The sequence below is a fragment of the Coffea arabica genome, chromosome 3e (genome assembly GCF_036785885.1).
Source record: "Coffea arabica cultivar ET-39 chromosome 3e, Coffea Arabica ET-39 HiFi, whole genome shotgun sequence".
Classification (NCBI taxonomy): Eukaryota; Viridiplantae; Streptophyta; class Magnoliopsida; order Gentianales; family Rubiaceae; genus Coffea; species Coffea arabica.
Genome location: NC_092315.1, coordinates 45,928,556 through 46,000,644, shown reverse-complemented (window position 1 = coordinate 46,000,644; position 72,089 = coordinate 45,928,556). Strand labels below are relative to the sequence as shown.

Below are 72,089 nucleotides of genomic sequence, written 5' to 3'. Positions count from 1 at the left end.
GTTACGCTGGATTCCTCCGCGCACTTAACGTGTTCGGATCGGGTTGAAACGCCGGGCCCGAGTCACAGGGGATTAATCGGGCCCCGTAAAAATTGACCCGGACACCCTGTATCGAAAAAAAAAAAAAAAGATTGCATGTGAACTCAGAGCATAAATTAATACAAGCATAATTTTATAAGTTGCTGCTTTTTGAAATTATTTTCATCAACATACTTTATACGAACTCGCTCACGCGCTATGGCCAACACCTAATAATCTGAGCACATTATTTTCTAAATGTGTTTTTTTTTAAGATGAATTCTTAGGCCGAATTCTTCAATCCATCTCAGATCCAGAAATTCAATTCAGAGTGGGTGGCTGATATTGATAATAGCATATACGTTATAGTTCCTTCTGTTTTGGAATGAATAGAGAATATATGCAAGTAGGGACAATATTTTAGGATAGAAATACGATAGTTTTTTATCAGAGAGATTATTGATCTATAGGAGAAAAATTTGGAGATGATGGCGTCTGCCGGTGGTGCTGGTTCTTCAAGCTTGGATCGCCTTGATTCTGCACTGAAAGGCATAAAGCATAGCTCGATCGTCCTAGCAAAAGTCACGGATGATTGGGAATTTTTGAGAAAAGTTTGGAGATCTGCTCGGAAGGGGATTTATGCCGAGAAGAAGAATATGCACATCTGCCTCAAGATTGAAGCTACAGCTGAGGAGATTGTCCAGGAAGTTATTCGTTTCCGTGAAAAAAACATGATGGATGATCAGCGTGTAAAAGATGTAGAATTCCTAAACGAATTAGCCCTTGATTGTGGGGAAAGAACCAAGCTTTTGATTGATGAAATTGGAGAAGCTCTTGACCATTTGTACTTGATGTGGTCAAGAGGCGGAGGCGGAGGCGGAGGCGGCGGCGGCTGCAGCAGCTCATTTGTACTTGATCTCGACTTCTGCAAATATTTACTACTACATGTACGATTAACTGTGTCCGCAATCGGCCATATGGCAGCTAAGCACTGGGGTTGTGAAGATTCTAGTGTAAAGATCCATTTCCGTTCCTTGTATCATTGTATAAGCTACATAGATTATTACCTTGTTCCATCATTTGATGCCCGCAAATTCTTGGGATTTGGAGGAACAACAGATGACGTGCTGCAGCATACTTATCATCGTTATGATGCTCGTGGACTGCCTAGCTTTGATGCTTGCGTTGGCCATGTTTTATCCCTGGTCCTACAAATTGCAAACCGGTGTAGCGATTACTGGTTAAATTGCAAGGCCGGTCGAATCCAAGTGATGAAAGGAGAACTGATTGAGTTCCTGGTCAATTTGTACCGTGAAATTCATCCTAGTAATCCCAAATTCATGCGTTTTCTTCTCGATTTCCTTATGGCTCGCTCCACTGAGAAGGCTGCGTTGGTGAATTATCTGGAGAGTTTTTGCCACTATCTCTTCTTGGGTGAATATGGACATTTTCGAGCAGAGGTGTTCCCCCTGTTACAGCTTTTTCTCTGCACCACTTCTATACTAGATGATGAGGACGCAGCACCAATTTTCATTCCAGAACTTCATGCTGTGCTAGTTGAGATGGCATCTATATTCGAGTCAACTGGCCGTGTGCTAGTAGAGGTGGCATCTCTTGGTTCTGAGTTACTTTCAAAAATTTGTCTTCTTGAGACAGAGCTTTTCCTTGTGGTGCAAATCCACAGCATGAAAAACAATACAAACGCTTCTTCCTTTTCCTTCAGTATGCTTCCTGGTTTTGAAGATGTCATGGACAAATGTAGACAAATCCCCGAAAGACTGCAGAGATATTCGGAGAAGTTGCCCATAAAAACAAGATCGGATTGGAAGAAGTTGTTGGCACTGATTGAATCAACATTCAAGGTGGAAAAATCTCTTTATAAGTCATCTATGCTCACGGAAATCACAGCGTCCACGGTGAAAATCTCACTTATGCTACTTCGTTCTAAGATTGTGATTTTCAAGGGCGAGTCATTTCTGATGGAGCCATTACTTCCGACGAGCAGGAATGATGATAGGCTTACAGTTCGTGAAAAAGATCTCCTTGAGCTCTTCCTTCAGAGGGTTGAGTATATCAGGCAAATTCCCTCAGACGAGATAATTAAGGTCAGAGAGGACGTATTAGGAGCAATTGGAGAATCTGTTAGGAGACTGACATGTTTCTCTTACTATTTCCTTGACACACAAGACGAAATGACCAGCCTTTCATTTTCTGAGCTGTTACATAAGGAGACGCATTTGATCAAGGCGAAGATTACAGATATTATTCCAAAATTTCCAAGGTTTGATTTCCCCAAGACTTCCAGTCTGAATTTCATTGATTTGCTATGGAGAAACCTTGGGGAGCTGCTGAAATACAATCCTGCATCAACTGCATTGGCGAAGCACCAGATGGAAGAGATTCAAATACATCTCCAATCGTTGAGGTCTTTTCTCGAGAATGTTTCACAGTTGCACATTAAGGAGAATCCAGAGCTAGAAGATCTCGTTAATCGAGTCATTGATGTGGCATATAAAGCGGAGTACATAATTGATTCAATTGAGGTTGATGCTCAATGGCAGGACTACTTCTGGTTGGACAATGTGCTGGAGGAGTTAAGACTTCTTCGTGAGAATGCTGGGGGAATTCATTTGACTACCCCTGATGCGGAAGTCCAAGATTCCAAGAATGTCACCCAGGTTTCATTTGACAGGTTATCGAGAAAGAGTACACCAGCTATTGACGAAATTGTGGTGGATCTCAGCAATAGAGAAAACGAAATTCGCAACCAGCTTATTAGAGGATCCTCAAAGCTGGGTATTGTTTTTATTGATGGAATGCCAGGTTTAGGCAAGACAACATTGGCGAGGAAGGTGTACAGCAGTCTTAGTGTCGCGAGTCACTTCCATCTTCGTGCATGGTGCACTGTTTCCCAAGAATATGAGAAAGGGAGATTATTGCTGGAAATTCTAACAGGGATTCATGGGCTCACGGAAGAGATTCGCCAAATGAGGGATGAAGAACTCAAAGATAAATTGCGCAAGTCGCTACTGAAAAACAAGTATCTCATAGTTATGGATGACATTTGGGATGTTGGATCATGGAATGACTTGAAAAACTCATTCCCAGATGATGCAAATGGAAGTAGAATTCTGTTCACCAGTCGCCTCCGTAGAGTGGCCATGGAAATTAAACCAGAAAGTAATCTACTTTCTCTTAGCCTTTTTTCTCATGAGGAAAGTTGGCAGCTGTTAGAAAAGAAAGTATTCAAGGAAGAATGTTGCCCCGATGAGCTGTTGGGAATCGGAAAGGAAATTGCTTATCAGTGTCAAGGATTGCCTCTTGCTGTTGTTGCTGTTGCTGGTATACTAAAAACAACAGAAAAAAGCCAAAGTTCATGGAAAAGAATAGCAGATACCTTGAGCTCGCATATAATTGATAATCCAGAAGCTCGGTGCAAAGAAGTCATAGATCTCAGCTACAAACACTTGCCAGAATATCTTAAATCATGCTTTCTGTATTTGGGAGTTCTTAATGAAGACAGAGATATTCTTGTCAGCAAGTTGATACGGTTTGGATAGCAGAAGGTTTCGTACCAGAAACTAAGAAGAAGGGCTTTGAAGATGTTGCAGAGGCTTTCTTGATGGATCTGATTGACAGAAGCTTGGTGATAATCTCCAAAAGAAGATCCAACGGCAAGGTTAGAGCATGTCGCCTCCATGATCTTGTCCTTGATTTCTGCAAGTCTAAAACCAAGGATGAGAACTTCTTTCAGCTGGTAACCAGGTCTGACAATCCATATACTTCTTTTCCTAGTACAGATTATGGTTTCGAATTTGATTTTTACCATCATTCATCTGCTGCATCATTTGCATCCTATCGGTTGGCTATATATTTGAAGCGAATCCACTTTGTTGAATCAAAACCTTCCGGCTTGGCCACCCGTTCTTTGGTGTTCTTTGCGTCTAGAGATTCTAAACCACAACGGCCTTATGAAGTCTCATTCATTTGTCACAACTTCAAATTGCTTAGGGTCTTGGATTTTGAATGCTTCAATTTGGGTATTTCACTTCCTATAGAAATTGGAATTCTGGTACAACTGAGATATTTAGCAGTTGGAGGCTATTTGAAGTCCATTCCACAGTCGATAGCCGACCTCAGGAAACTGAAAACTCTAATTGTTAAGGGATTAAGTGGTAAGATCACCTTACCAAATACCATCTGGCGCATCACAAGTTTAAGACATCTTCATGTCAATCTCCATGTTGCTTTCGACTCAGATGCTGAAGAGCTTGGTGATAGCTCTATATTAGAAAATTTGGTCAGTTTTTCCTGCCCATCTCTTTCTTGTGGTGAAGATGCAGAAAGGATTATAAAGAGGCTTCCAAATCTTTGCAAACTGAGTTGCATATTCTATGAATCACCAGATTCTTCCATGAACTGCAATCATTTTCCGAGATTGAACTGTCTCACTCATTTGGAGTCACTCAAAATATTCTACTATGGAAGCCCTCTTAACAATGGCGAGTTCAGCCTCCCTTTGAATCTAAAGAAATTGACTTTGTCAAACTTTCGCCTTCCATGGAGTCATATCTCCACAATTGGGAGACTACCAAACCTAAAAGTTCTCAAGTTACTTTCTGGTGCCTTTGAGGGGAAGATATGGGACGTGGAAGAAGAGTTTCAGAATCTTAAGTTCTTGAGCTTAGACAATTTGAACATTGCTCAATGGAATGCCTCTTGTGATGATTTTCCCAAGCTTGAAAGACTTGTCTTACAAAATTGCAAAGACCTTGAAGAAATTCCAGAGGACTTTGGAAACATATATACATTGGGAATGATTGAAGTGCATTGGTGTGGAAGATCTGCAGAAGAATCTGCAAAGAAGATTGAAGAAGAATATGGAGATATTGAAGTCCTTATTAGGAGTTCAAATTTGAGATCATGAGCACAATTTGGATCACATACTTGTAAGTCTATTTAATGAATTTCTAGCTACTTATACAATTGCTTCATTTTTGGATGATATCTCTTGTATTTCTATTTGGTTCAAGACATATAGCTAGTTGAAAACTACTTAATCTGCTGTTTCATAAATTGCAAAGCTATGTAAAATCTGGAAAGGCATTTGCTGCCCTCTTGAAACTCACTGCACGTTGTTGTCTTCCAAATAATCCAGAAGCTTGGTGCAAAGAAGTCACAGATCTCAGCTACAAACACTTGCCGGAATATTTTAAGTCATGCTTTCTGTATTTGGGAGTTCTTAATGAAGACAGAGATATTCTTCTCAGCAAGTTGATGTGGCTTGGGGTTGCGGAAGGTTTCATACCAGACACCAAGAAGCGCTTTGACGATTTAGCCAAGGCTTTCTTGATGGATCTAATTGACAGAAGCTTGGTGATAATCTCCAAAAGAAGATCCAATGGCAAGGGTAGAGCATGTCGCCTCCATGATTTCTGTAAGTCTAAAACCGAGGATGAGAATTCTTTCAGCTGATAGCCAGGTCTGACAATCCATAAGCTTATTTTACTACTACAGATTATGATTTCGAATTTGATTTTTACTGTCATTCATCTCCTGTATCATTTGCATCCTATAGGTTGGCTATATCTTTGAAGCGAAACCACTTTGTTGAATCAAAACCTTCTGGCTTGGCCACCCGTTCTTTGGTGTTCTTTGCATCAACAGATTCCGAACCCACATGCCCTTATGACATTTCATTCATTTGGCACAACTTCAAATTACTTAGGGTGTTGGATTTTGAATGCATTAATTTGGGTGTTTCTTTTCCTGTTGAAATCGGACTGCTTCTCTTCTTGAGATATTTAGCAGTTGGAGGCTACATGCGATCTATTCCACATTCGATGGCCAACCTCAGGAAATTAGAAACTCTTGTTGTGAAGGGATTGCGTGGTAATATCATCTTACCAAATATTATCTGGTGCATGACTTGTTTAAGGCATCTTCATGTCAATGTTCATGTTGCATTCGACTCAGATGTTGAAGAACTTGTTGATAGCTCTGAATTAGCAAATTTGCTCTGAATTAGCTCTTTCTTGTGGTGAGGATGCAGAAAGGATAATCAAGAGGCTTCCAAATCTTTGCAAATTAAGTTGCATATTCTATGAATCACAAGATTCTTCCACCAGTTACAATCGGTTTCCAAGGTTGAAGTTTCTGTCTCATTTGGAGTCCCTCAAGATCTTTTACTACGGGAACCCTCTTCAGAATGCCGAGTTGAATCTGCCATTGAGTTTGAAGGAATTGACTTTATCACGCTTCTGCCTACCATGGACTCGTATCTCTGCAATTGGCAGTCTACCAAACTTGGAAGTTCTCAAGTTATTTTCTGGTGCCTTTATGGGGCGAACATGGGACATGATGGAAGACGAGTTCCAGAAACTCAAGTTCTTGAGCTTAGACACTCTGGATATCGCCGAATGGAATGCCTCTTATGACCATCTGCCCAGACTTGAGAGACTTGTCCTGCAACATTGCAAAGACCTTGAGAAAATCCCGGAAGATCTTTCTGACATAACTTGATTGGAAACAAATGAAGTGCATTGGTGTGGACAATCTGTGGAAGAGTTGGCAATTGAGATTGGGAAAGCAACCGCGGAGATAAAAGTCCTTATCACGAGCTCAAATTTGAGGTCATAAGCATTACTTGAATCACACTACTGTATTCTTCCACTCACTTGTAAGTCTATTGATGAATTTCCAGCTACTTATCCAATAGCCCGATTCAATACTGTTAATTGCTAATTCAGGAACTGAACACTCGTGACTTCTTTGTCTAGTATTTTTGGTGTAGTACATGATGTTTGAAGCTAGTCCCTGAGAGCATCTTTCTTTGCCTTGTTCTAGGTTGAATTTGTGAAAACTCCTGATTTATATATCCCGGGGTAATGGTGCTCAACGAAAGAATGCTGAAGTCTATACGTTGAAGGAGCAGCTGGAACTTCAGATGGTTTCATTCACCACAAGAAAGGCGTTGATGCCAAGCTTTGGCTTATATTGGAACTTTCTACCTTTATATTCAATATTATGTTTGTTGGATAATGTACCAACTAATGTAACAATGTGTCTGAATTTGATTGCTAAGTGGCATTTTACTGTTTCGTTTTATGTCTAATGGTACTGAGCTGTGCCAACTTGTCATCTCATACAGTTGGTTCTTTCTGCTGAACCCATGATGAAGTGGCTGAGCAGGGAGCTACTAGATGTTTTATGAATGCTTGTTTGGTAAATCCTAAAACGCAATTGCTTCTTGTTACCAATGGCTTTGTGTTTGATCTTACTCAAAGCTCATTCTGTATATATTTTTTTAAGAAAAAAAATGCACTTTTCATCCTCAAAGGTTGGGTTGATAACCAATTTCGCCCTTAAAGTTTCACTAAGAATACATTTCATCCTCAAAGTTTCTGAATTTTGGCCAATTAGGGATAATTGACAGAATAACACTCAATTTGGACGAAAAGCAGCGCGTAAGAAGCATACCCCATTAGAACCAACTTTGCATTCAACAAAAAACGAATAAAACCTGTTCTTGCTTCATTTATGTCCTCTCCGCTCCTCTTCTTGTTGTAATTCTAAAAAAATTTCTAACCACCCTCACCATTCTAAATCTAGTCATTTCTAGCAAAAAGGTTGACATAAATGGTCGACATCCACTTATTCATGGGTTATAGATGACTTGGATTTGAATATCTATCGAAACGCATTAAATTAACCCAGTTCATTTAGTTTAAATTTATTTTTATTTTTTACCTATAAGAAATATAATAGAGGAAACTCTATTTGCAAAAATAGAGGAAATCCATAAAAAATTGGTAGGTTGTTGTTTCTTTATCTTGTATAGAAACTACCAGTTGTTTATAACTTTAATTTTAGGGATAATTTCAGAAATCTCAGGGGAGGTTTTTGACTATTGCAGGTAGGTCCTCTCTAATTTAAAAGATTACACTTACCTTCTCTACTATTAGTATTTTAGTAACAATATAAATCCACTATGCTAAATTTGTCCTAAAAACCCTAAAATACCTCTTTATTAGTTAGAAGGGGGGAAAACTCGCTCATGAATTTCTTCCACATTGCAACTATTGCAATCGGCATAACTACCACCCTAACGAAGTCAATAAGCCACCTTAACTTAATCCTTGTATTCTCATAATTTCGAAAGCCCAACTTTGCAGCTCTAAAGCTTCTTGTACAAATCAATTATGACAATTAACCATTCCATTCAACCTAATCTTTTTCCTCAATTTTTTACCCAAATTTTGCATCTAAATTGACCAATGTCATTATTCAAATTCAATCAAAATGGATGCAAGCTTGTTGATGTTAAAATAATCTAACCCACCAAGAATACCAATAAGGAGCAACCAAAAGCAACATTAGAGACCACATTCTATGTCTTTAGGCAAATTTGATTATAGTTCTTATATCCCAAAATTCTTTTTTTTTACACAATTGGTATAATAGTGTAATCTTCCTGAATCTATGTTTCTTTTTTAGCCATCTTTTTTATTTTCTTGTTTGTAATTTGTATCACCGCCATTCTTTTCATCTTCATTTAGTTTGATAACAAATATGCTTTGACAACCTATTATTTAGCAATGTCAATTCAATAATAGTTACAAAAAAGGAAAACAAAAAAAAAAGAGGATCTATTTCCATAATAATGAGGATTCGGGATGTATTAGATGGTTGTGTAGATGGCAACTATGGAAAAAAAGTGGACTATGAAATACAGGAGAGAAAAGGTAAGAGAGAGCATCGAAGAGAGAGAATAAGAATTTGTTTTGTGTGGTAACCGTTGTTTTAAAATGAAAGATTAGTTTTAGTTGTAGACTTTTTTAGAAATTATCTATAAGTGAAGGATATTATAGTAATTTTACTGCATGAATGGAGGTTAATGTAATTATTCAAAACTAAGGGGGGTGAGTGAAATTGTCAAAAACCTCAGGGGAGGTTTCTGAAATTATTCCTTTCTTTTATTTTGTCCAAAAATTATCACCTCTTTATAACTCCTTTTTTTACCTATAGAAATGAAAAAAATGCTAGCTATGCATAGGATTCTTTGTGGGCTTCTTTTATTTCCCATAAACTATCAGACGTTCGTTGCTTTCGTCCATTATTTGAAAAAACTACCAGTTATTTATGGGTATGATTTCAGTTCCAAGCTAAAATAGGCATTATATAAAAAAATCACCAACTATTTTTATCTTCATGCTGATTTACATGTCAATAAGGTAAGAAGGAAAATTTTGGTAGAGTTTTGCCTTAAATTTTAACAATCCAAAGTAACAACCAAACTGGATATTGTAACCAAATTAATATAACCAACTAAAACCATAAAAAAAGAAGAGGCATAGGCTTGTCAAAAATGCATTCCAAGTGGTCCTTGACATGGCTCCTACTGAATATGGACCATAAACAAAATAACGTAAAGATACAAAAATTAGAATTTAGAAGTTATAACACTAGTATCTGCACTTCTGAACGGGTTTTAGCCCTTTTTTGTTGGTTCTAATAGAACATGCTTCTCGCGTGCAACTTTCCGTCCAAATTGAGTGTTATTCTGTCAATTGTCCCTTATTGACCAAAATTCAAGAACTTTGAGGATGAAATGTATTCTTGATGAAACTTTGAGGACGAAATTAGTCATCAACCCAACATTTGAGGATGAAAAGTGCATTTTTCCCATTTTTTTAATTATTATTTTCAATTGCGTTCATCATGCTGGTCTACCAGGCTTGGGAGTTCTCAAGCCACATTCTGATGCCTTGGAGGGGCAGCTATGGGATGAGGAAGAAGAGCACCAAACAGTCAAAGTTCTTGAGCTTAGGAAATCTGAACATTGCCCAGAGGATCTCAACAAGCTTGAAAGACTTGCGTCAGGAAATTCCAAATACCTTCAGGAAATTCCTGAGGATTTTCCAAACATATCTGAATTGGGGATGCTTCAAGTGCATCGGTGTGAAGAATCTGCAGAAAAGTGAGCAACTAAGATTGTGGAAGAAAAGGACTATATCAAAGTCCTTATAAGGACTCTGCATTCGTAAGTCTATTTGATCAATTTAGAGCAACTTATCCATTTCCTCAATTCATTTCTGAGATTATATATATATATATATGGACATATGACTTGCTCAAATATATGGGATTATCATCATCGATCAGATCCATCAATTTACTACTCAAGCAATGCAGAAGCTTGACTGGCTGCACTTTTTTCTACTATTCAGTAACAGAGACTGCAGCTTAAGATAACCATTTCCCCAGAGCCTTTTTTTTTTTTGAAGGAGTATTTCCCCAGAGTTTCAATGACCATCGTTTATGTAACTTAGGAATTGTTTTGTTCCTAAAATTATACATAAATTTAACTTCTCTTTGAGCTGAGGTCTCTATACCTTGAAGACTCAGCTGGAACTTAACAGGTTTTCGTTCACCACATGCAAGAAGTTGATGCATGTTTTGGAACATTCTAATTGTATATTCCAGAGTTTGTTTTTGACCCAATGTATCAATCTGACTATGATTGCTAATTGGCATTTTGCTTTTGCCTTTTATAGTTATTGAGCTGTGACGACTTCTTGTGTCAAACTGTGGGATGTTTTAGGCTGAATCCATGATGAATTGACAAAACTGGGAGCTACTAGATGTATTAGCTATGGCTGGTTGATGAAGATGAAATGCAATTGGTTTGATTTCGAAAACATGGGGGTGCTAGGTGTGATTAGAAGAAACCTCGGGGGAGGTTTCTTATGAAAAGAATTTACATGTCCCAGTAAATGTAACAATCCAACATTATACATATAAAAGATAATTCTTATCCGGACCAAAATTGAATATGAGTGAAGTGCTTTATTGGCGAATTGGGAGATGAATCACTATTTCAGAATTTAAACTTTTATGTTAAAATAAGTTGATTTAGGTTCCGTTTGATAAAATTGAATCTAAATTCTGAAGTTTGAATTCTGAAATCTGAATACTGAAACAATTAATTTGCTGAATTTTAAGCACTGAAAAAAATATATGAATGTCTGAATTTTAATGCTAAATCTATTTATACTGTTTGATAAATATTTATAGCTGAATGCTTAATAAGTTTAGTTTGACAATTTTGCCCTTATATCTTTTCATTCAAAAAAGAAATAGAATCTATGATTTAATTAGTTTAAAATTGTTAGGTACGAAAATAGTAATATTTATTTTTAAATCAAATTAATATAAAAAATGAAATATATTATATGAGGAGTATGGATAAGATGTGAAAGTCATTAAAAAGGGAGAAAAGAGAAACTAAAAATCGTTAGATAGAGAATATTATGTTGTTTAATTAGATAAGAATTTTGAACATAACTAACAAATAAGGGTAGATTTGGTAGATAAAATAAAGTAGTTGAAGTAATTCTATTGATTCTTATCAGAATTAAGCATTCAGTTAGGATTCTTGTGCTGAAAAAAATACACACAAGTTTAGCAAATAGATTTTCATCTATCAAACACTCAAAACATCTGAATGTCTGAAAAAATTCAGATTCAACACTTTTTGATATTATCAAACAGACCCTTAGTTAGTAAAGGCAGACATTCTAGCCGACATGTTATTTTAGGGCGTGGCATCATTTGTGGTTGTAATTGAAGTCGAAACCAAATAATTTTTTAGTCGGCACGGTAAAGGTAGACTTTTAAAATGTTTTGGTGGTTCTTTTGTATAGCTTTCCCCAGTCAGTTATTTTGCTGGGGTTTGTATAGATTAAGAAAAGAAAATTATTCGGCAATTTTGCTGGGTTAGTAACTTAGTATGGATCTAATAACAAGATAACTTTGGGCCTATTATCTGGCCCAACATTTCTGACACCAAATACTAATCAAATTTTTTATAAAATCCAAAACTTATTTAATAACGGAGAAAAAAAAGATAAAAGATCTTTTAATTTCTGAGACCTAGATTATCTGGTAGGAGTGTTAAATAGGTGGGCCGTGAGGTTTGTGATTCGACTTTCAAACCTTCCTCTTTTACTCTTTTTTCTGACAAGGTTTGGAGTCTCCCCTTGTCAAAAAAAAAAAAAAAAGAAGAGGTAAAATATTTTCTAAACAAACTCAAAATTTAGTCTAGTAAAATAATGATTTCTCGACCAATTTTCATGTGTAGGAGTGCCCTAGGGTTAGCAATTTTAGCATGTAGAAAAAGATTACGATGGCATATACTGTCATATCTTGGGATTTTGATGGCAAGGTTTTGAGGTTCTATGATTGCGTTTGGATTGAGAAATTAAATGAAAGATTTAAGATCATCTCAAATTTCTCTAGTTGTTTAGATTACCTAAGAGAGGTACTTAGACTTATTAATCACCAATTATTCTAGTATCTAAAATACATTTAGATAATTGGTGGATTACAAACCCAAATACCTTTTAAACAATTTGAGTAGATTTTAAATCATTCGTCAGATTTTTCAATCCAAGCAAAGCCTAATAGGATTGGAAATGTAAATGGTGTCTGCAAATGGAGAAATTCTAGTGTCATAGAAGAAAAAAGAATTGTTGGGAGACCTAAGAATATTTAGCTGTACTAATCATTGTTGTACGAAGACGAGCAAAGTTTTCCTCCCAAGTCAAAATTTACTTTGAACACTTATTTTTTTGGTCCAACATTTTTGCTAGCCCATTCAATTGTGCTTAATTCCTACATAAAACAATGCAAATTCTAACATTTTCATTTGAAAAAGAACCAAACACGACAAAGAGAAATGCCGAACACTAGGGCCCTCTCTCTTTGTAGCCATGCTCAAATTTCTGAGCTTTTTGTTTTCAAGTCAAAAAGCTGTTACGATGTGTTCTATTTTCCCCCCACTTTTAGAGTCATTTGATTGTGCTTTTGACTGCTTTTTGGCCGAAAGATCGGTTGATTTGAGGAATATGGCTTATAGTAATGGAGATGGCTTTCTCAATAGGATCACTTGAATTATTCTCTTCAATAGATTATATGACACTCCACAACCTTTCGTAATTACTGTCTAATTTTTATGTCCAAATTCTGCTAAAGTAGATATTCTTGTTCCCACTCTAGTGTAGATTAAAGAATATAGATTTTTATTAAATTACCCTCTTGAGTAGTAAAGAATTTCAACGAAAATTGATTCTTTATGACTGTCTTTTCTAGTCTGGAATTAAAATGTAGATGTCGAAAATCCCGAAAGTGAAAAAGATTATATGAAATTTAGAGTTCACTACTTTGGTTATGTAATTCCTTAATAGCGGTCCTTCATAGTAGTAAAAATGGTTACAAATTCTAAGACGAGCATAAACAAAATTAAAATTTACATTCATAATACCTATCCAGTTGGATCGATGTATTTATGAACTATTCTTTCCCTTGCTGTAATAAAAGAATATCAACCAAATGTTAGACCCACAATGACCTCTGATCAATACTGTCATGAAGAGTAAATCATCTTGGTGATGAGGAATGATTAGTTACAATAATTGAAGGAGAAAGAAGAGATCGATGGTTTACAAGTAATGCAGCAGATAACAACCTTAAACTCTTCTTATATATTATGATTATTAAGCAAAGGAAAAGTCTGAAGTAACAATCGTTATGATAACAAAACTGTTTTTACCTGATATAACAGGTAAAAACACTTTTAGTGACTATTTGATTACCTATTAGACTGGTCACCTAAATAAGATAGTACCTAAAAATTTGGTTAGTAAATTTTACATAAAAATAGTAAGTTAACTCGATATATTAGTAACTTTTATGTCTCAAAAAGTAAATTAGAATAAATATGGAACTTACTTTTTTTAAATAAATTACTACTCTATATTCGGAACTTACTTTTTGGAGAGTAAGTTTAGTTCAAATAATAGTAAGTTTTTATAGATTAATAGTAAATATTGTTGATAGTGGTCAAAACCTACTAGTTTGTAGTATAAATTTACTATTTTACTTAAAAAACTTATATGAAACAAGTATTAGGAAGTTTATTTGAAATAATGCTAAGATTTTTTATTAATGATTGAAACTTAGTATTATAGTTAGTAATTACTTGTAATGTCAGTGTATGATACACAATTGTACGTATCATTTATAAATGTTCTATGTTTTAAGCATTTTAAATATACTATGAAAACTTTTTTTTTTTTGCACATGACCTTATAAAATATTTAAGAATAATTTGTCATATTAAAAACTTTGAATTATTTTTGAATTTGTGAAAGGTTAGAAAGTTTGGATGACAATAACAACAAATCTTTCGAGTTAAATCTAGAACTGCACTTATCTATACATCACAATTTCCATATATTAATACCTAAGAATATAATAAAATGGTAAAGTTTTAATAAATTTATTTACTGGGTCACAAGTATAAAATTTAAAGTTGTATTATAATAACGACAAATCTTTCGAGTTGTATAGAAAATAGCACTTACTTATACATCACAATTTTCATATATGCCTATGAATTTAGTAAAATGGTAAAATTTTAACAAATTTATTTTCTGGGTCACAAGTATAAAAATAAAGTTGTATTAACGTAGCATAATCTTTGAAAATTATAGTAAAATTACCCATATGTTAAGTTTTGTGACTTTCAAATATACTTTGTATCATTTACATTATAGATTTGTATGCATATTTTTTCTATCAAACTCTTTTTTTATTGGAAAATGTTATGTAAATTATTATAAAACGTCATTTTATAATAATCATAATTTTTTATATATGAATGTTATGTAAACTATTAAAATTATCAATTCACAAATGACTAAATCTTACTACTTTATGGCATATATTAGTCTAATTGACTAAAAAAATACTGTAATCATGTGTACGTTGATTGTTGAATTGAAATTTCCTTTATTACTGGTTCAAGTTCTTCTAATCAAAGCAAAATAAAATCAAATATATTTTCCTTTTGTATGCAATAGTTATGCTTAGTAGAAAATTATTAAACCATTTTTACAATACATAATTTCTCCTAAAATTAGTAACATTTTCCATGACCTCTAACCTTGTCAATAATACTAACCACTGACATGTAGATAATCTTAAAAGCAAAAGCCATGAATATGACAAAAAAAGAATTAATATTTTCGTGCTGAATGAAAAAAATTACAATTCTATATATAATGGAAGAAATTCATCATGAATGAGAATGAATTGCAAAGTTATCACATTTCTAACTTCATATGCATCCAAAATTTCATGCAGCATTACTTTAGAGGAACTTTTCTTTTTCACACTAAGGAACCAATCCCAATCTCTACGTCTCTTTTATTTTTTCTTTAACCATTAAATGGGGACAAAGTTGTTAGCAGTAAAATACTAAATAAATTTAATTCCATTTCAAGCTCTAGTTAATTGTATACTAATATTTTACACCACAATCAATTGAGCACCAATTTCCTTTTTTTTAAGTGGCTATTATTTATTTTAGGTTAAATATTTACATATAAAATAATAGAAATAGAATGCCAATCCTCGGATCAATGGAACTTCAATTATTGTTAATAAAATTAATTTTGCATTGATAAAAATTAGTCTACAGAATGAAAAGTCAATGGCAACCATTGCTAAAATATAGCAATTTTTAATTATGGGAAAATAAACAACTAAGTTCCCAAAATATTTCACTTTTATTGTTTAAAAAATCTCAACTTGTTAACCAAATTCAAAATAATTCTATTGTCAAAAATATTTTTCCTCAAATTAACTTTAATGATTAGATGCGAGATACAAATATGGTAAAATATCCCTCATAAGTATGTCATGGATATTTGAGACTTTTAGTTAAAAAAATTTGTTGTTAAAATAACATTGTATCATAGTGCACTAATTATTTTAGGACCATTTTATATGTGAACTAAATTTAATTTAAATTATACAATAGATTATATATGCATGTGATTTTCATTTATAATTGTTGGATCCCATTTTTATGAACAATCTCCCAAGGAAACAAGTCCAAATCATATTGATTTTCTTATATTAATTGTTATACTAATTTTGTCATTTTTATTGTTATATTATTTCTCATTTTGTTTGGGCTTTAACTCGTACTATTTCTCATGTCCCAAATGTAAATTTATTAAAACTTTATCATCTTATTATATTCATAGGTGTTAAATTATAAAAATTGTGATATATAAACAAGTGATATTTTATTTATAACTAGGAAGATTTGTCATTATTGTTATCCAAACTTTCAAATTTTTTAAAAATTGAAAATGATTAAAAACTTATAATACGACAAAATTTTATTACATATTTTACGAGATTATGTGAAAAGTCAAAAAAAAATTTCATAGTATTTTAAAATGTATAAATAAAAAAATGTTTAAATTATGCCTATAATCATGTATTATACAAGTATATTACGAGTACTTACTAACTAAGGTACTAAGCATTAATCATTAATAAAACATCTTATTGTTATTTCAAATAAATTTCCTAATACTAGTTTGAAATATGTTTTAAAGTAAAATTGTACATGTGTCCCAAAAATCAGTAAGTTTTGATTATTAATCAAATTTACCATGTTATCAATAAGAATTACTATTTATGTATAAAAATTTATTATTACTTGAATTAAACTTGCTCTCTAAAAAGTAAGTTTGGGATATGAAGTAGTAATTTATTTATTTAAAAAGTAAGTTTAATATTTATTCCAATTTACCTTTTGAAGTATAAATGTTACTAATTTATTACGGTTAACTTACTATTTTAGATGGAAAACTTACTTTCTTATCTTTAAGTGTTATCCTATTTAGGTGGACAGGTCCATCAAGTAATCAAATGGTCGCTAAAAGTACAACAACCTGTTATTTCAGGTAAAAAACTATTTCATTACCATAACTATCCTTACTAAAGCATTGTCCTTAAGCAAAACTAAGCTTTGAACATATACATTATAGCTGTCAAACAAACCTATTTAATTAAATTTACCCATACCCGTCCATGAATAGATGAGCATAGGTATTTTAAATTTTTGTATATAGGTAGAAATGGGTTACCCAATAATATCTATTTATTTAAATGGATTATTAGGTAACCCATCAAACCCAATTAACCAATTTAGAATTGTATTCTCCCAAAACTCCTCTTTTCCCCCACCCATTTTTTTTTCAAAATTTTCATTTTGTCATTATGTTAATTACTTTTGTTCATTATTATCATTATTTGTTGGTTTTATCTTATCATTTTATTTTCTCTTAGTTTGTTAATTTACTCATTTTTCAGCATTACCAATTTATGACAAGTTGCAGCCTCTTTTTTTATATTTCCAAAATGAAATTTTAAATTTACACACGAAAAAATACTAAAGATTCAAAATTTTTGAATTAATTTTTTATGTTAACTTTTATAGTACTTAGTTCAAAATTTTATATTCTTACTGTTTAATTATTAAATAGTATGTAATTTTGCGACATCGAGTACAGATGAGAAAAAAATTGATAATTAGACTTATTGAACATTATAAGTAAATATTTAAAACTAATGATGGGTGCAAAGGATGGTATAAAATGATAACTTAGTATGCAAAAATGAATTTAAATGAATTTACAACACGTTAAAATAAATGAGTTATAAATGAATAATTGGGTTACCCAATTCATTTTTTGACTTTCCCATTTATATCCATCTAATTAAATGAGTATAAATGAGTTGACTCACTTATACCCATTACCTATTTTACCCAACTTAAACCCACCTAAATCACTCATTTTGACACCTTTAATATACACTGATTTCACAAGGTCCCAAATAAGGATATGTCAGGGATTTATGTTTTGGATTGTAAACTGCGAAACTCTTTCCAAAATTAAATAACATTTCTCCACCCTTCGACACAAAGAAGGGTTGGCAATCTGTCAATGGTGATCCATACCAGGGGTCATCCATATTTGTAATTGAAACCATTTTAGTCCAAGATTCTTTCACGCTATAAAGGTGCCCTCCTAAAGCGAATAATCTCCGATCAAAAGGATTTGCAGCCTCTGCATATTCTGGCTGTTCCACCTGTCCATATGTCCCATTTGTCAAATCAAGACTAATGATTCTTGTCCCAAGGTCATATGGAGGCAATGTGAACCAGTGTAGCTTCCCACTCGCATAACAAAAATCGAATTTATACGGTTCACAGTTAAGATCCTCTATCCTTCTCCAAGAGTCTGTGTTTAAAACTGTAGACATCGACCTGAATCGGCCAATCATTACCAACATTCAAAAAGAATTCTTCTCTTGAAATTACAATTAGTTTGTAGTCATCAACAGACGCATCATACCCACATAAAAATCTTCTACAACTCCCCAACCTCCGAACCAAATCAGGTAACCTTTTGGACTTTCTGATCTCAGGATTCCACAAATAACAAGACTCATTCGATGCCTGAAAAAAAAAAAACCAACCCATCGGAGTGTAATGGAGTCAACAGAAGCAACACAAGAGTGAGGAGCAGCTGGAAAGAAGGCGTGAAGGGCAAAGTGAGGAAGGCGTGAGAAGGCTGGTGAAGACAGAAAGAAGGCGTGAACCTAGGAGCACGCCTTTCCTGGACCATATCGACCGAGGATTCTGGAATAGACACGTGTTAGAGGCCGATTGATCTACTTGAAAGTTACTTAGGATAGCAATGGTATAAACCTTGGTGGTCATGTAATAGTTAGGGACGGACTTTTTGGCAGATTTGATCTTGTACCAGAGAAGGAATATCCTCTCTGCAATTCCCCCTTTCCCAGGCTTCCTTTATGTTTCTTTCCCCTTCTTTCCTATTCCATAATCTTTGTTCTCTGTTAGTTATGAAAGTTCACTAATGGAAATGAAGTTATTCCTCTAACTCTCCAGATTTTAATGTTTTATTCATTCATCATTATAATCAAGTTTACATTATTTCTGCAATACATCCTTCTTTTTCTGCTGCAACTCTGGTTCTGAACCACAACAGGAGCAACCCAAAATCTTTGTAGGTTTTTCCCACTTCCGGCTGTTGGGTTCCAGGTAAGGATATACATCAGTTGGCTCACCTATTAGTCAAGGTAAATCAGGGTGGAAAGAGCGCTGCTCCAAGTAAAATGTCCAAAGGTAACAGCGAGTAGTCACCCTGTGGTGTTCAAGACCGTTGTTGTTAGAGGATTTATCTAGACGGGTTCGGATGAACTTGGGGTTCGAGATCAAAGAAAGCCAAGATTTCGAAACGCACCTGAACCTCAAGAGGGTTTTGACGGGAAGCCTCGAGAGGATTTCAATGATGATTTCTGTAGGAACATAATAATTGATTGAGGTTTCTTCTGCAGCTTTCTCTGAATCAGGATTTGAAGTAGAAGAAGAGGGGCACAGTGTTTTGAGGATGATTCTTTGTCTCTCTGGTTGTGTGGCATGGGAGTTCATGGTGTAGGGTTTTGGGATGATTTGAGGTTGTAGCGTTGATGACGTTTGTGATTAATAACTTATGCTTCAAGGAAAACTTGATGGATAGAAGATTTCCAAATCTATATATATCACATGATTTCCAGATTTTTTTAAAATGGATTTTTTTTTCTTGGTATGTCGAATTTTATAAATTTATTCAGGAAAAAAAATTTTATGACATAATTTATCTATTAAAAAAATTATTTCGGTTGGCTCTTGTGAAGATATTAATTTTTCTCATTGAAATGCGTACTTGTATTGTAACCATGAATGAGGATTAAGAATAGAACCTATAATTTGAATAACCTTTTAGTGTAAATATTACCAAAATACGTGTGGTTCTTATTTAAAAGTAAAAATTTAGGAATCTCGATCCAAGCATATAATGTTTTAAAAACTAAAATATTCCCCCCAACTTAAGTTAATTCTAATCGTATAAAATGATTGTATTATAGTTTGAATTTTTTTTTTTAAAAAAAAGGTAAATTACCTTTTACCATCTTATAGTTTTACTTTATCATATAAACCCTTACAGTTTAAAAATCTATACATGATCCCCTTATAATTTTGATTAAAGTGTCATCGCAAGATTTTTACGTTAAAAGTATTGGTCAACATTAAAAAGTCAAAATTAAACTAATAAATTAATAAATTTAACCTTTGACTACCTCTTTTTCTAACCAAAAAACAAAAAAATTAAATAAAATAAAAATAGATAATAAGAAATAGAAAATACGAAATCTTTAATCGAATAACTATTGTATAAATTTGTAAGAGAGAGATAACTATTCATTTTGAAAAGTAGATCTAGTCCAAATTTTTAACATGAAATCTGGAGCACTTTATCTTCTTTTTTCCTCATTTTTTTGTAATTTTTTTTTTTTTTTTTAACTTTGCGCTGTGTTTGCCACGCATGGGCCTTAACAACAAGAGACGAGTGTTAGATCCTCCCTACAATTTGTCAAATTTGTGACCTGAGAGTGGCTGACTTGTAGTTTCGGTAACAAATCTGATAGTAATTTAAAAAAAAAAAAAACTTAAAACGAGATTTCAAGCATTACAAGAGAAAGGAAAAATGGGGAAGGCCTGAAATTGAAAGACGAACCAACAATCTCATGGCTACATGATAAAAAGTTTACACGTTAATTAGGGTAAATCAGGAGGCTAGACAGCCTCCTTTTTTCACCCTGACAAATTGCTAAAATCACCAAAATTAGCCTCCTTTTTTCACCCTGACAAATTGCTAAAATCACCAAAATTTCCGAACCATGGATTTATTGCCAGTATGTACATCCAACGTTTTTTTTTTTTCCATTTTTATAAGTTTTTGCAAAATTCTTTGCATTTTTTATGCAAAATTCTTTGCATTTCAATATTTTTTTATGCAAAATTCGTTTTTTTATATTTTTAATGTAAATGTAGTGACTTCATAAACGAAAATTGCATTTGCTGGAAAGGGTATTAGGGTGTGGATATATAGGTAATTCAAAACAAACTTTGTGCAGAGTTAAATACATCTGATTTGTGTACGTATTAGTCTATCATCAAACTTATTTATTAGTAGCTTAGAATTGGATTGTACTCAATTTTAATGCAGATGCATATAGCTTTATGTCAATGGAAAATAACTAGCTACGCCATAAACAAGCTGGGATAGTGGGAAAAACCCCTGCTACCCCCTGGCACGTCCAAGCCAAGGTAAGCCTTTTCTTCAACTCCATTTCTTTCTTGACACCGGATGATTAAATTTCAACACTCAACGCTTTTAGTTGGGCAAAAAATAAAAGTTAAATAGAATGTAGAATATTGTGTTTCTTTTCTGAAAAATAAGGTACCCAGTTCATACATTTGTACAAATTGTAAATTTTTATGGACCAGTCATAGCTGCCTCTAATCCTCTGAGGATTTTAATACGCTTGTGGATTCTCTTTGTTTTTTTTTTTTTGTAGCAAATTTGTTTCCTACGAGGAATTGAAAATGAATCAAGTAGAATTGTAGAAATGTGCCCGTTCCGATTCAAAGAAATACCAACACAAGCCACACAGAAAATCGAGTTCTATTTTTGGTAGGGATAATTTCATAAACCTCCCCTTAGGTTTTAGCTATTTCACTTAGTTCCCTTGACATTTTAAAAATTACACTTACCTCACTTGATTTGACATTTTGATAACCAAAACTTGAAATAAAGTGAAAATTTTAATGAATATCCTCAAATGCCCTTATCTTATAAAGTTTAATTTGTTCTTCTAAACAATTGTAAAGTAATCTAGCACAATTATTAACAAAAAAAAGAGGGTCAAGTTCTTCATACGCATATTTGTTATTTAATAATCAACTATGATAATAAATCTTTTGCTATAATATGTTATTTTACATAACTTTATTGGGGCATATAGATTCTTTTTTCAATAGAGAAGAAAGTGTTATTTTTTTTTTAAAAAAAAGTTTGTGGACTACTTTTTTTAATAAAGTCTATGGACTGGCTTAGTAATAGAACTACCATAGTTTGGCAGTGATTTTGGGCCATTTGGTTTTAATTATTGTTGATTTATTCTTGATTTTGATACAAAAAAAGAGTTACAAAAAATGGATGATGTTAAAAGTTATCAAAAAAATTCCTAGTTTAACATTTGATTTGGATAGATATTAAGGATAACATTATTTAATTCTTCTATACTTCTAATCAAGTATAAGAGAAATGAATAAGAAGGAAAAAGGAAAAAAAATTATGAAATCCATCCTTTGCATAAACATGGCAACAAGAGAGTTTTATTAAAATATTAAGATTAGTATTATCATTTTAAATGGGTAAGGGAGATAGGTGTAATTTTTGAAATCTTAAGGGAGCCAAGTGAAATTATCAAAAACCTCAGGGGAGGTTTCTGAAATTATCCCTTTTTGGTAAGCAAAGGAGGATAGAGTACTTAAACAGCGATTGGAATATCAAGCTAGCCTGCCAATTGAGACTACTAAACAAGGAAACGACAGTCTCTTCAATTGGACCTCTTTCCAAAAATCAAAATGGGAAAAACTCATAAATAAATGTTTAACGGCTATGAAATATAATGAAAATAAGACTAATAGAACGGAAAGAATGAATACTCATTTTGCTGGAAGCATGCAATACTTTTTTTTTAAAATTTTTTCTAGTAGAGGAGAGGTGAGATTTTTCAAATAAAAAGAGAGACGGGGATTATAATTCAGGATCTTTAAATCCTAGAGTCTTAACCTGAAAGCAGGCAACATGTTAACACATCTTTGGTGTACACATTTATCATTTAGTTTTCTAAGCCAATTAGGACATATCTCTTGGGCATCCAAAAGGACCACCAAGCTAGAGGTTCTAAAGTCTAAACAATGACAAGAATATGCCATCAAGAGCTCTTTTACACCAACTCATTCCCCAGCAGGAGGCAAGGAACCTACTCAAAATATATTTAATTTTTAAGGAAGCTGGAGGAATTTGAATACAACATTATGTGGAGGTAGTGGGGTTGCTCAAAAAATTATATGGAGCATGGGATCTCAGGCTCTGAAGTCAACACTTCCACAGTTCCACCAGAGAGAGAACTTTTTTGCATAATAGAAACACAAACTGATCTTGTTTCCCCCTTTAATTGTTGTAGTCAAGACTTCATCCTAAAATTAGAAGCACAAAAAAATTAAACTTCACTTATTATCTGACTAAGACGAACACAAAGATTGGAAAAACTAAAACTTAGTTTCGCATTTAGCGATAGCGTGATGCATGACAAGGTCATAAGAAGGTTTAACCATCATATATATTATGCACATAAGGCAAGGTAACATTTTTATTCTCTGTCAGTATATAATTATTTTTTTTACACTAACACGTTTAGATCATTGATAGCGTGTTAATTGTTAGTAATTTTATTGTTAATTTCCCCTTTTATTCTTGCCAAATATTGTTTTAGTTATTAATATTTACTTATATTTGGTATTGGGATTTAATTTCAGGAACAAAGCAGAAAATTACCAAAAAGGAGGGACTTTTATGGGAAAATGGAGACTTCTAAGGACCTTGGACTCTTGAATTGGTGGGGACCACAAGCTAGTGAAAGGCATTTAGTCATTTGGGCCTTTCAAAGAAAGCAACGTAGAGAGACTTGGATCAAGAAGTAATTTGGAGACTTTGTCCACATGTGTGGGAACCACAGGAAATAGCTTTTAGGCTTCTTTCTTTTGGCTTTTTAAGGGAAGACGTACAGAAGCAAAAGGAGATTCCTAGTTTTAGTGTAGTTTTTAGTTTAGTTTTAGTTTCCTTTCTTTCTTTCTTTTGACTGGCCTCTGACACACGCCAGATGTTCGACAATATTCCCCAACGGGAAAAACATCTTTTATTCCTTGCTTTCTACTAAAAACCGCCATGCCTTTGCAATCCATTACTTCGTGTGGTGATTTAATTATGCGGCGTGGCTAAACCTTCCTTCTAGTCAAGGGGACAACTGACGATTTGGTTCGACAATTACTGTGAGATCGAATCTGTTTTAATTATTTTCTTCATTTATTGGTATTTGTATGTTCCTTGATTTTAATTGTTGTGGCCTTGTGTATGATTGATTAGTGCGCAATAATTAATTATTCATATAGGGTATTTTTGCTAAATAGGGGTAATTGAATCCGTACTTGTTCATTATCTCTATCTCAGTAGCAACTGGCGTAATTGGGTTTATGTCAGGGGAATATACGATCTAGTTTAAACAAACCCTCGTAGCGTGTTTGTTAGTTAGGATTGGGCCTTTCTAATTATTAATGCAATCTAGAAATTAAATCCTACGGTCGTACCTAGGGTTGTTTTTGGGTTAGAGAAATAGCTAACGGTCATACCTTAGCTATCGATAAATTAAGGAAAGGTTGGTTGTTTATCGCGTGCATGACAACTATAACCAATCTATTAATAAAAGTTGGAATTATCTACGAATCAATGATCAGTGCATGAACCATTTCTGAAGTGTACCCTTGGCTAGAGTTTTCCCTTAATTATTTCTCTTAATCAATTATTTTCTGCAGTTAATTTATTTAGTTAGCATTTAATCCAAAACCCCCCATACTTTGAACTCTAGAAGAAACGAATTATCCCCAATCCCTGTGGATTCGACCCTACTCACCGCTATATACAAAATCTGTATTTTTCTCGAGTAGGTATTTATTATTGCACAGGTTTGACACCCTGTCAATTTTTGGCGCCGTTGCCGGGGACTGGTGCCTGATTAATTTGTTTCTTTTTGAGTTTATCTTGTTTTCATTTTTTTTAATTTATTTTTCTCTTATTTTTTCTTTTTTTTATTATTATTTTTTATGGCTGCTAACATTCCATATTTTGATGATAGACTGGACTTTGTTCCTGAATGGGGTTATGAGACTCATGTTTTCCCTAATGATCAATGGGCTGTTGCAAATTGTGGAACTTATTTTGATTCACGTTATTCAACTGACACATGCCCCGCATTTCAAGATAATCTAAGCGCCCCAATTGATACTTTTGGAGATTTTCCACCCCAATATCAAACGCAGTATGACCCTTATTCAAACGGGTATGATCAAGTATGGTGGGATAATTCCAATTTTAATTATGCGACGGGGCCAATGGATTTTCAACAGCAAGAGTCTCAGCAATCATCCTCCGTGTCAGGTATGTCTCTTGAAGAAATGTTGGGATTACTAATTGCTAATACAAATCGATTTCATCAGGAGACACAAGCGAGCCGTCGCGACCTGGCGGATCAAATGCGTCAATTGACATCCAGGATAGAGCGATTAGCTTCTCACCTTGAAGAATTGCCCTCACAAACCAATATCAATCTTGAAAGAGATGAGAGTGCAATTATCTGGCCAAATGACATGAAACTGCAAGAGTTTCAGGGAAACGGATTTAAAGATGCAGTTGAAAAGGAAGTTGAAGTGCAAAAAATGAGACTCCAGGATCAACTCATTCAAGTGAATGAATCCAGTGAACAATCTCCAAATGCGGTGACATCCCCTCCACTCCTTCATCACTATTCTCCTGAATCTTACTCTTCAATTCCTGTTAATGAAATTGACTTTATTATACCAGACAATTTTGAATTTCATGACAGGAATAAATTAAGAGTGGCGATGGCAAGATATCTTGTACCAATAAATGCAAGTGAGGGAGGAGTGAATGGAGAATGCAAATTATCATCGACTTGTTTGGTGCCATTTACTAGTCCAGGGAAGACCGTAGCTCGTGAGCTCAAGGATTACTCTATTTATGATGGTTACTAGGATCATATTGAAGATGAAGCATTGAAGCGAGCCACAAGATTTTATCCCCCGTGAACAAGCATAGCATGTCTAGCCAAAGACATTAAAGAAAAGCGCTACTTGGGAGGCAACCCAAGACTATTTGTTTCAGTTTTCATGCATTTTTGAAGTTTTAGTTAAGTGTTAGTGTCAATTAATAGTTTGATGTTTGGTGGCAGGAGATTAGTAGTTAGACGTGCCCACGCCAGGTGGTCACGCCTGAGGGAAAGGAATTTTCGTTCATGATCTGCAGACTCTATAGCAGTTAAGCGTGCCCACGCCAGGTGGTCACGCTAAAGGATCTAAAATTTTCGACGGGTGGTCAAAATGACTAGGGGAAGTTAGGCGTGCCCACGCCTAGGCCAGAGGTTCCTTATTCTAAAAAAAAAAAAAAAAAGGGAGATAAAATTTTTACGAAAGCAATTTCAATTTTTGGAGAATTTCGGTAAGACTAGTTAAAACCAAAAAAAAAAAAAAACCATTTTAATTTCTTTTTCTTTTTCTTTCTTTCTTCCTTCTTCTTCCTTTTCTTTCTTTTTCTCCTTCTTCTTCCTTCTTTCCTCCATTGCCGCCGCCGAACCCAGCTTCCCAGCACAACCACCACCACCTCGCAGCTCCACCTCAGCTCCACTTTACCCACAGACCACGGCCGCAGATCTTCTTCCTAGCACGCTGCGGATCTTCTCCATCGCGCGCTGCTCCACCAGCTCACGGGCCTCTCTTCACTGACCTGCCGAGCGCCGCCGCCTGCTCAAGCTCCACAACCACCACTTCGCCCCAGCTGCCGCAACAGCCGCCGCCTGCCCACTTGCTCTCTCTTTCTCGCGCGCCGCCCGGGCAATTCCAGCCCAGCCCGCGAGCCTGTTGCCCTTCACCAGCCGTGCCTCTCTCCACCTTGCCGACGCTAGCCACCTCAGCACCTCCAAGCTCCACCTCACGGGACCCGCTGCTACTGTCCGCCACCACCCCAGCCGAACGCCACCAGCAGCTCCCAGCTCTTCCTCCATTGCCGTACGTCCAGCCCCGCCGTCACCATCTGTCAATTTCTGACAGGTGGAGTCTGTTTGATCGCCATATTCGTTGGAATTGACTGCGTTCAAGCACATTGTTGGACGTCCTCGGCCATTGACTGAAACTGCTGCATTGTCTGGAAATTTGCTGGTTTGAAGTTCTCTGTTGCACTCTAGTTCGCCTGGATCAAGACGCACGTCGGAGCTCTCCTTCCCTCTACAATCTTTCACTGCCACGCACTACAGTAGCACCATTTTCACTCCACCGTTCCCACCTATTCCATAGCCGCCCGAGACCTTCCACCACGTATTCAGGGAAGTGTAGTTGTCCTATTCGCTTTCTTTACTTTATGATCTCCATTGAGGACAATGTCGGATTTAGGTGTGGGGGGAAAAACTGTGGTACAGCTGGTATTTCTGGTGTTCAGCTTTTAGTTTTTTTCTTTTCCTTTATTTTCGTTGTTATTTGTTCTATTTTTCGTTTATTTCCTTTTCTTTCTTCCTAGTGGTCAGTTTTTTTATTTGAATACCAAGTTTGATGTTGGATTGTTGTCTCTAATTCTGCTATTGCTAAGTGTTATTAATAAAAAGGTATCCAGTTGATGTGGTTGAGTTCAGGAATATCTCTTTGGTGAATAGCAATAATTGCTTAACTTTTTCAATTTTTGGTTAACTTTTCTAGGCATAGGGAATGATTGTTGGCATTTTTCATGTGAATTGGTCCAATTATTAATTTTAGTTCTCCATGTTTGGAAATTTGAGGCTGGCTGCTGTTATTTTTGTGATATTTTGTAGTTATTGTGGTATGGTTGCAAATAAGAGGTGACTGTACTCCGCTGGTTATCACTACTGAGTAACCGGGGATCTTCATCTAAAGTGTCGATTCTCGCATCAAAAGGTAGTAATTGCTATGAGTGCGTGGTCCCGTAGCGATTGGAGCTGAGTAACCGGGCTCCTCCATCTACCAAATGTTGGAGTTCGCGTCAAAAGGCTCTAATGGCTAGAAACTAAGTCTTTTGTTGTTAGTAAAAAAATAAATAAATAAATAAAATAGCGAAAAAAAAGTAAAGTAAAGATTGTGTTAGTATGTGAATAAGTCAGCTTGCCGGTTTGTGATCTTAATGTCGAGATTTTAGTTAATAGTTGGACCATTTGCTAATAAATGTGAGCAACCATTCCTTTTTCTTAGATTAGTTTGCTTTAAATTGGGGGAGTTGGTGGTTGAGAAGCTAACCGGAGTGGTTTTTCTTGGATCTCAACTGTGATGCTTGATATATGTTTTTCTGGGTATCTTGGCAATATGATAGTTAGAGCAATAGCTATTGTCAAATTTTGGTGTTCAATTGCTGTTCTTATGCTTGAGAGCAAGCATGATTTAGGTGTGGGGGGAATTGATAGGGTGTTAATTGTTAGTAATTTTATTGTTAATTTTCCCTTTTATTCTTGCCAAATATTGTTTTAGTTATTAATATTTACTTATATTTGGTATTGGGATTTAATTTCAGGAACAAAGCAGAAAATTACCAAAAAGGAGGGACTTTTATGGGAAAATGGAGACTTCTAAGGACCTTGGACTCTTGAATTGGTGGGGACCACAAGCTAGTGAAAGGCATTTAGTCATTTGGGCCTTTCAAAGAAAGCAACGTAGAGAGACTTGGACCAAGAAGTAATTTGGAGACTTTGTCCACATGTGTGGGGACCACAGGAAATAGCTTTTAGGCTTCTTTCTTTTGGCTTTTTAAGGGAAGACGTACAGAAGCAAAAGGAGATTCCTAGTTTTAGTGTAGTTTTTAGTTTAGTTTTAGTTTCCTTTCTTTCTTTCTTTTGACTGGCCTCTGACACACGCCAGGTGTTCGACAATATTCCCCAACGGGAAAAACATCTTTTATTCCTTGCTTTCTACTAAAAACCGCCATGCCTTTGCAATCCATTACTTCGTGTGGTGATTTAATTATGCGGCGTGGCTAAGCCTTCCTTCTAGTCAAGGGGACAACTGACGATTTGGTTCGACAATTACTATGAGATCGAATCTGTTTTAATTATTTTCTTCATTTATTGGTATTTGTATGTTCCTTGATTTTAATTGTTGTGGCCTTGTGTATGATTGATTAGTGCGCAATAATTAATTATTCATATAGGCTATTTTTACTAAATAGGGGTAATTGAATCCGTACTTGTTCGTTATCTCTATCTCAGTAGCAACTGGCGTAATTGGGTTTATGTCAGGGGAATATACGATCTAGTTTAAACAAACCCTCGTAGCGTGTTTGTTAGTTAGGATTGGGCCTTTCTAATTATTAATGCAATCTAGAAATTAAATCCTACGGTCGTACCTAGGGTTGTTTTTGGGTTAGAGAAATAGCTAACGGTCGTACCTTAGCTATCGATAAATTAAGGAAAGGTTGGTTGTTTATCGCGTGCATGACAACTATAACCAATCTATTAATAAAAGTTGGAATTATCTACGAATCAATGATCAGTGCATGAACCATTTCTGAAGTGTACCCTTGGCTAGAGTTTTCCCTTAATTATTTCTCTTAATCAATTATTTTCTGCAGTTAATTTATTTAGTTAGCATTTAATCCAAAACCCCCCATACTTTGAACTCTAGAAGAAACGAATTATCCCCAATCCCTGTGGATTTGACCCTACTCACCGCTATATACAAAATCTGTATTTTTCTCGAGTAGGTATTTATTATTGCACAGGTTTGACACCCTGTCAATCATATCATATGACGACGTGAATTTAAATTTGAAAATCAAATTATATATAGAAGGTACAGTAACCTAGGATTTTAACAGTTGTAAGTTGTAACTAAGAAGTCATCAGAGATCACCCTAATTGCATCACACTGGTAAATCATTTAATTCGAAAGTAACTGTCCTATGAAGTAGCAAAAGAATTTCAATGAAAGCTTAAACTCACAATCACTACAAATCAATGGTACTTTATGCATATTTTAACAATTGGTCTTCAATCATGAACAAATTACCATGATCATGAGCAATGAATAGTTACTGCAATTGAAGAATTAAGGGAGAGCTCGACACTTACAAGAGATACAGCAGAGGAAATCATTGCGGCTTTCATGTTCAATCATGGTCATGAAGCAGAACTAAGCTCTGAACGTACACTTCTAACCCCAAAGAATAACTCATATTACAATCAAACTTAGGATATGTCTGGGATTTATGTTTTGGATTGTAAAACGCCAAACACACATCAAACTTGAACAGAATTTTACCGTCTGTTGACACCAAAAAGGGTTTGGTATCTACTTCATACCATACCTAGGATCATCCAAAGGAACAGAAACCACTTTAATCCAGGATTCTTTCACGCTATACTCTTTCATAATCCAAATATCAAGACCTAAATAATAACCTTGATGGTAACAACACAAACCAAAGCACCCTCCTAAAGCATGCAAGCTCCAATAAAAGCAATTCCCATCTCCAAATTCGGGTTGTTCCACCTCTCCATAAGTATCATTCGTCAAATCGAGACACCGGATTTTTGCCACACTACTAAATGTGGGACATGTAGTCCAATGCAGCTTCGAACTCACAAAACAAAAACTGTTTTCATAAGGGTCACCCTTAAAACCCTCAATAGTTCTCCAAGAATTTGTGTTTAAACTGTAGACCTCTATAATAGTATCATGGGCCTCTGTTCCCTCAATTGAAATTTTAAATACTTTGTAATCATCAATAGACGCATCATACCCACATACATATTTGCTTAAACAAAAATTACATTCCCGAGGAACCAAATCAGGCAATCTCTTGGACTTTTTGATCGATGGGTTCCACAAATAATAACTCGAACATGAAACAAAAACCAAGCCTTCGCAAGAACCCAAAATTTCTGGACATGAGGTGTCGTTGAGTTCCAGGGAAGGATAAAAGTCAGTTGCCTCACTTAGGAATTTAGGTAATTCAGGGTGGATAGAACACTGTTTCAGGGGAGATCTTGGACAGAGAGAGGACTCGTCAGGACCAGCAAAAATGACCCTGTGGTGTTCAAATACATCGTTGTTGGAGGATATAACCAAATGGGATCTGATGAACTTTCGGTTTGAGATCAATGAAAGCCAAGATTTTGAAAGGCACCTGAACCTCAATAGGGCTTCAACGGGTAACCTTAAGAGGATTTCGGTGATGATTTCATCAGGCACGTGACAACTGATTGAGATTTCTTCTGCTTCGGATTCCGGATTCGAAGTAGAAGAAGACGGGCACTGTATCTTGTGGGTGTTTTTGCCTCTCTTCGGTTGTTCAGCGTGCCTGTCCATGCCTAGGGTTTAGGGAGGGTTTGAGGATGCAGTACAGAAGACGTTGATTTAAATTATGCTTCCAAACTAAAAGTCAACTCCTGAAAAAAATATTTATGACATAAATATTTCGGCTAAAAACCCAACAAAAAAAAAATGTTTGTTCTGCTCCAGTGCTCCTTACTCAACTGAAATTCTATCATTGAAGCAAGTCTTTGCAGACATGAATAAGGATTTGCTGACTCAACAATAATTAAGGCTCTATTTGATAACTCAATTCAATATTTAAATTTAATGAATTTAGATCTTAACATATTCAGATCGTTTGATAACTAAAAATTGAACATTTGAATTAATTAAATGACACTGAATTTTTTAGGTAAAACTTGATCTCAAAATTAAGTGATAACCTATTCACTTATTAAATGTGATACACACTTAAATGTATTAGATTTAATACTTAACAATTCAATAACTTAATGAATTCAAACTCAGATTTCAAATTTTAGTTTTATCAAACACACCCTAAAACTTGCAATTTTAAGAGAGTGTAAAAACTAACACCAGGATTACATACTTGCATACCAAATCTTGGCTTTAAACTTTTAGATGGTTAGGTACTATTGACTTGCGAGACTCTCCACAATTTCAAGGTCGGACTAAATTCGAATTCTAACATTAAATCTTTATAGGGTAAAATCACCACCATGAAGTTTTTCTAGCACTTGTATTAGTCTGTCACAATACAATAATACTGAGACGTGTGAAACCATCTTGAAATTCCTACTTAATTCCGTAAGTTCGTTTGCTCATCCATGCATGCTCTATTCATATTCTCTTACCAACATATGAGAATAATCTTGCCTCGGTGTAACCTTGCAGGTTAGAACTTGTTTCTCTTTTCAAAATTACTTTTTTTTTGCCAAAATACTTTTGTTATTATTTGATTGTAACATTGTTAATTAGATTTTGTTTGTTCATATCTCTTTGTTTATTTGATTGATTACCTTGTGGATTAGTTTTATTGTAATGTACATTTTACTGCTTGAGAATAAATTTTAACTTGCCTCCACAAAAAAAGAAAAAGAGATCAAAATCAAAGATCCTAAGTTGAAATGTCGCTATTTGCGAAGTTTTTCTTACTTTATGCTATGGTTGTTCATCCCACCATTTGTGAGTTAGTTTTTATATTATTAGATTGTAATTTCTTAGTATTCAGTTATAATACAATCTCATCTGATAGGGCAAGCTTTATGGTGGTCATTGAACAATTTAGTATATGTTGCTCATTAACTTGCCCTATCAACTTCATATTCTATCAGCTATCTAGAGGTTGTCCTACAAATATGAGTACATGCCATCAAAGGTACGTAATCTAAGAGTCACTCAACTCCTTGTTTCTTAAACTCACTCAACTCTTATTCGGAAGCTGACTTGATGATCTCAAGGACTTGACCTCGGACCTCTGTCAATTCATTCTTGCACGTTGCTTATGAGCATAGTCCAGCCTTGCTGAACGGTGTTCTGCATTTTTGCATGTTTCTTGTGAGCATAGATCAGTCTTGGCGAACAGTGTTCCAACTCAACAAGTCAGTTCAGCTTGAGGATTTTTTGTGCTTTTACAAGAAAATAAAAACTAAGAGGGCAAAGGCTCCATAAAGTAATTTCAGAAAGTCAAGAAATGGCAGTTTTTCTATATCTGGGATTTTGCTCTCTTGCTGCGAAGTCTTGATAGAGTCAATCACTCTTTGCCTTACTTGCCTTAAGCTTAAGCAGAAATTTAAGCTCATAACTGTGAAATCACTTAGCATGCACGGGTTCATACTCCAAATAGTTCGAAATTCCTCCGCCTTTCCAACAGAAAGCTGGTAAAGTAGGAGACTACTTAAAAGCGTGAAAGTAGCCTTTTGCTAAACAGATTGGTCCTGTAACTTTGTCAAACAATCAAATCAAGGACCTGGATTAAAACTCTAAGCAGTTTGCTCGCAATGTTTTTGATGTACCTTGAAATGATCAGGCTGCTTAATATATAAATGTCTAATGCGAACTGGAAACGGCCTACGAGCAGGAAGGCGACTGACAAATGAGGTGAAATTGTTGATGCAAGCTGCAGTTGCGGCGATCTTGCCTTGACGAGAATGTAAGAATCGAACTAATTGTTGGCATATGAATCAAGCCTAAAATAAGAAATTTTTATATCATTGTCAAGCAATATTTTAGTCAAGTCTAAGTTTTTAGTAGTTTTATCGCAGTCAATTTATTTAGGAAATGATATTTTATTAGGTAATTATTGTAATTGTCAAGACTTATTTACAAATTCATCTAATTATTAGGTAATTATTAGTTCAAAAAATTGAAGAATTGAGAATTTTATTATAATGTTATTAGTAATATCATATTGTTGATTTATTCATTTTCTCCCTCACATACTTGTATGTGCTTAAATTAGCCATAACATCTCCCATATATATTTGAAAAATACTATAATCCTGCACACATGGCTATTATTAAAACCCTAAATTTCAGTTCTACACTAGTTAATTAGCTAGTGCTCCTAGTAGCTTTACAACAAAATTAGCCATGAAAGAGTTGATTGAGATCAAGGTTGACGTTTCTATAAGGAGAGTTGGTTGAGGTTAGCAGCATTATTTCATAAAATTGAAACCAAAAAAAAAATTCGGTAAATTACCAAGCCCTTAGCTAGTGTCCTATCAAAATTATTTGGATGGTCTTGTGATCACAAATCAATTTATTACTTTTTGGGTCACAATAAAATGGGAAAAAAAATAAAAAGAAAATAAAAAATGTCATAAACTGTTCAAAGGGAATCATCACGAAACAAAATTAAATTTAACTTAACGGACCAAGAAAACATCAAAGCACATTTGACTAACAAAATCACCATGGGGTCTGCATATTGGGTGCCAATGCCATCTCACCAGCCCAAGGCACAAAGAGTAATAATGCAATTTCATAATCAATCGTATTTCTCCATGATGTCTAAAGAGTAGTCCACGCTCGTTTATCAACACTCATTTTTCAAAATTTCCCAATAACTTACCAAATGAGCAAATCCTTTACCATTCCTTCTGCATGCATCGAGTGCAAAATATTTTTCCCCGGCAACCTTGGACAAAAAATTAGATCAGCATTTTGGGAGATTAACATTTAAACAAAAAGGCACGTGAATTCTCCGCGTTGATTGGTCAATAAAGCCTCTAAATGGACTGCTATTTATTAAATATAAACCAAGTTGTTTTGGATTAGTTGTCAAGAAAGATTTTTGATTGGTAGAAAAATAGATTGCCCATGTGAAGATCTTGGTATTAGTGAAGTAAATTATTGCTTTATTCTTATTTGGGTTTCTTGAGTCAGTTTGTAACCAATAAAAAAATTTATTTTTTTTGCAATCCTTTTACTTGAAATAGGCTGCTATTCATTAAATGTAAACCAACTTATTTAAGATTAGTTGTTAAGAACAAAAATTTTGACTGTTACAAAAGTAGGCTGCCCCCTGTGAAGATCTTAGTGTTAGTCAACGACATGGCATGCCCTTTTTTTTTTTTTTTTTTTTGTATTTACATATATAAACTAAAGCGTGACATCTTTTTGGTTGAGTGCAAGCATCATCATCTCAATGATAATAAGAAGAAGGGTAGATAATCCGAGAAGTTAGAAGTCAGATATATTTATATGTGTCCTCTTCATGTTTGTTTTCTCATATATGCAAGCGAACCTGCGTGATTTTGTATTTAACTATAAAATCTGATTCATCACAATGTAACTTGAACAACTTGTAAATGATTCCCATAGGCAGTAGAAATATAAAAAGAAGGTGATCCTGTTTTGATAGTGAATTGAGCATTAACTTGCTCTTCCACAAACGTATTGTACACTTAAGCATTGGCTTTGGCTTATAAGCAAGAAACATAGTATATGCTTCCTTCAATAGTCTTCAATCGTTTTGTCAAGTTTCCCTGATATTAAAATTGCGATGACAATAACAGAAATTCCATTGAGACATTTTTAAGGAGAGATCCAAAACTGAACTAGTCAATTGATAGGATCATTCTAACTAGTCAATTTATGATTCCTTTTTATACTTGTAAGTGAATCAATCAATCTCCAATTCCTACATAAAGCTGCAAGAAAACCCATAAAATTGCAGTAGGTTTCAAAATCTTCACTCGCTTATTCCTTCCTACCAATTGTTTCTTGTGGTTGTTGTTCTGGATATCATTAGGAACGATACATATATATATATATATATATATATATATATATCACCTTCTTTGTGCTAATATTTTCTGTCTTTATTAATGCAGCTTACCTTTCCTTTCCCAGGCTCTTCTCCAACTGATTGGATGGATCGCCTCTTTCTTCTCTCACTTCTTCTCAGCTTAACTCAGCTGTCCTCCGTGCTTGCCTCCACGCTAGGCAACGTTGAATCTACCTCCATCATCCAAGAGGATCTGTCGTTCAGACAGGTCGTACCATTGGACGATGATGTTGATCCTCTCCTGAATGCAGACCACCATTTCTCACTCTTCAAGAAAAAGTATGGCAAGACTTACTCCACGCAGGAGGAGGACGATTATAGATTCTCGGTTTTCAAGGCTAACTTGCACCGCGCTAAGCGCCACCAGCTCCTGGATCCTAGCGCGGTCCATGGCATTACCAAGTTCTCCGATCTCACTCCCTCTGAGTTCCAGCAGCGTCTCCACCTCGGACACCATAAGCAGAAGCGACGGCTCAGTGTCTCTGCTGATCCTAACGAGGCTCCTATCCTCCCGACTCGGGATCTTCCCTCTCCAGGCTCTGCTCTTGACTATCGTCAGTGGGGCGTCGTCACCCCCGTCAAAGATCAGGTATGTACGTGTAATCTTACTTATCCCACTCAATCTTAAGTCACAGCATAACATTTCATTCAATGAATTTGATGGAACTTGGGGTGTTTGTCAGGGTTCATGCCGGTCATCCTGGGCTTTCAGTTCAACTGGAGCGCTGGAAGCAGCCAATGCTTTGGCCAGCGGAGATCTAGTTAGCCTCAGCGAGCAGCAGCTTGTGGATTGTGTCCATAAGGTTTGAGTTTTCTTTCCATTGATTTCTTTTTTTTTTCGGGGGGCCACTAATAATCGATAAAGACTATCGAATAGACAACCTATTTCTGATCAGGACCTAGTTAATCAAGTGATTATATTCTTTCTATCATTGGAACTATCCATATTGCCAAGATGAAAATAAAATTGAATGTCTTTGGGCCTCGATGATAGTTTCGTTACAAATTCGCTGACTGTAAAAGGATAGATGTTGCTAGCTTGAATTCTTCTGCCTCAGTAGTGACAAAGATTGTTTCGATATGCACTTTTGTGACCGTTTAACCGTCAAGTCTAGGTATTTTTATCTTCACTTGTATTGTCTGGTTTGAATAAAGAGCATAGGATGTGATAACATTTGCCATGATCGGCTGTAATACTGCATAATCTTATCAGTACGTTGGTGTCCTATCCTATATACGTTGTTAAGCACGTTTCTGGATTTCTTGTAGTAAACTAAAACATCCCTTTTAACAGTAGATGTATTTAGGGGTGCTTTTAAAACTAAAAACTTTTTTGAGGCATTTTTAAAAAATTTTCTTGTCCACCCCTACCACAAACACCCACCACCCTCTTTGGACCCCACCTCCCGCCACCCATCTCTCCACATCACCACCTATCGCGACCACCGCTCCTCCCTCCTCCTTCCCTACCACCACCCCACCCGCTTCCCTCTTCTTCTTCCTCCCCCTCCTTTCTACTTCCTCCTTTTCTTTCTCTTCCTCTCCTCCTTCCTCCTCTTCCTTCTTCCCCTCCCCTCGCTTCTCCCACACCTCCCCTTCCACTTCTTGTGATCAGTCTGTTGGGGATTGTTGCAGCATTTTATGTAATATATATGCCAACCCTTAAGTTTCGTTTTAGAAGTAGAATTCATTATGAAATAGAAATTGATTTGGAAAAATTTTATGTTTTATTTTTCATATAAAATTTACTGGAAAATTTTCTAATCAAATCTATTGACCATTCTCTATTGTGAGATTTCGGCATTAATTAGGCCATAGTCTTAAAAATTTTGACTAAGTTCATATATATCAACCTTCTTAAACTTTATACATTCAATGTCTTATACATAACATGACATTAAACAAGTTGCGCATAGGAGTAATTGTAACTTGTTGGAGAACCTTATTCAAGGTCCGTTTGGGGTTGTAATAATTTATTAAAAAATACTTCACTAATGGGTTTTTAATAAAAGCACTTATTAAGTATTTAAGTGCTTTTAAATATATTATTTGGATACATAGTTTACTATGTACTTATTGTATTGAATAATGTGTAATTTGAAAATTTTTAAATACATTTATTTCATTTTTTAGTTCATAATATGGGATAAATTGATTTAATTTAATGTTTTATTTTTTAAATTCCAAAAGATATTTTAAAAGTACCATATTTGAACTTTTGCTAAAAGTGCTTTTAACATAAAAAATTCCACTCCCAATTTTATGGGATGATACTTATCAAATACCTTAAAAGCACTTTTAGCATCCAAAAGTATTTTTTTACCAAAAGTATCATAACCTCAAATGGGGTCTCAGCAGCAAATGCATATATCAGCACATAAGATAGTCATACAGAATATACATGCACCTATATTTAGATCAAACCCCTTATAATCATTTTATTTTCTTTTTTTTCATGATGTTACTCATTTCAAAAGATACATCCAAAGGTGGATATTGCTACTATATATTGAGTTCGAGATTAATATTGATAGAATAAGTGACCCTTTATGACTACATTATGTTCCCAAGATCTTTTTTATTCGTTTTGCTGCCATTCATGTAATATCAGCTTTACGGTTTTGGATAAATTACACTTTATCCCCTTATAGTTTAGTACTCTACATAACACTCCTATAGTTTCAAAAATTATACATAACTCCCTTCTAGTTTTGATTAAAGTATCAAAAGAACGGAACTTGTACTCGGTAATGGAGTTGTCAAAAATGTCAAAAGTACCATTATATGAAGATTAAATATTTTCATTAACCACAGGGAGTTTATGTATAGATTTTGAAAACTATAATAGGGTATATAGTAAAGCACTAAACCATAAAAGGGTTAAAATATCATGCATATTATGTTTCTATATCTTAACCACTTTAGTCATTTTATTTTCTTAAATAGGATAATCTCAACGTTTCAGATGGTTCCATTACAAAACACCATTTTCATCACTTTGACACTTTAGTTAAAATTACAACGAGTTTACGTATAGTGCTAAACCATAGGGGATAAATTATAATTTACCCTAAAATTTTATCTAGGAGAATAAACTTATTGAAGTAAACTTCCATCTTGAGTATAATTTTACTAATAGATTTCAAAAATTAGTAAAGAACAAGAAAGAAACTTTAGCAAGATAGTTTAGAAACTAAACATGAATTGGAAAACAAAATTAATGAAAACATAACTTTATTAGTTTTATTGTTCTTGAGGTCATATATACAACACCTTTGGTTTCATTTGAGAATTGTCGTTTTCCAAAGTAAATTTTCTTATGGAATAAAATTAAATTTATAAGATTAACAAGATTCATTTTAAATCGTAATATGTAATTTAAAACTTAGTCCGAACTAAGATTAACATGCAACGTGAAACGCATGTCCTCTGGTGCTAATATGAAGAAATGAGGAAATCATATTAACACAAAAAGAAAAAGAAATGAGGAAAGGCAGGTATTGAGTTCGTTGAGGTGGTTATAATGATCTGCATTTTATTAGTCTTTTAATTAGTTTAAGGTTGAATTTATTTAATTAGTTTTGGACTTAGATTATGGCTCAGAGGAAAATAAAACAAAAAAAAGGGCCTAGGACTGACTGAATTTTCAAAAAAAAAAAAAAAAAAGAACTGGGCCAAAGCCCACTTTCCGGCCCAATTCAACAAAAAAAGGGCCTTATCCCTTATGGCAGAAATTTTCAAGGATAAAAAAAAAAAGAAATTATGGAGATTTTGGATAATGCTTGAATATTCTAGAAGACTATTAATACAAGTAAATTCTTTTGTCCGACATCGGAAGAACCAAGTGAGTTCACTCCAACCAATGCCTATAAATACCGTAAGTTAGAACGTACCCTCAGTTAGAGCTGGCAATTTGTCCCAAGTCCCAATGGGCTACTCATGCCCAAAGGAACTTTGGGCGGGATGGGTATTATAATTTGGTATTGGGTTTAAGTTGGGACACATCCCAACTATACCCATTAATGAATGGGAAAGGATGGGAAATACTTGGGTACCCATTGGGCTCAAATGGCAAGGGCTCCGTTTGGATTAGCTGTTTTTGGTAGGTGTTTTTGAAATATTTTATTGTAGCAGTGTATATGAAAAATTTTTACTATAAAATTTTTTTGAAATATTTGATATATTAATATGGATGGGATGTTTCTTGAGTTATTGTATATTACTGTAACATTGTATTTGAAAAACTTATTTTTTGAAAAAAAAGTCAATCCAAACGGAATCTTAGATTCAAAAATTATCTTTAACAATTTTTATAGTCATACCAGCGAATATAATCTAGTAGTCTTCCTAGTCATTATCCACAAGAATTTCCAGCATTTCAGTTAGTTTAGACCTGTCATCCTTGGACAATGATAAGGATAAATATTCAACATCCTAAGGACCTTGGCCATCTTGATATATGTTGGAATATGGCTGTATATCTATCTTTTCCTTTATTTGTTAATCCAATTTTTGGTGGGAATCTTGAGTATAAAGCACTTTCATGTTTATTTAATAAAACTAAAAGAAATTTAATAAATCAAAAATATTAAAATTATATAAAAATAAAAAATGAATTAAAGGGAAAAAAATATGTAGAAAATGGATTTGGGTATTGGGCGGGATCAATCTAAACCCATCCCAAAATGATCCCGCCCAAGTTAGTCCCAAAACACATATGGGTAAGATTGGGCCCAAACCCATATGACTCGGTTCCATCTCAAACCCAAGCAAATCCCGCCCATTTTGCCACCTCTACTCTCAGTATTGATTCTTCTTCTCTAGGACTCAATAAGCAAGAGAGAGAAAAAGAGGGAGAACAAATCAAGGAGGAAAGAAATAATGAGAATTCAAGTTGTCAAGTGGTAGAGTAAGAGAAGGAGACCTATGGAGGTTTCTTCCAGTTTAAGAATTTTTAATTCATGTATTATTATGTAGTTTATTCAAGTGTGAATTCAAGTGACCCTACGATCTTACATACACTATGAGAAGCCAGTTTAGAGCTATTGAGGTTTCTTTTGGTTTAAGAATTTTTAATTCATGTATTATTATGTAATTTATTCAAGTGTGAGTTTAAGTGATCCTACGATCTTATATATACACTGGTAATGTATACACTATAACATATGTACAAAAATTAAATTTCAAATTCAAATTTTATGTAAGTGTCATTCATCCAATTCTAATAGTGTTTTAATTCATGTATTTTATTCAAGTATGAGCTTAAGTGACCGTACAATCTTATATACACTGATAGTATAAACACTATGATATATGTGCAAATTTTGGATATCAAATTTAAATTTTACATAGTTATCATTTATCTAACACTGACACTGCATATACTATCAGTATTAGAAAAATTAATCATTATTCAAATATATTTTGTATCAAAGCATCATGGAATATAGGATCAAGATACATGTTTTATTAAGAACACATGAACTAGGGTTTTGAAGGGGAAAAGGGTTTTGACAGATTTGCACACAATTTTGTTAAATTTGTTTGGACAACTTAGAGAGCTTTGTTTTTCATAAAAATTGGCGGATACTTTCAGGAAACTTCTTGAATACTTTATAACCAATAGGATAATGGATTGAAAGTGTCTTTTTCAATTTTCAAGAATTCTCTGATGGTTAATGGAAACAAGAAAGATGGATCTTTTTTGGTGTCAAATCTTGACAGATTTGCAAAGCGACTTCCTAAACTAATTTAATTGACTTTTGAAGGAATTTTATAAGGATAGAAACATGATTTGAGAGTTTTAAGGAAGTACATTGAATATGGAGATTTTGAGAATTTATTGAAAAGTCTAGAAAGATTTTTAATTTATGTTTTGTTGAAGAATGATTTTCTGGAAAATCCTGTAATAGGCTGATGCACCCCTAATTTTTGAAAAGTTATAACTCACTGTAGGAATATCCAAATTGAATGTCATTTTGTACGAAAGTAGACTTGGAATACTATCTACTGTAAAAAATTTCATGGTCAAATAAGGTGTGTACAAGTATGGTAAGTTTTCAAAAAACAGTCAAAATGTCAGCTAGGTTCTAGCGGCAGAATGAATTTCAACCCAAAATTTTACTGACAGGTTGAAAGATTTTGGAAATGATTTCTCTATGAAAGTTTTAGCATTTTCGATCTAGTTTCTATCAGTAACTTAAGATTCTGAAAATGAGTATTGTAATTGGAGCTATGGTCAATTTACTAAAGTAATATTTTCAAGTCAAGTGTAAAGCTAAACATTTTGTTGAACTCGTAGCATGCATCGTAGTACTGCAAGATCTTTGGGGTTACTTCAGGGTAAGTAAGTAAATGATTATGGGCTATAGACAATGATGATTTATGGATGGTTTATATGAATATAGGGTGATTGCAAGTTAAAAGGAAAATCAACGTTAAAAATTGTCTATTGAAGTGGGGTGAGTAGTCCTTGCTATCTTTGATTTTGTAAATGATATTTGAATGCAATGATTCATAGAAACAAAGCATGATATAAGATTTCTCTTTTGAGTAGCTTTTGTACTTGATAGTTTCCAAAATCCTTTCAAAGTTTACAAATGTATGCAAAAGAAATTGTCTTGCAAAAGTATGTTTTCTAAAATGAATTATTTTGCAATACAAAATCAGACCATATGTGGATTATTTGTACTATTGGTTTCCATGATATGAAATTGCAGTGAGTGGTTGATTTTGAAATGCTAAGTATGAATTGTATCATTTTCTGAATTGAAATTGTACCCTAAACAATTCAATTATGTTCATGTCTTATCAAAATATACTTCAGAACTATACTTCACTTTACTTGTCCAAATATCAAAATATCAGAATATCTGGCTTATACTTCAGGATGGTTCTGGATGCTACGGCGGGCGGATTAACAGTGCCTTTGAGTACATACAGCAGCAAGGTGGAATTGATAGTGAGGAGTCTTATCCTTACGAAGGAGAGGTTGGAGCATGTCGATTTAATTCCAGCATTGTTGCTGCTATGGTAAGAAACTTCAGTGTTGTCTCCTCTGACGTTAATCAAGTTGCTGCAAATCTGGTGAAGAATGGTCCTCTTGCAGGTAATCAACCAACTACTCCAATACTTGAATATCCCCCCAGAGTAAGCTCACAAGAAACTAATACATTGCTTGTTCTTCTGTTCACTATACACTGACAAGTTTGTACTAGATGGGGATAAAGAGATATCACAACCAGTGTGAAGTCGGAGGTTCGAACTCCACCTGTAGTGAAAAAATTCAACGAAGGTGTTAGAACACCTTTTTGGTCTAGTTAAATTTTTATACCTACTAATCCTTTATATACAACCTCTTTAGACTCCCGTACGTGCAGATTAGGTTGGGATTCACAAGTTCTATTTTACAATTGAGGGCAAAATGATTCTTTTTTTGTTTTGGGAGGCCCTGAACCAATAATGGAAGCATCAAATTCTCCTTGTGTATGTAAATAATTACAGGTTTACCCCATACTTAGAGGAAATTGCCCCCATTTTTTTTTTCAACGAAACCCTATTAACATTTCACACTCGTTTATTTGTCCTACACCGGAACAAGTTAATATGCTAATACCTTGTCTAATAAAGAAGAAAAAAGACTTACTATTTCATTTATTCTTCTTCTCAGTCCTTTCCAATATGCTCTAGTGCACTAAACCCATTTGGACTACACATTGCAATTAATCAAGAGTTTCTCATTCTTTGTTTCATCTTTTTTAGTAAATAAATCTAGAGAAAGTTTATTATTGTTAAAGGAGAAGCGGCACAATTGTTTATTAGGAATTTGATATATATAAGAAACTTTTTTTCTTTTCTTTTTTGCTACATTTTAGCTTGCTCATGTAGATAAATTTTGGCATATATATATATATATTGGTCACATTATTATTAGTTAGACATCTATTTTTTTCTTTTTTGATACTATAATTGGTTAAATTTTACATGTTAAATCTGTCCCCACCAAATCACTTTTTCTAATTCCACCCTTGAATTTGAATGTATGTATGATAATTAATTTGAATTCAAAATTCAAATCTTATATATATATATATATATATATATATATATATATATATATATACACGTCATGATGAATCAACGGCATCATATATAAGATTTACTCGAAACTGAGTATAATTCCTTTTCTTTTTTCATCATAGTTGCGCTCAACGCGGATTGGTTGCTGACATACATCGGTGGAGTCACATGCCCGCTGATTTGTTTAGACTCTTCAGAACCCCGAGATGACGGAGCCCTTGTAGTTGGGTATGGAGGTGGTTCTGCTGGCCAGCTCAACCAATACTGGATAGTAAAGAACTCCTGGGGTGTGAACTGGGGAGAGGAAGGTTACTTCCGGCTGGGCTGGGGATGCACCGGCTGCGGGGATTATTACACGGTCTCAGCTTAATGCTGCTGTTCTTCACACAATCAGCCCAGTAATAATTCAATAATCTTCATTTGGTGGTACTGTACTGAAATATTCCAAAACTTATTTGTGATTGTGTAATATGAACTCCTTGCATTTAATTTAATTTAATTTCATGCTTAAATTAGTTTAAACTAGAATTCAACAAAATATATTATAGGGGTAGACAGCACTATAATATCAAGTAGCAGGGTAAAGTGCCCATTTAATAAATTAAAGAGGTAAGGTACAATTAGGAATAAAGTTCGGAGGGATATATATATATATATATATAACTCTTTCCCACCCCTCCTCCCACCCTTCTTCCCTCAACTGTCAAGTACACCATATGAACCCTAAATCTCATAGCCAAAAAGATTTGAATTTAGGATCCATCCAAACAAGGCCTAAGCTTCCAACATACACATTCACTTGTGAAAAATCTCCCAAATTAGTAATCTTAGGATGACTGAGATAGTCCTTTTTTTTTTTGGATTGTAAATTGCCAAGAAGGCTCCAGACTTAAACAAAATTTGACCTCCGTGTTATAGAAAAACAGGTACAAAAAATAGCCCAATCATTAAAATTAGGACAACGATAACAATTATATAACCTATTCTATTCTAATCTACAAGGGAGGGGAGCCTAAGGAGGTTTGTATTTAGGAACTAGTAGGTATGCAGATCTGACTAGATCAAAAGGGTACTATGGCACCACTCTTGAATTTTTTTTTTTACTGCAAGTGAAGTTTGAACCCCCACCTACAGTCCAAGAAGGGACTTAAGTCCCTCCTGATGGCCATTGAGCCAAGTTCAGTGGTTTAGCAATGGCCACTTTTATCCAAGATTCTTTCATGCTATACTCCTCCATCCACAAGACTGAGACTGGATTTTAACTGAGACTGGATTTTAGCAGGACCTGATGATGATATATTAATGTTGATTTTGATGGCTCTTTCTCTGCTCGGGTGTTTGTATTGGTATCAAGTACTGCAACTAGCCACTGGCCATTTGGTCCAGTGGTCATCACCATTAAAGGTGATGCTGGAGGTCAGGGGTTCAATCCCTGCCTCCCACATATTTGCCACAATTTGTGGCGGTCTTAATTGACCTTCATCGATGGAGTCTGTACTCACATCGAACCCCCTCCCCTTCCCCTTAGACTAGGCTAGATTAGATTATAGGACATCTATCGTTTCGACAAAAAAAAAAAAAAGTACTGCAACTACCGTGCGCTTGAGGGCATCCATATGTACAGCATAATAGTAGGCGTCTTCAAATATTCCCTCTTGACATTAAGGCGTGGTAGGTAACTCTTTTGTAAGTCACGCCTTGAAAATAACAAATGGCTCAATTGTTTACTCAAAATACTATCTTTACTACTTTTAAGAACCAGAAACTTGATGGAGGTTACTTTCAGCAAGGCAATTTCTCTAGTGCAGCTCTGAAACAAAAGGAGGACAGCCAAAAACATCAAGCTTTAGATTTCATTCCCAAAAGAGCATGTATATAGAATTTGATTAAGTCAATCAAAGATGGTACAGTTGAAAACCTATACCTATCTTCTTTGTACATCTTTTCTGGTTTTCATTTTCTTTAACTTTCCTTCTGTCAAATTATACCATAAACGCACAAAGACTGAAGAAAATATTGGCTCAAATAGTTGCTCACCAGTTACTGCACACAAGTACAAGAATATTTCTCCTTTTCAAGATATAGGCTCATAAAGTTTCTGCACAGAAAATTAAACATACCAGGACTATGTACAACCATTGCAAAATTAAACAAGACCTTATCTTATTTACTCTGAGGAATATATACCATATTGCACATACTGTAAGCTGAGTATTTGAATGATACAACACTGTGGAGAAAAACTACTGCTCTTCAGGTTCAACCAAACAGCTAGAGACAAAATTTTGCAGTCTGCTGCAAAAGCAGAAGACCAAGCCTTTGCCTGTAATGCGAAATGAATGGAGCAGTAGCCTAAGAACCATCTGCTCTACAACCCTGTACCTCTGCCTTCAATGGACCTGCTACCAAACAACAGAAGAGAAATCCCTCAGAACCTTATTTTGCTTATCACACCATTTCATAACAAACTGACTCAGCATTTGAAAACTGTACCTAGCAATTGAACCTACACATCTTTAGCAAGTTTGAGAAACTTAATCCACATAATATCCCAAGCAGTAATGTAGACATTCTCTCCAGTCACCACTTGATAACATCATCGTCATCATGTTTGTCTAGTCAATAGGCAGCTCATATATATATTTCAGTTTGTTGCTCAAAAATATATGAATTACCCGCATTAAAAACAAGCTGGTAAAGCAAAGCTCTCGCGGGGGCGAAAAAATGTTAATATCCCCATTCTGCCAGTGAAACCAAAAAAGGAAACTAAATAAAATGAAATAAATTACTATCTCCATTCTGCTAGTAGAAACTGTACTTGTTGCTTATTAATCTGATACCACCACGGAGAAAAATCAAAATTTTTGTACCGAAAAGAATTACAAAGCAGACAACTTAGTTTCAACCTATCTAGGTATATGAGAACATGAAAGAAAACCTATGAATGAAGAATAGAAAAAACAAAAGGAAAGGAGAAATGTTTTTGAAGGTATCTTTAGATAATATAGACAGCATTTGAGAGAGGGGTAAGGGGCGAGAGAGAGAGAGAGAGAGAGAGAGTAGGGACCAGGCAAACATTCCTAACCTTAGCCATTGAACACAGGATCTACTCAATTCAGCAGGTTAACAGAGTGAAAAAAGTATTTTAACCTAGTGAAAAACTAATGAGAAACTAGCTTTTAGGATAACCTTGAAATAAAAATAAGGCAAACGAGAAGAGCAACTAATAAGTACAGTTCAGATACATAGAATTTTGAAACAGTTGACCTCCTAATTTTTTTCAAATCTGATCAGATGCATAATTCTTCTGTCAGGAAAGAAAGCTAAAAAACTAAATCAGGAACTGAAATTTGACTCTGTAGCACTTGAATTCGCGTGAGATGACTAGAAGGAAACATTAGGCTAAGCAGTTCTATGTAGGAACTTAGGTACGGTCTAATGACATGGAGGCTGTCTTACAATAAGAAGTTTCTCAGTCCTCGTTTTTCCCCTGTTTAGATAGGAGTGGAGCATTTGTCTCAGGCAACAAATGCTCTTTCTTTACCATTTAGTTTAGTTGTACATCACTAGCCTACAATGAATCAGGACCTTCAACCATTGATGAGATCACCATTATTTATTGTTTTCTGTCAGAGAACCTTCCATCTAACTTAAGTCACCCACCAATATATGAAGTTGTACACTTCGCATGCAGGACATAACAACTAACACTATAACAAATCAAATTACCCGGCTAAATAGATTGCAATGATGTAAAAGTAGCAAAGCAGGAGGTAGAGTTAATGTGGTATCGAAATGCAGTAATTCTGGTGGCAGGGATCTCCTAATGAGCAACACTAGGGATCTAAGTGGCCCCAACTATTTCATCTATATATTTTCCCAGTGTGCTTCAAATCAGAACCCAGTATGTTTGCTTTCTCAAGCAAAGATCGTTGAAAACAACAAAGTAATTAAGCATGGAACTGCATGATGCCATAAAATGCCTGAACCAGATATAAATGTAACACAACCAAACTCACATTTCCAAATTGTTCCCTGAGAGTTGTTGACAATTTTCAGAGTCATAGTAACTTACAAGAGTTCCAGTGACTCAGCTTAGTCACATAATGTAAGATACTTTTCATTTAGCAAGAAAGCAGAACACCAAATTTTATGTAACCTCAACTCTGCAGTTTAGCACAATGAATTTCTAAGCTCTGCTTTCATTTTCTAAAATTACAGAACATAGGAGCCACATCTAGCTACCACTAATTAAGTATTCCATGGGCATAAATCTTAATACACAAAGATAACAGATTAAACACACGGCTAGAAGTTAAAAGAATGCTCTTATGCTCATGCAGTCTAAGAAACAAGTGAAGAACAAATCAAAACAAAAAGCAAGCTGAACTCTGGGGTTATAGGCATTTTTGCCATTAATACTTCTCATCTGAAAACTAAAAGGATATCAATCAAAATTTAGTGCTTGAGCAGCGAAAAGAAAAAAACTAACATGTCCAGATACGATCTTCAATGATGAACCAGGACATTAGATCACAAAGACTTAACTAAGTAAATGTAATGGCAGAAGAAACAAAATTAATCACCACTATCAAGTAATATTCAACAGATCATCATCAGCACCTTTTAGTGGTCTCCAGCCCTGTGCATTCATACTCCATCAACAGCATTTGGAGAAAGTAAGCTTTCAACATACACCTCCACTTGCGCAAGATCTCCCAAATTAGTAACCCGGGGATAGTTGTAAGCATTATCCTTTGTACTGTAAAGCGCTATGACTGGCCCATATTTAAACAGAATTTCACCTTCCTTGGACAGAAAAACAGGTTTCAAAAAAATTTCACCACTAGGCTGACTGAGATTAAGGATCGAAAGCACTTTAGCCCATGATTCATTAGCACCATCCTTCTCCATCACCCAAACATCCACAAGATTGCTTCCCTGATCATAAGACAGCGACAGATGTCCATCTAAAACATGTAAATTCCAATCAGAAGAAAAACCCATCCACTGTTCTGGCTTTTCCACCTCTCCAAATGCCTCGCTCGCCAAATCAAAACTAATAATTTTCCGTACGTCATCAGAGCCAGGAATACGATTCGAGACCCAGTGGAGCTTTCCATTTGCAAAGCAACCATATTCATCCATATCACCCACCTTAAAATCCTCCTGAATCCTCCTCCACGAATTACCTTTTAGACTATACACCTTAACCCGGATTTCTGTACCGAAAACATCAGAAACATTTACAAACGACACCCCAACTACCTTGTAATCCTCATTAGACTCATCATATCCAAAGCCATAACAAAATAAAGAGTCCCACCAATTATTGTGCACAGTTTTGCTACCAAACTTGGGCAACCTTTTAGATTTTCTTGTTGCAGGGTTCCAGAAATACAGTCGATTTCGAGGACTTTTGATGCATACCAAACCATTACAAGAACCCACAATATAAGGCAAACTACCACGGTTGAATCTCATGGGATTGTCAACAATATTTGCGCTTGTCTCAGTACTGGGAGTCTTGGATGCATTCAGTGCAGGATTCAGAGAACAATTCTTGAAAATTCTATCAGAAATGAAAAGGAGCTTATGGCGATTGTAGTCATGCTCATTTAACGATTTCTCGAGATGGGCTTTAATGAATTCCGAGCTAGAGATTAAGGAAAGCCAAGATTTTGAAACGCACCTGAACCTCAAGAGGGACTTGACTGGAAGCCTTGAGAGGATTTCAAAGATGAGTTCATCAGGAATATTATTATTGATGGTTCCCATACCTTCTACTGGCTGCTGCTCCTCCATTTGGTCTGGGGTAGGAATAGAAGATGAAGATTCTTGCATCTTCTTGATAATTGGGTGGTGACTTGATAATTGGTAATGCTTCTGATCTTGGGTTTTGTACTTTTTTTTCTTTTTTCTTTGTATTTAAATTATGACAAAATCGTTCAAAATGGTCTCACATTTAGCTAAACGAATTTTTTTTCTCCATTTTTAAAATATTAATTGTACATCCTTTATAAATTTAAATTAGCAAAATTTAATTCAAATCTAAATTTTTGATCATTTTTTAGTCACAATGTAATCCACTTGTAGTAATTTTTTATGTACAAATAGGTCAAATCTAACCATTTTAGTGGCAAAACTAGATATAAATTGGCTCGAATCACACTAATTTGGAAATGATGAATAGAGTTTGGATCAGATATTACTTTTTCATGAACAAAAATGAATATAGATCGGAGATCATTTATTTAATCATAAATAGGATCTAACCTTTTTTGCATTTAAAAAAATAACCATGTGGGATCACATGATGAATTTTGAACAAAAAGTTGTCAAAAATTTTGGTTGGAATCTCATTTTATCGATTTAATTTTGTAAAGGGCGTAAAGTAATTATTTTAAAAGTAAAGGACAAACAAATTTATTTAATGAAATGTGAGAGATATTTTGAACATTTTTTCAGAATTTATTGTTGTTGAGAAAAATTTTGAAATTGGGTTTTGAATCATTTGACAAAGTGAGTATACTTAAGAGATTCAAGGAAGATCAAAAATAAATATCACGAAAATTTTTTCGATGAAAGTTTACAGGATAGGGTTTTGACTATTGTGTTTGCAGGAGATGCGAACGTTTGGGGTTTCTTCCAAGGGATCTGAAGGCGTGAGCTGTGCAGAGTAGCAATTGGCGCCTTCATATCGTAGATTTCCTCTTCCCGTAAAGGCGTGATGTTTTAGCTACTTGATATATCTCGCTTTTCAAAATCGCGAATGGATTTATTGATTGTCCTCTTGATATCTTTTATGATTTTGAAGCATCAGACATATGATAAAAGTTGCTCCTAGCAGGATAATTTTCTGTTATCCTACTTCTCTCACAATGTAGACTTGGTGATAAGACTTGTTTTTGCCTGAAATTGGAAGTGAATGGAGCGGTAGCCTGAGAAGCATCTGTTCTGAGCCCTTGTGCCTTTGCCTTAAATGAACCCCCTTCCACCTAGCATTTGAGGATGTCAATGAGATGTATGGGAAGAGTAATTCTAGCATTTGAACCTACACATATGTAACAAGTCTGAGGGATTTAATCTACATAATATCCAAACATTAATGTAGATATTCTTACCACTTCATAACATCATATTCATGTCCTTCTAGAATCTAGTCAAGAGCCAGCACATAAAATATCCAGTTTGTTGTTCAAAAAAAACAAAACTTACCTGAATAGTTGAAAACATAAGTTAAAAAAAAAACAAACAAACAGCCACAAGCTTAGTGGGAGAAAAACACATTTTTATCACCATTCTACCAGTAGAAACCAAGAGAAAACTTACAATCTCCGCTCCAGTAGAAACCATACATGGTTGCTTATCGACTGAATACGAGAAATGGAGAAAGATCAACTTATCTATACCAAAGATAATAGAAAAAATACATACACTACAAGAAAATTGACTTTTTACGACGCTAGAATTGTGCTGCAAAAAGTCAAAAAGCCGCCGCGAAAACCTTTTTGCGGCACAAATGCGACGGAATTAAATTGTGTCACAAAAGTAGCCGTTACAAAAGAAAACGACACAATTTTTCAATATGTCGCATGCATTTGCATCGCTCTTTGCGACGCCAATTTGAGTGTTACCACTTTACTTGCGGCACAAAATATGCGCTACAAAATGTCCACAATGTCATGCGACAAAAACTTGCGTCGCAAAAAAGTCACCAATATATAGGCCAGAAATCAATTTTTTCATGATACAATAGTTATCATGCCCAAATATCCTAAAATCGAATATTATAATAAAATATAGTTCCATAATACACTAGAATAAAGTATCATACATTGTTTTAGTCAAATTCTACAAACTTTATCATTTAATATTGTTCGCTCCAATTACAAGATGTTTCATATATTCCAAAATGTGCTTGTCTTCAAAAGTACAACACTTCATCATAAATCTCTCAAAAACATCCTCATATCTCCCAATCCGCGTGCTTCCAACGTACCATCCATCCCCATTTGAACCAAACCATGAAACCAACGCCACATTTAACATTAAGTCCAGGCTGCAAAGTGTATTCCATTAGTCCCCTGCTCATATAATCCCAGCCCATTAAGCATGAAGAAAATGTTAATATAACAATAGATACTGAAACGGAATTTGTAATTCAATTCTAACATCAAGAAAACCACCAAAAAAAAGGAAAAAAAGGGAAAAAAAAAACCCTACTTCAACCTTTTCACAGACATTGAAAATTAAGACCACTTCTACTACATTATGTCCCATAAATAGCTCCTTTTCTTCTTTGTATGGTGGTTCTAGTATAACAAAAGACTAGTCAATTAAATATCAACAAGGAGCTCATGCACAAATAGTCATCAACAAGGAACTCATGCACAATTCAATATCAACAAGGAACTCAGCAAAATTGGTCTTCTATAGAAGGACCAACTCAAAGTACGCATATTATACCTCAAGAATATCAGCAATTGAAGAAACTTTTTTATTCATTTCACACTTATTTATTTCAGCATCATTTGTTCCAACTTCCTTGTACATTTCAGCATCATTTGTTTCAACTTCCCTATTCATTCTATCACCAACCTGTTACATTATCAGCAAAGTGTGAAGAAAAGAAAATCAGGCCATAGCTGTTGATATTTCAGAGAGTTTGAACACAAAATCGAATTGTATGAATTAATATATAACCTCTAATGAGTCCAAAATTTGAGATTGTTTTGCTGCATTCATTTCTCTTCTTTGGAGTGATGCCAAGTCATATGTTGATGCCCCCTGGAAGAACAAAGATAAACAGTAACTAAAGCAATAAAAAAATTAGAAAAACTATAATATTTAACCAAATAGTTATCCCAAACCATTCTTGCTTCAAATTGAGCAATCAACTCCTTCTTAAAATCTGCCCATTTTGAATTCATTTCTTCTCGTAGTTCACCATGTATGATTTCCACTTTCTCATTCACTGCATCCTCAAATGCTTTCTTTTGTCCAGCATTCATGTTATCCGATATCCTATACACGTCTTTTGGAGTCGCACCTACCCCATAAGTTCAAAGACGACCTGGTTTTTCAGGTCCAAGAATATTTTCATAGAGTATATCTTTCACAAAATTATCATCCTTGGATGTCTCTGGCAGTTTTTGTATTTCCTCATTCATAGTTGCCTAAATTGAAAAACAGGCAGAAGAAAGAATTATTTATGAAGTAAAACCAATAAAAAGTGACTAAAAGCTATTCTTACAATTGTTTGTGAAGTCAACTCATCCATTTGTTTTCCTTGTCTTGAATGAATAAAAACGTCTAGTTTCAAAGGCTCTTTTCCAGTTTTAATCCGAAGCTGCCACATATTCAATGTACAAACTAAAGTGTTAATATTTCCAAATAAGACTATTTTCCAGAAAAAATTGCTAGAAACATAAGCATTAGAATTTAATATACCTCTTCCCTGAGGTTCACATGATCTTTTTGCCCTGTTCGATGTGGCATCTTTTGTTTTTTTAGATTCTTGCTATTAATGTTGCTTTGCTTCTAATTATGTACAAAACAGAAAAAGATAGTTAACAACACATCAAAATCATAATAGCACTAGAATTTAATTCAAAAGCAAAAGAGATGTGACAATAAATACATGCCTTGACATCTTCTGAACTCCAATAATCAACCAAAATAGGCCATTGATCCTCCTCAACTCTTGCAGGATAGTGTGCTAATAGCCATGACCTGTGCCTCCTATAAGGAGTGAAATACATGCTCTTGACTTTTGATTTCCAATTTCTCCACAATTTGCTGACCCTCATCATTTGTACTTTCTTGCATGTATCATCAATATTTGTATTTCTCTATCAAAAATTACAAAACAAAAGTTTAAACATTCACAAGCTATAAGATTGTTTGAAATAAAAAGAAAAAAATGTTGCTAACTTTGATAGCGAGTCAAAATACCTTAATATCTTCCCAAAATCTCTCCTTAGATCCTTCAGGCATGGCCCTCCAATCTGTGTACGTGAGTGGTAATTTATTACCATCTTTTACTAAGATTCCTACTTGACTTATATACTGTGTAGCATTAGGACCAATTACTTGGCCCCGTGCATTCCAAACTAACTCTAATTTCTTTCCACCACCCCAACCAGCACTTCGTCTAGCTAGTCCTCTACCAGTATTGTCTCCTATGTACAAAAAACACATACACATACAAAAGAAGAAATTGTGCTTCCAAGCTAAAGAGTCTGCCGGATGCCTCAATTTTTCACCCTTGATGCGCTCCTCTTCATGCCATCTCATTAATGAAGCAGTCTTTGATGACATGAACAGCCTTTGAAGACGTGGTTTCAAAGGAAAATAGCGAACAAGCTTTGCTAGAACTTTGTTAGCTTGTTCACTTGAATCATCAGATTGTTTTACAATTTGCTTATACCTAGGAGTTCCACACTTTCTGCAAAAGGTTTCATGTTCTGTCTCCTTCCAATAAATCAAGCAATCGTTGAGGCATGCATCAATTTTATGGTAGCTAAGACCCAAGTCTTTAACAATCTTCCAAGCATCACGATAAGAGCTTGGAAATAATTCATTCTCAGGAAAAACTTCCTTGAGAAGTGTGACAGCCCCACCTCACCCTAAGGCGAACCAAAGGGTTCAGCGGACCGCCTGCCCAACTCTCACCAGGACTACGGAGTCGAATCACTCAAACCTTAGATAGGACGCGCGAGAACTCAACGGAAACGCACAATTGGAGACCACCCAGGGTTAAACAGAGCTTACCAAACTAAACGGAATTACGGGACGTCAATTAAACACTTATACATAGAGTTAAATCGGAGTCTTGAACCAATGAACCAAAATACAAGCCAGAGTAGTCACGTTATACAAAATACAATTAAGGTTTCAATTACAGAAGAGCATAAACAAAAGAAGTCCTACAACTGGTTCAAATCTTTTCTTCCAAAAATCTTGGTTTCAAAACATGGAACCCTGTAAGGAAAAACAAAGGTAACAGAAAGGGGTGAGCTTACGCTCAATGAGGTACCAGACATATAGCAGTAAAATCATGGCATTTCACATTTAACAACTTAGGTACACATGCCAGATGTAAAGTAAAGTACTGAGAACCAATGATTCAAATAGGAAGGATACAGGTGGCTCTCAGGAGTCAAATTCCCATTTGCTTCACCAAAATTTGATCGAAATAATAGTTGACACTCCGTCAACGCTAAAGGAGTAACCAATACCGTAGACCCCACTTTCTTCGATTCCTTCCACCTCACATACCCCTACCGGGCCCGAAATCCAATCAGTTCGGAAATGGTAATACTCGAGTATACTGGAATCAAGGGTCTCAATACCCAAAGATCCCAAAACAGACTACCGTGGTTCGTTATCTAATCGATCAGACCCTTGCCGGCCCGACTCGAGTAACTAGCCACAGGGGTTGAACTCAGATGTCACAGAAAGGTCGTTGGATATAAGCTTCCAAACGACGTCAGAACAGATACAGATACAGATACCAGATACAGATAACAGATTCAGATACGCACTCAAAATTGGCATATGAACAGACAAGAGAACGAGTGTGATAAAGTACACCCTCGTCTCAAACAGAATAAACAGATAGTTCAGTCGTTCATATCACAGATTGCATGTACAGAAATCGAGTTAAACAACAACAAGTGAGAGGAGTGGTACACTCACCGGTGTCAGTACAGATACCTCAAAAGTTTTTGCCCAAAAGAGAGCTTTAATCACCAAGAAACCCTAAAATAATCAAGGCGAAACAATTATGGTTCCCACATTCACGAATCCAGTACACGAAATGCATAAATAAGACTAACTATAAGTCGTGTGCCTGATCAAATTAGCTACCAGTGCAAAGAAATAACAATGAAATTGAAGTAAAAGGTAGCGGTTGGTATCAAAAACATGAACCCTAAAACCCTTCGCTCAAGTCACAAATAAATCCAACTAGCCTTCAAGTAAAATTTCGGTAGCATATCCTTTGTGTTTACCTATTGTCCAGCCATTAATGGCTTCATTATTTCCTCAAATCAGTCCCAACATCTCATCCAAAAATAATCTCATTTCCAAAAGCCGTTCACTAGGTTTAAAGTCATTCAAGTACAAAATTTAGCTAGGAAATGACCGGAAATGAAAGTCAAGCCCTAAAATATTCAAATAAGCACAATAAAACTCGATTACAAGTCATAAACCAATTCCACATACTACCAAAATAGGGCTCCATAAGAATGTATAAGCACTAGAGTAAACCAGGGAAATCCGGAAATGGAATTAACTCTAACCCAAAAAAAATAGTTTTTGACATCATTTTACGGTTTTGGCACCATTGGCACTTCGATTATCAGATGGAGGTGCAAGATACACCGTTTCGAAGCTAAGAGATAGGGTTACAATGTTGAAGAAGACTACTCTGCCCAGTTTCGAGTGTAACCAAGTCAAAAATGCAAGATACTAAACCAGAACCGCAAGAACAGGTTCACAAACCGCATTCTGGTTCAAACATCATAAGTCAGGCTACCTAAGTCCAAATCAAGTAATTCTAAAGCCATCCGAAAGCTAAGATATCAGGCTACATTTCTTCAGAAGACCTCAATAACCAATTCCGAAATATTCCCAACCAAAATACCCCATTATAGAAGCAAATCTCAAGTTCGGGTGAAAACAGGGCAGCAGGGATAATTCGGTCTTTTTATAGGCTACATTGCTCCGATTGAGCTGAAATTTTGTAGGCACCTATAAAATACCATTCTCTACAACTTTCATGTTTTAGTTCAAGCCTAATTCAGCCTCTAACTATGAGTATTAAAATCGGATAGAATGTAGGACATGAAACCCTAGCTTTCCAATTTTCCTTCCAAAACAGAAATTTCCTGCAATTAATCACTTTTTCCACCTTCTAGCTTCCTTAAATATCATTTCCAATCATCATACATGACCACATAATAATAATCATAGGAAAACAGAAAAATCACCAATAATGATAAAACTTCACCAATTCAACCAAAATCAAGATATAATCCATAAATTTACATCTTAAACTACCACAAAGCATGAATTAAACATCATTAGATGGAGGAGAGGGGTCCTTCACTACTCACCTTAGTAATACAAGAGAGAGAGCAACTAATCACCTTAGCCTTCCAAACAACTCCACTAAACACCTCACAATCACTAAGTGAAGGGGTTTTATGGAACAAATGCAAGATCAAAAGGTTGTTTTGTTGAATTTGAGCAAGATGGAAGCAAGTATTTGAAGAGCTTTTCCCTTTATTTTTGCTTAAAGTGGCCGGCCAAGGAGAAGAAGAAAATGGTGAATTTTTGGTAATTTTTGTGATTTATTTGGTCAAATGGTAAAAGGTGAATATTGGTCATCAAGTACAACCAATCTCTAAGTGACACTTGTCACTTTATTAAATGCATCTCTATCACTTTGTTTCCTCTTACACCAATCCACTTGGGTAACCTCTAATTATCTCTTAGCACCCGATAATTTAAACCCAGTGTCCAAAATTTAACCTAGTTGGCCGAATTTTGTCGAACTTTTCACCCTAACGGGTCCCACGTCCGAAATACGCTCTTAATTTCTCAAAACCTATTTGATAGGTTGCAATTTTATCATTTATTTTATTATTAATTTTCCCTATTACCTGACCCGATGTGAATTAATTGCTGGATTCTACTCACTTTTACTATTTGGCATATATTTCAGGGAGTAGAACGAAAATACCATAATAAGTGCCAATTATCAGGAAAGAGTCCAAATAGCAGGCAATCAAGGGCATTCTTGGAACAAGGAGATGCAAGACCTTTTTGGTAATTTTGACCGAAGACAACAACTAGAAAAAGGGAAAAGAAAGCAAACCTCAGGGTCTTCTTTCTCTGGTGCGGCGGACGCCGCTCAGGAGAGGAAGCACTTAGATAGGAAATATGGGAATTGCAGAGGAAGAGCACTGACTCTCTTCTTAGTTTTTTTGTCCTTTAGCTTTGCTTTTTGACTTTTCCTTTGTAGAACTTTTCTTCTTGTTCTTTTCTTGTTTTCTTAGTCACGCATGATAGGAATTGGAGAGCTTTGACTTTTTCCATCTGTTTGTTTCCTTTTGGTGGTTTTCGTCTGCAGCAGGTGACGAATTGAACCATGTTTTCCCTGTAGCTTTCCGTTAGAATTTTTCTTAGGACAATGGCCGCAGTTATTTCTCCAATTCCGGTGGATTTTGTTCACCCAATATGAATTAAGTTTCTCATTCTAGTCAAGGGACAACGGAGGCTTTGGTTCGCCTACACTTGTGAGATCGATTTAATTTTATCTTTTTCTTTTATTTATTGGTAGTTGCTTATTCCCTGGTTACAGTGCTTATGATTGTTTAATTAATTGATTGTCTTGGATCCGGATAATTAGTTAATTTGATAATCTATTATCAATTGGGGCGTTAAATCCGTAATTGTTTAATTGTCTCAAAATAGTGATAACTGGCATGATTGGGTTTGTGTCAGGGGAATACGCGGGCTAATCTAAAATAACCCTGGTAGTGCGTTATTTGGTTAGAATATGGCTCCTCTAATACGTAAGGCAATTGGGGAATTAAATTCTACGGGCGTACCTAGGATTATTTCTCAATTAGAGTAGTGATTAACGGGCGTACCTTGATCACCGACACAGTAAGGAGGAGTTGACTGCCATCGCTTGTTTGGTAGTTATAACCTATTTATTGATAAATAATTGGGATTGCCTTTGCTTCGATGATCAATTAGGTGCACCTTTGCTGAAGTTATTCCTTGGCTAGATCCTTAATTATCACTCATTTGATTTTAGTAATTTGTTATTTAATTTTTAGTAGTTTCTTAGATTTTATTCGAATTTCTTTGATTGTCACCTTCTGCACAAAAACACCCCCTTGTCACTGTGAATTTGAAAAGAAATAATTACTCCCAATTCCTGTGAATTCGACCCTGCTTACCACTATCTACAGAAATTAACTTTAGCTGAGCAGGTTTTTATTATTGCACAGGTTTCGACAACCTGTCAATTTTTGGCGCCATTGCCGGGGACTGGTGCCAGATTAATTTGTTTCTTTTTGAGTTTATCTTGTTTTCATTTTTTTTTAATTTATTTTTCTCTTATTTTTTTTATTTTTTTTATGGCTGCTAACATTCCGTATTTTGATGATAGACTGGACTTTATTCCTGAATGGGGTTATGAGACTCGTGTTTTTCCTAATGATCAATGGGCTGTTGCAAATTGTGAAACTTATTTTGCCTCAAATTATTCAACCGACACATGCCCCGCATTTCAAGATAATCTAAGTGCTCTGATTGATACTTTTGGAGATTTTCCATGTCGATTTCAAACGTGGTATGACCCTTATCCAAACAGGTATGATCAAGGATGGTGGGATAATTTCAATTTTAATTATGCGACGGGGCCAATGGATTTTCAACAGCAAGAGTCTCAGCAATCATCCTCCGTGTCAGGTATGTCTCTTGAAAAAATGATGGAATTACTAATTGCTAATACAAATCGATTTCATCAGGAGACACAAGCGAGCTTAAATCGATTTCATCAGGAGACACAAGCGAGCCTTCGCGACCTGGCAGATCAAATGCGTCAATTGACATCCAGGATAGAGCGATTAGCTTCTCACCTTGAAGAATTGCCCTCACAAACCAATATCAATCTTGAAGGAGATGAGAGTGCAATTATCCGACCAAATGACATGGAACTGCAAGAGTTTCAAGGAAACGGATTTAAAGATGCAGTTGAAAAGAAAGCTGAAGTGCAAAAAATGAGACTCCAGGATCAACTCATTCAAGTGAATGAATCCAGTGAACAATCTCCAAATGCGGTGACATCCCCTCCACTCCTTCATCACTATGCTCCTGACTCTTATTCTTCAATTCCTGTTAATGAAATTGACCTTATTATACCAGACAATTTTGAATTTCATGACAGGAATAAATTAAGAGTGGCGATGGCGAGATATCTTGAACCAATAAATGCAAGTGAGGGAGGAGTGAATGGAGAATGCAAATTATCATCGACTCGTTTGGCGCCATTCACTAGTTCAGGGAAGCCCGTAGCTTGCGTGCTCAAGAATTATTCTATTTACGAGGGTTATCAGGACTATATAGAGGATGAAGCATTAAGACGAGTTACAAGATTTTATCCTCCATGAGCAAATATGACATGTCTAGCCAAAGACATTAAAGAAATGCGCTCATTGGGAGGCAACCCAATTATTTCTTTTAATTGTTTGTTTTGATTTCGTGTGATAGTTTAAATATGTTTTCCTTGAATTTGACTGATTTCGGGTGTCAATTTTTGTTTTTGATGATTTGTAGGTGTCTTTCTGTCATGACGCGCCCGCGTCATGACGTCTGGAGAGCTCACGATCAGAATCGTCAGAAGGGGTTCCTGCCCTCATGACGTGCCCGCGTCATGTCATATGGAGAGCTCCAGATTCCGTGCCTTCATGACGTGCCCACGTCACATTCGCGGGAAAGGTAAGTATTAAAAAAAAAAATCAAGAACGGTTATTGATTTTCGGTTAATCTCTAATTTTGAATTTCGAAAATAACATTTGAAAAAAAAAATTTATTTAAAAAAAAAACAAAAAAAAAGAAGAAAAATTGTTCAACCGTAGCTAGGTTTCTCAATTTCAAAAAAAAAAAAAAAAAATTCCTTGTTTCACCTTAGCTAGGTAAAAAAAAAAAAAAATTCCCTTGTTTCACCATAGCTTAGATTTTCAAGATACGAATTTTTTATATAAAAAAAAAAACAATTTTTTTCTTTTCTCTTTTCTTCCTTTTTCTTTCTTTCTTTCTCTCTTTTTTCTTCTTTTTCTTTTCTTTCTTTTTTTCTCCCCTATTTCTTCTTCCTCCTTGTCGATCGAAGCTTCTCACCTCGCGCGCCGCTGATCTCCCCTTGTGCGCCGCGCCCCAGCTCCGACCACGCCACACGCAGCTCCTCCACTCGCCAACGGCCGCCGTTGACTGCCACCTGGGATCCACAGCAGCCCGCGTCTCTCTCCCCCTTCGATCCACCGCCGCCAACAGCGACCAGCAGCCGAGCGTCCAGCGCCGCCACCACAGCGGGTTGTCCCGCGCGTTCCTCCCTCTCGCCTCAAGAGTGCACGCCGCCCACGCCGTCAGCTCTGCTACGCGCCTTGCGGCCGTCCCACGGCCGCGCGACTCCCGCCACCACCATCGCGCGCAACCCTCCACCGTGTGCTGTTGCGTAGTTCCTCTCGACTAGCCCACGCCGCCGACCAGCCCACGCCGCTGCTGCCTCCCGAAGCCACGGAAGCACTCTGCCCGCTACCCTCTGCTCTGTCCGCACGGAGACCGCAACCTGCCCTCGCGCCCTCCCTCTCCTCTTCGTAACTCCCACCTTGCCACCCGAACTGCTGGCAGCCACGCGACGGCCACGCACAGCTCAGCACGCCACCACTGCAGCTATTCCCACAGAACCTGCCTTCCGTCGCTCTCCACCTATGCGTCGCAAGCTCCTGTCCACGACCAAGCCGCAGCGCCACCGGCCTTCCCCCTTGCAGCACCGTCGCTCCGTGTAGTTGTCAAGGTGGAGGTATTCCTTTAACTCCTGCTCTTTAACGTACCCAGAAACTCTTGTTGGTGACTTTGCAAATTCGAGTGCGTGGACAACTTTTGTGATCAATTGTGACACACTCTGCTGCTTTATTACTGAGTAACTTGAGGTCAGTTGTGGAGATTAATTTGGGTATCGTTTGCTTGGATCGTCTATTGCCACTTTAGTGGGGCTATTCCTGCTTTCGTTTGTCTGATTGGGAGGCTTCTATGCCTTTTACATTGCTTATTCAAGTTAGGTGCACCATTGCTGAAGTTATTTCTTGGCTAGATCCTTAATTATCACTCATTTGATTTTAGTAATTTGTTATTTAATTTTTAGGAGTTTTTCAGATTTTAGTTGAATTTCTTTGATTGTCACCTTCTGCACAAAAACACCCCCTTGTCACTGTGAACTTGAAATGAAATAATTACTCCCAGTCCCTGTGGATTCGACCCTGCACACCGCTATCTACAGAAATCACTTTTAGTTTGAGCATGTTTTATTATTGCACAGGCTGACAACCTGTCAATTTTTGGCGCCGTTGCCGGGGATTGCATCTACGTGAATTGCTTGAATATTCTGCTTGAAATTCTTGGGGACATTCTGACCGTTGTTTTCAATTGTTACTCTCGCTGAGGTTTCTATTGAGATCTCGGTTGAAGTAATTTGGAAATTGTATGTTGAGTTGGGAGACTTGTGCCACATGATTTACTTGCTGCTGTTGCTAGTTTCAAATCGATCTATTGGGGGGCAGTCTGGCTGTCGAAAATTGGGTATTTGTATTTGTTGGTGGGTGAATACTTATTTGGGGATTTTTGCTTTACTACTGCTCTACTCTGCTATAGCAATTTCATTGATTTTGGACTACGTTTTACCCCAGTGGTACTGGTGGAAATATTTTCAATTGAATTTGGTACCTCTATTTGGTTGGCTGAGTTATTATTGTCAAATATCTAAGTTGTCATTGTTGAAATTACTGATTTTAAGTTAAGGCATTAACTGGCCAACTGGAGCCATTTTTTTTTGAGATTTTGGGTGGACAGAGTTTTGCATTTGCTGGTTGAATTGAGTTGAGATGTCTCAGACCTTGGCCGCGTACTTCTATCACATCGGTTTCCGTGCACCGTTCCCGCCTACCCTTTCGCCACTCGTGAGGGAAGTTTCGTTGCCATTTTCGCTTTAATTGCTTTATTCCCTCCATTGAGGACAATGTAGGATTTAGGTGTGGGGGGGAGCAATTATGGTGCTAGTGTCTTTCGTTCATTTTTTTTTTTTTAGTGATTAGCTCGTATGAGATGCCAAGTTTGATGTTGGATTATAGCCTCTATTTCTACTTTTGCCAAGTTTTAATAATAAAAGGGTATCAAGTTAATTTCTCTTAATTACGCTCTTAATTTCTCAAAACCTATTCGATACTAGAAAAATCACCTAAAACCTCTATTTACTCATACAAATTATCTAGAAATTTTTCTAATCAAGAAAATGCAGAAAACATGCCATTAAAGATAATAAAACCTAGAAAATGGAAAAGTTACGTGTTCTCACAAGAAGCTCCAGTAATATTGTCATTGAGTTGTTGCTCCATCGACAAAGAGACTTGACATGCAACAACTTGATGACAAATGATAGAAGAGTAAAATTTTTACATCCAGGGTATAACTCTGTTTCGGCATGCTTCAGCAACTTAAAAAACTTATTAGTCTCTTCATCACAGGCTCCTCTAAGTTCTTCTAAATTTATGTTAGAATTCTCTTCAAGTGTTCTTCCAAGTGTTTCATGTATCAATTCATTCATGTCATCATTTTCAGTGTGTCTAAACACTCCATTGTTCATATTTTCTTGATTGAAGTCCCATGGATCTTCACCATGATAAATCCAATTTGTATAAGTGGTCAAAAACCCCTTCATTGTTACATATGCACGCGCAGTTTCTTCCTTTCTTCGTTCTGAGTTTTTACATCGCCTACATGGGCAATATATTCTACTCCCAACCTCCTTCTTTTTGTAGGCAAATTTAAGGAAGTCACTCAGACACTTTTCAAAGTATGAATTATTGACTCGATTTTCAATAAAGATCCTAGACCTATCATCCATTCTACAAGAAACAAGATTGAGAAGGCAAGAAAATAGACCTTATAAACAGAATTGAAAAATAGCAAACTCATTAACATGCCAAAAAAAAAAAAAAAATGCAGCATGTGCATCCCAGTTTGCTATGCTTATAGTGGAAGTATAAGTTCATGAAAAATGGATAAACTGATTAAGAAAGAAATTAACTTACTGTAATGGCCAAATTTTTTAAAAGATTCAATCAGTCTCATGATGAACAAAATACCAAAGATTCAATCTGTTTGAACCATAGTAAACTCAGCTTGTAAGCAAGGAGTTTATCTCTAAAACTTCTCATCATAAAAGATGAAAGCAAAGGAAGAGAAGAACAATTTTTAGCTTTTTAATCCATGGAGGTATTTTAGCCATGATTAAGGGCCCAATGGTGGTGCACAATTCACAACAATGAAAAGGCTAATGATGGACCTCATCATATTCAGACTTAACTTTTAGATACATTTCTAACCAGTCAGAGAAAGAGAAGTATTTTGATTCATTAGCTATCCAGATTGTCACTGAGAGTTGGAAGCTTCGCCAAACTTTCAGGTTCCAACTTGGAATTCTATATTAACTCAGCTGGATGAAATAATCAATTGAGACTTCAAAATTTACTGATGACTGAATATTGGTATGGCTAAGGCAAACGACTGGAGATGGATATAGGTATTATAGCAGAATTATCACGATAAGAAAGCTTTCAAAGTTTCCAAACGATAATCAAGCACTAGCATGTGCAGCAGTATAACTCACAAGCAACAAGCAACATATTGGTCAAACAGCCACTAAAGATCAAATCATAACCAGAATGACGCATAAGGAGGGACAATGAAGATATGGTATTATGAGAACAACATCTTAGCTTGTAACAAAAAGCAAAAAGTAGTCACTGAAGCGAAACGGCATATGCATACGATGCGGCATATCCAAATCAGGTAAGAGAAGAGGATAAAAAAAAAGCAAGCAAATTAAGTATGAGACCAAATAGCCCCAGAAATTTAGAAGGAGACAAACAAAGGAATGTCAGAGAGCAATTAATCAGCAATATTGATAGCAAATACCACAAGTTGAAATGAGTAAAGTGAAAATATCACGAAGAAATTGAGCTTAATTACCTCGCTAGTCCAGCTTCAAAAGTTTCGCTCAAATTAGATTGGTTTCATCGGTGGAGACTTGGATAAGAACAGAAGAAGAAAAAAGTGCACCGATTTTGATAGAACACGACATCGTCTTTGATAAAACAATATACTTCAGGTGCTATTGCTGCTTCTCATCATCGCTATTAATTGTAAAAACATCCCGTGTCAATCTGCTAAAGGATTAAGTAATTACTTGTTTGATGAGAAATTGAAAAATAGAATGAGAAATTAGGGATGAGCAGAGGTAAAATCGAAAGTTTTGGAAGAGAAATTTGGGGCATAGGGTTCTTGGACTATAGAAGAAATTTAGAAAAATTGAGAGGGGAGAAGAAGTGGGAGGACTGAGAAAATGGAAAGATTACTTACCATGAATATGATTCAGCAATTATTCGTTTAATGCTTGGACAGCTCACAACAACGACATCGTTTAGTTGCGCAATTAGTGGTGGAATTTAATTGTGCCGTTAATTTTCCACGAAAAGCCAAATACGGGGTCAATATTTCAGCATAATCAAAATAATACCACTTTATTGCGGCAAATTAGCTATGTGTCGCATTGAAAGTGCCGCAAATGGCCAATTCTATTGTAGTGATATATGCAGCAGCAGCAGCAATCAAGCGAAAATTTGGTGCCTAACGAAAGTAGTCCCATGGAACAATCTCAACAAGAACAACAAAGTAGATGAGCTAGTTGCAACCTACCCTGGCGTTTGAGATTTTAAAGGGAAACCTTTGGCTGAAGGATAGATAAAAGGAAATGAAATGAGAGTTTGAAGGAATCTTTAGATAATACAACATTCTATTGATATCCATCTTAAGGAAACTTTAGATAATACAACATTGTATTGATATCTATCATACTTTTGTCCTGCTCTACTTGACTTTGCGTTCTTCGGCACAAATCTAAGCTGCAAACTCTCATTCATTTAACTGTGACCACTCAAAATACACTTTGAACCGAATACACCCCTGGACCATATTTTCCAAACTAAAAAACTGGCATATATGTTTATGCAGAGCATTCTATTGATATCTATCTTACTTCTGTTCCCATCTACTCAATTCTGAGCTTTCTGATACAAATCTAAGTCGCATACTCTCATTCATTTAACTGTTTCCATTCAAAGTACACTTTGAACCAATCAAACTCCTGTACCATATTTTCCAAACTCAAAAGGTAGCAGAATTATATGTTTATGCGGGTAAGCCAATAGACACACTCTTCTTGACTATTGAATTACAATAATCACCTAGTCCTTTGATGACTTTCATGTGGTACATGTAGAGTGTCTCTTTATGCATGCCTGTATGGGATCAGCATTGTTATCCAAATAAGCCAAATCAAACGAAAAAGATTAAGAAAAGGGAGACTAGAGCTTACATAGATACGGTTTCCATACATTGGATATTTTAGTTCTTTCATATCTAATCAGATGCCTAATTCTTCATGTCTGGACATAAAGGGCAACTAAATGAGTAGCTGAAATTAGGCCCTGTAGCAGTTGAATTGGTATGAGATGACCAATAGTATACGTCATGCTAAACAGTTCTACACAGGCGCTTATGGGGGCTGTCATAAAACAAGAAGTTTTGAAGTGGTTCATTTTTTTGTTTTTTTTGTCGAAACGATAGGAAATTTCATTATCATAAAAACAAGTTACATGTACGAGCAACGGCTCGAGGAAACTGTACAAAAAGTTTTCAAAGAACACTGAGGAAAGTTCGTTCCTCATCCACAATTACGCTTAAAGCGTCTGCACTCAGTTTTCTACTATCTAACATATTTTCTTCCTTTTCCAACCCAAAAGAGCACATACAAAACAGTCCTTTCAGATTCAGAATATCCTCCAGCAATGTAGCCATCTTGCTATCTGATGGTTGTTGCTATGTTAGTTGTTTCCATAACTCTTTGTTACAAAAGTTGAGTCGTACCTTTCTCCACTGCTAGTGCACAGCTTTACACAAAACCAGTTTTAAAGCCAATGCTTCATCTAAAATTTTGCTCCCCAGGCTTCTCTCTTTCAGTACCCAGTCTGCAATTTTAGTGTTTGCTATTGTTCTTACTGTGACACCTATTCCAAGGCCATTCTGTTCTTGCTCCTTTGCTGTTGTCACTGCTAAAATTATAGCCCCTTCGTTTCCAGTGCTCTGGCTTTGTTGTTCATTTGCAGGGACTGTTTTTTCTGCAATCTTCCTATCTCCCTGTTGAAGCTCTCTACCTTGTTCCAGCCATTCTTTATGTGCACGGTCTACTATTCTCATTGGTGTTGATTTAGCTGAGCTCTCAAATTCCTTCTTATTCCTATCTTTCCATACCTGCCACAGTATATTTGCTGTCAGTCCAATATGATCCCTCCCTTCTGGTTTACTCCTTGCTTTTGAAATTCGCAGCCACCATCTCTTGAAATGTCCCTTCTGGTCTGTTGCTCCATCCCATTGAATGGGAGCTGATTTCCATATATCCATAGCATGGGAACAGTTGAACAGCAGATGTTCTATAGTTTCCTGTGCCTAACCACAAGTTGAGCATATAGGATCACCTATTCTTGTTCGTCTCCACACTGCCTCCTTGACTGGTAAGGCTCCTTGAATACACTTCTAGATGAAGTGTTTGATTTTATGCTTAACATTAAGCCTCCACATCTGAGTCATTTGTTGGCTTTCCTCTGAGATGCTTGATCCAGCTCCCTCCAATTTTCATCTCCTTTTGCTTCTACCCTTCTTTATCAGCATTTTATATCCTGAGTCAACTGTATACTCCCCTCCCACTTTTGGTTTCCAGTAGAAGCTATCTTCCCTCCCAGATAGGCTTAGGGGGATACGTAGGATCTTCTCAGCATCTTTGATAGGATGCATTTTAGTGGGTATTTTGGGCATTATTGCACAATGAATTGACTAAGTATTTTCATTAATTGGGTGGATTCTACTAATATTTTGTTTTGATGCTAATTGCAGGAATGGATGCTGAAAAGTGTTTAAATTCAGCTTTTAGAAGATTCATCGTACGTGGGGCCCGCGTGAGAAGCTGAAGAAAATTGTAATAGGCTTCATTTTATTTCAATTTAGAGAGTCTCGTTTTAATCTGTAAAATAACAATTCCCGAGGGAGGGGAAAATCAATTTTTACCGCCTGGCTTAGGTTCTCTTTGCGGCTATGCGTTTAAAAGGGAGATTGGCCGCAACTTTAAGGAAGGAGAGACAAGAGCCATAGTTGTTGACTTCGTATCTTTCTTGAGTTTCTCATTAGTCTGAACCGAATGAAAAAAACGAGCAAAGGGAAACTTTTTCTCGTATGTTTGTGAGAAAGCAATTGAGCCGCCATTATTGACTTTGCTTTTGGCTGTCCTACCTTGTGTGAATTGAATTGGAAAACAAAAAGCAATCTCTCGTATGTTTCCACTTAACAATTGGGAGAAGAAAACAAGAGCCACAACGGTTGACCTTGGTGATAGCTCTTCACTGGGCTTTGACCAGGATTGAAATAGGGCATCAGATCCTCTCTCACGCCTGCCTTGTGAGAGACAATTGAGAGCAATACAACCTCGTGCTTTTTCCTTCTGTGGTGGACCGAAGCGGGAGAATCGAGTTGCAAACCATTTCCAATTCTCCGCGCGTGGTTTGTCCTCCCTTAATGGAGGGCTAAACCCCTAATTCTAGTCAAGGGAGCAACTGATGAATTGGTTCAACTAATACTGTGAGATCTAAACCATTGTTAATTGTTTTCTTCAGTTATTGATATTTACATGTTCCTTGCTTTTAATCGCTATAGCCTTGTGTATGATTAGTTAGTGCGCAATAATTAATTATTCATATAGGCTATTTTGCTAACTAGAGGTAATTGAATCCGTAATTGTTCGTTATCTCTGTCTTTGTAGCAACTGGCGTAATTGAGTTTATGTCAGGGGAACATGTGATCTAGCTTAAATAAACCCTCGTAGCGTGTTTGTTAGCTAGGGTTGGGCCTTTCTAATTAATAATGCAATCTAAAAATTAAATCCTACGGTCGTACCTAGGGTTATTTTTGGGTTAGAGAAATAGCTAACGGTCGTACCTTAGCTATCGAGAAATTAAGGAAGGGTTGGTTGTTTATCGCGTGCATGACAACTATAACTAATCTATTACTAAATGTTGAAATTATTTCTGCATCAATGATCAGTGCATGAACCATTTCTGAAGTGTACCCTTGGCTAGAACTTCTCTTAATTATTTTTTTGAATTAATTACTTCCTGCATTTAATTTGTTTAATTGGCACTTAATCCCAAAATCCCCCATACTTTGAACTCTAAAAGAAACGAATTATCCCCAATCCCTGTGGATTCGACCCTACTCACCGCTATATACAAAATTTGTATTTTTCTCGAGGAGGTATTTATTATTGTACAGGTTGACACCCTGTCAATTTTTGGCGCCGTTGCCGGGGACTGGCATTTGATTTATTTGTTTCTTTTTTAATTCAGTTTTTTTTATTATTTATTATTATTATTATTATTATTATTTTTCCTTTATTTTTCTCTTGGTATTTTTGCTAGTTTATGCCCCATTCATCTCGTACAGGTGAGTTGGTATACGATCCTGAGGTTGAGAAGGCAGCGCGTAGGCGAAGGCAAGAGACCAAGAGACGAAAAGAAGGGCGCATATTTTCTACAAACGAGTCAATAGAAGACGAATTTAGCATGGCCAACACCCAGACATTAAGGGAGCTGGCTACCCCAGAGCTGACTCATCAGCCCTTGTGCATCACGTTCCCAACTCTGGCGGAGAATACCTCATTCGAGTTGAAATCGGGGTTGATTCACCTCCTACCTTCGTTCCATGGTCTTTCTGGTGAAGAACCCCACAAACATGTCAAGGAGTTCGAAGTAGTTTGCTCTAGCATGAAACCTCCCGGGGTCACTGAGGAGCAAATAAGACTTAGAGCTTTCCCATTCTCTCTCAAGGATGCAGCGAAGGATTGACTATACTACATACTTGCAGGTAGTATCACCACGTGGGCACAATTGAAAAAGAAATTCCTAGAAAAATATTTCCCCGCATCCCGGGCTGCTAGTTTAAGAAAGGAAATATACAGCATCAAGCAGTACTCCGGAGAGTCATTGTACGATTATTGGGAAAGGTTCAACAAATTGTGCACTAGATGCCCACAGCATCAGATTAGTGAACAACTGTTGATCCAGTACTTCTATGAGGGGCTGCAGTCAACTGGCAGGAGTATCATTGACGCTGCGAGTGGAGGAGCCCTGGCGAACAAGACACCGATGGAAGCGTGGGAACTTATTGAAGCCATGGCAGAGAACTCTCAGCAGTTCGGCTTCCGTGAGAGCAATCCTACCCGTAGAGTCAATGAGGTAGAGACGTCATCCATCCAGCAGCAACTGTCAGAGTTGACGTCTGCTGTCAGGTAATTGGCCATGAGAGACACGCCGTGAGCGAAAGTATGTGGAATCTGCACAAGTATGGACCACTGTACGGATACGTGCCCCATTCTGCAAGAGGACGGGGCGGAACAGGTAAATATGGCCGGAGGCGTGCCCGCGCCCCACAGGCAGTATGACCCGTATTCCAACACGTACAACCCGGGTTGGAGGGACCATCCCAATCTCAGTTATGGGAACAGGCAACAAAGTTCATTCCTGAATCGTCCACCAGGATTCCACCAGCCTTGGCAACCAAAATCTCAATCCTCATCCTCCAATTCAGGAAGCTCCTTGGAGGACCTAGTCAAAAGCCTAGCCACGACTACTACTCAGCTTCAACAGGAGATCAGATCCTTGGCAGCAAATACCGCGCAGCTCCAGCAGGACACCAAAGCGGAAAAGAAGGACCAAGAAGCTCGAATAAGCCAACTGGCAACTGCCATTAACCGCTTGGAGTCCCACGTTTACGGGAAACTGCCATCGCAACCCGAGGTAAATCCCAGGAATGTAAGTGCCATGACGCTGAGGAGTGGCAAGAAACTGGAAGGGCCTAAAGTGAAAAATTCAAAAAGCAAAAGTGAGGAGGAGATAGAAAAGGAAATTGAGGAGGAAGGACGTGTTCGTGAGAATCCTAAGGTAACCTCCACCCCTCCACTCACTACTAACTCTAACTTACCCCCTTTTCCTTGCAGGTTGGAAAAGACAAAGAAGGTAGAGAAGGAAAAAGAGCTCTTGGATGTGTTTCGAAAAGTGGAGATCAACATTCCCCTGTTGGATGCAATCAAACAGATACCGAAATATGCCAAGTTTTTAAAAGATTTGTGCACCCACAAAAGGAAGCTAAGGGGGGACGAAAGAGTAGCGGTGGGAGAAAACGTGTCAGCTATACTCCAAAGAAAACTCCCACCGAAATGTGGAGACCCAGGTATGTTCACCATTCCCTACAAGATAGGAGGTACTCCAATTAGGAAAGCAATGTTGGATTTGGGGGCGTCAATTAATGTTATGCCTAAGACAATCTATGCTTCTCTTAATCTTGGCCCATTAAAAGGCACATGCATTATAATCCAACTTGCAGACCGTACCAATGCTTATCCAGAGGGGTTAGTTGAAGATGTTTTGGTACAAGTCAATGAGTTAGTTTTTCCTGCAGATTTCTATGTCTTAGATATGGGAGATAAAAAGGCATTAAATCCGTCACCTATTTTGCTAGGTAGACCATTTTTAAGCATTGCTAGGACGAAAATAGATGTGAATGAGGGTACTTTGTCGATGGAGTTTGATGGTGAAATTGTAAATTTCAATATTTTTGATGCGATGAAATACCCGGATGAGGCTAACTCTGTTTTTGCTTTGAGCATTATTGAACCTCTTGTACAGGACACATTTGAATTGAATAGGGGCGATGCACTGGAAGTGGCATTGGCCAAACATCTCGAGTTGGGAGCAACTCTTGATGTAGAAATAAGTGATGAGCTATACCGTGCAGTTGAAGCATTGCATTCGCTCCCACCTCTCTCCCCAAGGTATGAGCTTACTTCTCTCTTTGTACCAGAAACTCAGGCAAAATTGTTGCCTTCTATTGTGCAGGCACCTGAGTTGGAGCTCAAGCCTCTCCCGAAGCACTTGAAGTATGCATTTCTCGGAGACAATGAGACGTTACCAGTAGAAGCTATCTTCCCTCCCAGATAGGCTTAGGGGGATACGTAGGATCTTCTCAGCATCTTCTTTGTTGAAGTTGCTGAATATGATATTCCTGTTCCATCTCTGCTGGCATATTAACTCATCCACCATTTCCAGCTCACAGTTACTTGTTCTACACATAGCTAGCTTCCCCGTGAGTGTCTCTGGTATCCATTTGTGGTCCTAGATTCTCGTGCTTCTACCATTTCCAATTCTCCTGATCAAGCCTTCATCTAGTAAACCTCTTGCTCCCATTAATCCTTGCCAAATCCATGATGCGTTCTTAGGAGGGGTGCATTGTAAAATGGATTCTTGAGGGAAATATTTAGCCTTTAAGACCTTACTAACAAGAAGGTTTGGCTTAGTTAGGAACCTCCATACCTGCTTACCCAGTAGAGCTTTATTGAAGGCTTCCAAATCCTTGAATCCAAGGCCATCTGCGTTTTTGTGAGCCACCATTTTGTCTCAAGATATCCAGTGCATTTTGTTTCTTCCCTTAGTTTCTCCCCACCAAAAATTAGACATCAAAGTGCTAATGTCTTTGCAAAGTTTTCTTGGCAGTTTGAAGCATGACATTACGTACGTAGGCATGGCCATTGCAACTGCCTTCAACATGACCTCTTTTCCAGCTAAGCTCAAGAATTTATTTTTCCAATTCTGAAGTCTTTTTTTTATACTTTCTCGTACAAAACCAAAAATCTGATCCTTCGTTCTGGAAATCATCATAGGGAGACCCAAATACTTCCCTTGCCTTGCTTCTATCATCCCTCCTAAATTTGACATATATGTC

The 72,089-nt window shown here is 36.1% G+C and overlaps 4 protein-coding genes and 1 pseudogene across 9 annotated transcripts; 3 read left to right on the top strand and 2 right to left on the bottom strand.

Moving 5' to 3' along the window:
• The first annotated feature begins 190 nt into the window (after positions 1 to 190).
• On the top strand, positions 191 to 7,125 carry LOC113736935 (putative late blight resistance protein homolog R1B-17; annotated as a pseudogene).
• Positions 7,126 to 29,992: 22,867 nt separating this feature from the next.
• LOC113737714 (F-box/kelch-repeat protein At3g23880-like) lies at positions 29,993 to 31,012 on the bottom strand. Its single transcript, XM_027264897.1, has one exon. The coding sequence runs from the start codon at positions 31,010 to 31,012 to the stop codon at positions 29,993 to 29,995; it is 1,020 nt and encodes a 339-aa protein (XP_027120698.1).
• A 4,017-nt stretch (positions 31,013 to 35,029) lies between these two features.
• LOC113737713 (cysteine proteinase 15A-like) lies at positions 35,030 to 43,861 on the top strand. Of its 2 annotated transcripts, XM_072084018.1 has the most exons (5): positions 35,030 to 35,158; positions 35,317 to 35,859; positions 35,954 to 36,073; positions 42,159 to 42,378; positions 43,472 to 43,861. In XM_072084018.1, exons 2-5 carry the CDS (start codon positions 35,356 to 35,358, stop codon positions 43,717 to 43,719), a joined length of 1,092 nt encoding a protein of 363 aa, XP_071940119.1. In that variant the 5' UTR covers positions 35,030 to 35,158; positions 35,317 to 35,355; the 3' UTR covers positions 43,720 to 43,861. The 2 variants fall into 2 exon arrangements, with proteins under 2 accessions (XP_071940119.1, XP_027120697.2); XM_027264896.2 differs by lacking the exon at positions 35,030 to 35,158 and having other exon boundaries at positions 35,247 to 35,859.
• A 1,626-nt stretch (positions 43,862 to 45,487) lies between these two features.
• Positions 45,488 to 49,249, bottom strand: LOC113736934 (F-box/kelch-repeat protein At3g23880). Of its 5 annotated transcripts, none has more exons than XR_003459873.2 (3): positions 47,973 to 49,249; positions 45,843 to 45,964; positions 45,488 to 45,751 (listed from the first exon to the last, which is right to left on the bottom strand). XR_003459873.2 is itself a non-coding variant. In XM_027264157.2 (3 exons), exons 1-2 carry the CDS (start codon positions 49,191 to 49,193, stop codon positions 48,000 to 48,002), a joined length of 1,074 nt encoding a protein of 357 aa, XP_027119958.1. In that variant the 5' UTR covers positions 49,194 to 49,249; the 3' UTR covers positions 45,488 to 45,748; positions 47,973 to 47,999. The 5 variants fall into 5 exon arrangements, 3 of the variants coding, with proteins under 3 accessions (XP_027119958.1, XP_027119957.1, XP_027119956.1); XR_003459872.2 differs by having other exon boundaries at positions 45,488 to 45,748; XM_027264157.2 differs by lacking the exon at positions 45,843 to 45,964 and having other exon boundaries at positions 45,488 to 45,748; positions 47,973 to 48,921; positions 49,042 to 49,249.
• Positions 49,250 to 69,715: 20,466 nt separating this feature from the next.
• LOC113737712 (uncharacterized) lies at positions 69,716 to 71,308 on the top strand. Its single transcript, XM_027264895.1, has 2 exons — positions 69,716 to 70,164; positions 70,309 to 71,308. Exons 1-2 carry the CDS (start codon positions 69,716 to 69,718, stop codon positions 71,306 to 71,308), a joined length of 1,449 nt encoding a protein of 482 aa, XP_027120696.1.
• The last annotated feature ends 781 nt before the right edge of the window (positions 71,309 to 72,089 follow it).

What these genes read in the sequence shown, in the direction of transcription:
- LOC113737713 (XM_027264896.2), top strand. Translation starts at nt 35,311, where the DNA reads ATGCAGCTTACCTTTCCTTTCCCAGGCTCTTCTCCAACTGATTGGATG. An exon ending in TCACCCCCGTCAAAGATCAG is followed by an intron (nt 35,860 to 35,953) that starts GTATGTACGTGT and finishes GGTGTTTGTCAG; the next exon opens with GGTTCATGCCGGTCATCCTG. An exon ending in GAAGAATGGTCCTCTTGCAG is followed by an intron (nt 42,379 to 43,471) that starts GTAATCAACCAA and finishes TTTTCATCATAG; the next exon opens with TTGCGCTCAACGCGGATTGG.
- LOC113737714 (XM_027264897.1), bottom strand. Translation starts at nt 31,012, where the DNA reads ATGGACAGGCACGCTGAACAACCGAAGAGAGGCAAAAACACCCACAAG.
- LOC113737712 (XM_027264895.1), top strand. Translation starts at nt 69,716, where the DNA reads ATGGCCGGAGGCGTGCCCGCGCCCCACAGGCAGTATGACCCGTATTCC. An exon ending in AGTGGCAAGAAACTGGAAGG is followed by an intron (nt 70,165 to 70,308) that starts GCCTAAAGTGAA and finishes TTTTCCTTGCAG; the next exon opens with GTTGGAAAAGACAAAGAAGG.
- LOC113736934 (XM_027264156.2), bottom strand. Translation starts at nt 49,193, where the DNA reads ATGCAAGAATCTTCATCTTCTATTCCTACCCCAGACCAAATGGAGGAG.